The sequence below is a fragment of the Adiantum capillus-veneris genome, chromosome 1 (genome assembly GCF_014529385.1).
Source record: "Adiantum capillus-veneris isolate H3 chromosome 1, ASM1452938v2, whole genome shotgun sequence".
In the NCBI taxonomy this organism is placed as follows: Eukaryota; Viridiplantae; Streptophyta; class Polypodiopsida; order Polypodiales; family Pteridaceae; genus Adiantum; species Adiantum capillus-veneris.
The window spans coordinates 162,736,805-162,797,752 of NC_140931.1; the positions used below are offsets into that span (position 1 = coordinate 162,736,805).

The 60,948-nt window shown below is 44.4% G+C and overlaps 1 protein-coding gene across 5 annotated transcripts; it reads left to right on the forward strand.

The window, feature by feature from the left end:
* Positions 1-21,531: 21,531 nt before the first annotated feature.
* LOC147465920 (uncharacterized) lies at positions 21,532-60,399 on the forward strand. Of its 5 annotated transcripts, none has more exons than XM_086512895.1 (6): positions 21,548-21,688; positions 21,794-21,885; positions 22,044-22,162; positions 59,473-59,554; positions 59,657-59,763; positions 59,849-59,986. In XM_086512895.1, exons 1-5 carry the CDS (start codon positions 21,595-21,597, stop codon positions 59,756-59,758), a joined length of 489 nt encoding a protein of 162 aa, XP_086369021.1. In that variant the 5' UTR covers positions 21,548-21,594; the 3' UTR covers positions 59,759-59,763; positions 59,849-59,986. The 5 variants fall into 5 exon arrangements, with proteins under 5 accessions (XP_086368996.1, XP_086369021.1, XP_086368988.1 ...); XM_086512862.1 differs by having other exon boundaries at positions 21,565-21,688; positions 59,657-59,754; positions 59,849-60,399; XM_086512887.1 differs by having other exon boundaries at positions 21,650-21,688; positions 21,999-22,162; positions 59,657-59,754; positions 59,849-60,399.
* The last annotated feature ends 549 nt before the right edge of the window (positions 60,400-60,948 follow it).

A 60,948-nucleotide genomic window follows, 5' to 3' on the forward strand; every position in this document is an offset into this window, starting at 1 on the left:
TGTACCCAATCGACATTGTTTGACTTAGCCATTCCGGGTAGGATATCCATATAAGGAGAGTTCTCCCCAATATCCATGTCTTCGTTACACGTGTAACAATACTGTAATGGAGCTGAGTGAATTGTTGTGTCTGATCGATTATCAATGATGAATTTATTTCCTAGAGGATGCGTTCGACCACTTAAAAGATCAACTCGAATGACAGAGTCTTGGAACTGTAAGTAGACGTGGTTTTTGGACCAGTCATGCACCATTTTTGCTTCCCTCATGAATGGACGCCCTAAGATCATCTCAAATGACATAGGATGCTTGGAAAAATCCATAACAATGAAAGTCTGCCTTACCTTGTGTCCCAAGACCTTGATCCTGAGATCCTTAAGCATTCCAATAGGCGTAACAATAGATCCATTAGCCATTTTTACCACTACACTTGTGGCTTCAAGGTGAGGTCGCCCTATAGACTCCCAACAACTCTTTGTCACCATACTGACTCCCGCACCACCATCAAGGACTCCCTTTACAGTTAATCCTTTAGTAGTGATTGGCAGAGTAGCATTAGATTCATCTCCTTCAAAGTATTGCCCCAACTTGTTAACGGGTACTTCAATTACAGATTCATGTCCCGCTAGGTCAGATGGTGGTGCTAAATGTTCCTCATCATTCATTACCGAGTCAGGTTTGTTCATATGTGCAAACTGTGGTAATCCGGCCTGTAATTCTCCATTGAGGAAGGCTCGAAGAGATGAGACTAGCTCGGGGTCTTTATATAGTTTGGACATGATGGTGGTTCTAACTTCTGAAGACATGAAATCCATCAATTTGGCAACATTTAATGGCATCTTATGGGACGTAGGACCCTGACAAGAGAATGGTGAAGATGGAATCTCCACTTCCTCAAGGGGGTTGGGCATTCCCTCACCAAACATTCTCTCTAGTAGGAAAGGTGTGTGTCCACTTTCAGATGTCCTACCCTCACTCTCTTCCCGAATGATACTGGGTATAGCTAACGGCCTATAGTTCTTGTGAGGTTGAACTTGTGTGGGAAACACTGTGTCCGACATCTGGATATGTTTGGGTTCAGGTTCTAATGTTCGTTGAGTTTCTTCCACCAAACCCCTCAGTTGTTGGACTCGTTCAATTTCCACTGTTGGGTTTGGATAGGTTCCAATCTTTCTCTTGCAATCCTCATTTTTTGTCTCTCGTGGCTTATCTTGGGGGTTCGCAACTGGGTGGTTTAACCTTGAATACTCTTTTGGTGTTCTTCGTAATTCCCTCTCGTGATCCTCCTCACTGGCTTTTTCCTTTGTAGTAACAGTTTTGGTCTCCGTGGTCTCTATCGAATCTGAGTCATCCTCAGGGTCATTCATATACACGGGATCCTCTCCTATCCCTATGTTAGTCTTTGAACTAGGTTTTGAGCTAGAAGCATTAAGGGATTTCTTTCTTCGTGTTTTCTTCTTTCTCGCTCGGCCAATGGATGCAACATCTCTCTCTTCGAGGATGTAATTTTGCTTTTGGAGCATCAACCGTGTGAGTGTATTCACTGGTGCTATGTTTATAGTTGGTGGTGTCCCATCAACAATCTCTATTATGTTCAATGGTGTGATTTTCGATGCGTTTGGATTGTTAGGACACTGTGCGATCAAATGATCTATGCCACAATGATTACAAGTGAGTATTGGCATTGCCAATGCACTCCCTTGACTTGTTTGCATTAGTGCGGCATTCTTTTGCATTCTAATGGGGCACTCAGCTACTCGATGTGGTCCACCACATTCGTAGCACTGAAGAGGTGGTCTCTTGGTAAAACTATTAATGTTTTGGCCTCTTGCTGCTAGCGCAGTAGCTTGATATACCGGTTTGATTTGTCCCCAATGGTCTTCCATATAGTACATGGGACACTCCTCAAGCATGTCGACTCCATAGGTGATACTAGAGTCTATGTCCTCTTCGCAATCTACATAAGTACTAGATGACTCGCAACCTATTTGGTTCATAGGTGTAACTCTTGGATGAGGGGGTTGCGGTCCTAGCATTGGAGGTGGCAACGGTGTGGTTTGGACCACATTTTGGGTTCTAGGGACCATGTGTTGTAATGGCAACTACTGCTCCATGGGTGGGGTAGGCATCAATGCAGGAACTCGAGGTGAGTCTGCCCAAGCTATAGGCGGTCTATTTTCCATGATGCGTTTAAGCATTAGGCAATCCTTCGCTTGATGGCCATACCTACCACACGCGTTACAAGTCCCGTTAAACTTTACTCTGGAAGTAGGGCATTCACTCGTAGTATGTGGACCCAAGCAAATTGAGCACCATTGTTGCTCTTGGATACATATGAGTGTTTTGTGGAGCACGATTACCCCTAAGGCTTTCTTGGATGGCCTTGGTGAGATCTGCCAAAGTCATCTCAGATATCATTTGCTCTTTCACGATTGGCTTTATCTTCATTGGCTCATGCCCTGATGCTTGCGAGCTACTTGACTTCGGCTCGCTCGGCAGACACTCTTTCTCCTGCAATCATTAAATTATCCTCCAATTGGATTGCATTCATGGTGACTGCTTCCCAAGTAGTGATACCTCTAATGACTAGGCCATTATAGATACTTTCATGTCGTAGTCCCCTAATGAATCTATCGAGCAATTGGTTGTTGTTGAATAGCTCGTTTGGATTGCATCGAGAATTCAAATTTTTTAGGCGACTAATGAAGTCTCTCACGGATTCACCTTCTTCTCGTTGGGCTTTCTGGAGCTGAGAGGCTACACCCCAAAGTACTCCCTCTCGTATGTATTCTTTTAAGAACAGTCTCCTAAGAGTAGAGTAGATCGTTTTCTCTTCTACTCTTAAGGTTCTATACCAATCTCCAGCCTTTCCGCTTAGGGTCAAACTCAAAGCCTTACACTTATGTAGCTCATTGTGCTCTTCCAAGGAATCTCACACATGTTCAAAGACTTCCATATGCTTTCTAGCATCTCCGTCTCCACTGAATTTCTGTGTGAGCTTAGCTACTTGAACTGCCTTGCTCCTAGGCTCTCTATCAGGTGCACTACGCATGTTTTCCGCAATAGAGCGATCGATAGTTTGAGCAAATGCTGCCAAATCTCCTATTTGAGCAGGTATAATGGGTGTATGTGCTCCTGGAACCACATGTGAGATGGGAGTTGGCCTTGGCCTTGGCATACGCGCGGCTCTTGGGTCCCAAATTTCGTATGGTGGTGTACCAGACGGTGGTCCAAAGTTTACAGGCGTGGCCCTAGGCATAGGGGGTGCCTGATATGGCATGTTATTATTAAATGGCATGGCTCCACTTGTATAAGAGCTTGGATAATTCCATTGTGGATTGTAAGCTCTTGGAATAATCGGAGGTGTAGGAGCTACATGAGGCTGAGGTACGACAGGTGCACATGATTGATACATACATGTAGGTATAGTTGGGGGCACTGTGCTACTAGGCATCGGCGCAGTGTTAACAAATGAACTCCATGGTGTACTTCTTGTCATGCTCACCATTGGGATATGCATGGTAGCCGTAGTGTCATTAAGAGAAAGATGAGCTAGATCTGGGAAGGTAAAGCTGCCACTTGTGGGCTCAGATTGTATTAAGGCTCCTGGCGAAACAACATATGGAGGATCAATGGGGCTCACTGAGGGAGTCTCCATTTGTGACAGGGTTGGTTGGTTGGCCTTTCCCGTATCCAAGAATCTCATTAGGCCTGTTGAAGGCATGTTGATCCCTGTGTTCTGTCTTTCTAACTCGACAATCCTATGGAGGACATCACAGACTTTCTGTTGTTGCTCATCTATGCTAGTAGCACCCGATGTGGATTGTAGAACATCTAACCAACCCACATGATAGGTGTGTCCTGTGTACCGATCAGTTAAAGCTTCTGCTTGTAGGTCATACTCCCAATTTTCGTTTAGGAATATCCCATCTAGGCCTGGCGTGCTGGAGGTTTCCCTTGAAGTGGAAGCATTATTGCTCCCCATAGCTTGCCCCTCCGTGACTGCTACCTTGGGAGCACTCGGTTGCTCGGTTGGCATGATTTTTGTCATAGGAGCCTTTGCTTTCAGGGCTCGACTTTGTTCTAGCTTTCGTAGGTTCTCAATTTCCCTCTCCCTTGTTGCTTGCATATAGCGTTCGATCTCTTGCACTTCGGCAAGACTCCTACCATCGGGTAGTAAAACCTCAGAGGGAGATAGTCCTAAAGGATCAGGAGGTGCAGTGGATGGAAAATTCACATGCACACTCTCAAGAAGCATAGGGTCCATTTTAGGCATGAATGACGAATTTACTTCCCCACTCCCTTCATTTATTTCATTAACCGCATGTTCGGAGCGAGTAGCTCTACTAAGGGTCTCTTTTAAGCGACTAAACACGCTGGACCCGGGCCATGGGTCCATGGCATGCATGTCTTGACTTGAACTATCAGGGTTTGGTGTGGGATACCCCTCCATGACTTCGTAGTCAGAGGAAGAATCACTAGACGCGATATGAGGATCTTGGGTCGCGCTACCTTGAGTCCCGGCCGAAGGTCCAGAACCTAGGGTGGAGGAATAATGGGTGCCCGCGTAAATGGAGGCACTACCAATATGCTCGTGCTCTAACACTCGTCCAGAGCGTAGGTTCATATGACTTGGATCCCCTAGAAGTGTCAGTGAGGGCCCGTGAAGGCTGCTCACCTAGTAATTTTGGGTGTTTTGCAACCCAAGTCTTTTCTTTTCTTTTTTTTTTTGATTTTTTGGTCCTTTTTTTCTGACCCAGCTATAGAATAGAACGTATGATAGCTCAAAACGAGCGTCTCGGTCAGAGGGACATGCCATGCTTTACAGCCCTCGATTTGGTCACTTTATGCCCTCGGAATCCCTAAAACCGTCAATTTCTAGTAGGGAACTAGGCCCAAATTAGAAAGTCTAAGGGTGCAAGTGGGAAGAGAAGGGAGGAGAGTGGAGGACTTGCCCCACATGCTCTCATTCCCTCTTGAGGGGGTAGGGTATATATATAAGAGTGAGTCTAATATATGTCATAAGACTGAGGATTGAGGCCTGGGCTTGGGCTTGTGATCCCGATCCCGATCAAAATTTTAGTGTAGCCCCCCAGTCACTCATGCTTAAATATTTTCGGTTTTTTTATTTTTTTTATTTTTTATTTTTTTGCGATGACCACTGACTAATCTGTTAACTGCTTGCTGACAGTGAGCTAACTGTCCACCTACTTCCTCTCTCACTACCTTACTGCAAAGACTGTGTGCAGCCAAACCTTGACAGAAAACTGTGTACAGACTGTGTGCAAACAGAAATTGCTAACTGCCTTCCTACTTATTCATTCACTGCAAACAAGCTAACGACTACTAATTGTGCAAAGACAGTGTGCAAACAGAAAACACAACATTATGCAAAAATCACAGAACTTGCAGACAACACAGAAATTAACAGCTTACAGAAAAACAACTCATTCCTCTTCTTTCCTACTACAAACAACTCATAGGAGAAGCACAAAGTGCCTCTTGGGCTTAGTGCAGGGAGATTCCCCGGCAGCGGCGCCAAAAATGTGCGCTCCTTGCCGCACTGTTGAAGCAAGGGACTTGCTGATACACCGTGTGTGAGCCACAAATGGCTCCAAGCACACAACAAGACTAATCTAGCAAGCTCAAGAGAGCAAAGGGTGTGTCACTCACCGCTCTGCACTCGCCTTCGTGGTGGATTCCTCGCCGCGATGAAGAAGAAGCTGTAGTCGTGCCGCGCTCAACCGCTTCGCCGCCGTCGTGCCTTTGTAATGCTCGATCGCACACACACTCTCCCTCTCTCTCTCTCTCTCTCACATACACACACACACACACAAGGAGGTGAAGAAGAAGAAGATGGAGATGGAGATGGAGCAAGAGCACTCTTCTATTGCACAAATGAGAGAATGCCTGAATTTTAGGTTTAGTTGGCTTTTATATGAGCTCACCCCATTCACACTTGGGCGCCCATGCTTAGCCAACTAATCCCTTGAATGTCCCAGTTAGAGTGCGCCTCTCATCGGCGATCACTCTTACCCTTTTCCTATTGGTCCGACAAGCCCCGTACCTGACTCTACCAAATACATAATACACGTCCGTCGTAGGTGATGGGGTGTCCGTGAGCCGTGAGGGTTAACACAAGAGCCTCGACAGGTAGATCTGTTGTGAAGACCAATACATCAGAGGTAAGTGGCATAACAACCACTGGAAGAGTCTCTACAATAGGAGCATTTGAGGACTCTAGCACATTGATCTCCTCTAACTTTGCTTTGCCCTTGTTTGAATCATCAGACTTAGAAGTTTCATCGGATTGTTTATCCTTCTTGCTTTGCTGCCATTTCTTGCAATCCTTCTTCACATGCCCTTTTTTATGGTAGTGATAGCACTCGGCATTACGCATAGAACCCTGAGACTTACTGCGTGAGCCCCCACGTTCCTTGCTTTTAGCACGACTTTGACTGCGACCCCGTTGTCTATCACTAGCAACATACGCATCACCATCCTTCTTTCCTTTGAGAGATTTCTTGCGAATCTCCTCGGTAAACAGACTTCCAAGGACGTCATTGTATACTAGACCAGTACCAGATACTGAGCTGCTAATCGCAGTACATAACGTATCCCAAGACGAGGGTAAACTGCATAGCAAGAATATACATTTGATTTCCTCATCGAAGATCAAACCCTGAGTGGTCAACTGAGTGAAAATGATATTGAACTCATTAATGTGAGTAGAAATAGTGCCCTCTTCCTTCATATGAAGGTCAAACAGCTTCTTCATCAAGAAAACCTTATTAGTGGCACTTTTGTTCTCATAACTGAAACACAACTTATCCCATACATCTCTAGCAGTTCTTTCTCCAACTATAGTAAAGTACACAGATTCGACCAAATGCAAACGGAGGGTAGATTTGGCTTTAGCATCAAGTTTCTCCCACTCAACATCTGTGTACTCGACCTCTAGGCGCTCCATGATACGATCCAGCTGGCCTTTTTGTATGAGAACATCTTGAATCCACTCTTTCCAAATAGCAAAATTCGTCCCATCAAATTTACGAATATTGTAAATATCCTTTTCACCGCTAGATGACATGGCTGCAAGCTAAAGATAATATGGCGATAAACACTAGTAATTCTGGGAAAAATTTGGCTGAGTTTCCCCAAAAAAACTGACAGAATCTCAATCCAAAACTGTCACAAGAGATCAGTAACGCATCAAAAGTAATGCTCTCAGAGTATAAGACAGGTGCATCAACCACTAACTGTGCATAAAAAGTCAAAAGCTGACCCAAGACTGCCAACACGGCGTCAAATGCACCTAGCCCTCTCTATAAATGTCCTATGGCGAGGCCACAAAAAAGGGGTACTCCAGCAACATGTATCACCGAAAGGATCTCAACATTCGAGAATCTCCCAGCTCAAGAAAACCTCACGCTATCGACCCTCACAAAAGGTTATGCAGACGAAACCAGCCCAATCTCAGAAAGGGCCTCTGAACCGAGTCTCAGAAACGGTCGAGACTGCCAGAAACAAGCCAAATTGGCTCCACAAAAGGTACATATGGCAGTTTCCGCAACTCAACGTACATCCACTGTCAACAATATTGCAAGGTGCAGTATACGCGCTTAAACAGGCGCCAAACAAAATGTGCAAGCAGTAAACAAATCCCTTCGGGGAGTAAAACCGCTCTCAAAAGATCTCAAGCACTATCAAAAGTGCCAAAACAATGCATATGTGCATCAAATACTCCCACTGAAATCTGTGTTGATGCTAAACACTGCAACCTGTAAGAAACCTGGATCTCCTGTATGTATGCAAGAACCTGTGAGGAGATGAATGCTTGAAAAATCCGAGACAATGTTGATGCCAAAAAGTGCTTCTAATCAGCCCATAAACACTATCTCAATAGCACATAATAGCCATAAAGCGGCTATATACCATCCCAAAATAGTCTCTGAACAACCTGTGTTCTGTACCTGTAGCTGTAGCTGTAGCAAAAGTGGAGTTGAAAAATACAACTCCTAAAGCGCAGCTCGGATGAAGCTTTCGACTGCATGAACAGCTTCGAAAGGGGGGTAAAACTCCAGAACACCTAGTGGAAACACTCTCGGAACATTGAATTTGCCGATGCCGAAATCTGAAATCTGTTTGTACTTTTGAAAGTGCGCGCGTGCGCGGACGCGAAAAATGGCAAGCACAAACCCTACTCTGATACCAATTGAAGGTGCCAAGGGAAGCGTGTGCGAGTGCAAGTGCGAGAGCAGAGAGAGAGAGAGACCTGCTTTGGGTGGAGCGCACAGCAACATTATCCTGTTACAGCTCCTTATTCTGTTGTATTAAAGAATAAGTGTATACATAGTTAAGTTAGTAGATGGGTTAGTAGTAAGTGGGATGTCCGGCCAGTTGTCCTGAATCCCAACAGAGATCTCCAAGGACTCTAGAGGTGGGAAAATGGGTCTATCTGAGGATACCCAAGGATTCCAAGACTATGCGAACATGAAAGCATTATAGGCTTTCAACTAGATATTGTGGTTCATTCTTGATCACAAAAATATTTGGCCAGGTTTCCTACAAACTGGCTCTTCCTTTGAATGTTAGTGTACATCCAGTGTTTCATGTCAATAGCCTTAAAGAAAAATTAGGCAAAGCCGACATTGTTGTGCCTATCGAGGAAAATATATGGCAAGATATGCAAGCTGAGTATATTCCTTGAGTACCAAAGGTTGTTCTAGATTCATCATACCCATCATTCGTGCCAAAAATGTTATGATGAGTAGTTAATTAAATGGCAGGGTCAATCTGAAAGGTTCGCTACTTGGGAATCGGTTAGAGCTTTGAAAGCTCAATATCCCCACTTCATTGATGAGAGGAATCAATGGTTCTTAAGGGGGGAAGTATGTTATGTCCCGCTTATAGGAGAGGGGATCCAACCTAGATGACGTCCACATGGGTGTCTAGTTGTCCGAGCGGACATAGTTTGAACCCGGCCTGTGTGGCCGACCATTATTATAAGAGGGATACCAAGGCCTCATTTGTAGTAATCGTGGCAGGGTGCTAGTTGTTAGCTCATGAGGCTAGGAGTGTGAGAGGTCACCTCGAGGAGGTGAGGCCAGGTGGTGTTGGGTTAAACCTCCTCATGGGAATCATGTCTTTTCTATGACACACATCCATGATCCATGAAGACCCCATTAAAAGAAGTCTACAAAGACTGCATTTAAGAAGTTCCATGATCTCCATCCTTCAGCAACCTAACTTTTATCTATAAAAGCTTGATGTACATTAGAAATGAATCTAATGCATTTTCATTTTACTCGAGCATCCATATTGAGTCCACCTTTTAATGAATCTTGCGATTAATAACATTGTGTTAATCATCTATGAATGCTACTAACACACATCCACCCTAACTTAATCCCTACAACTGGTATCAGAGCCTCATGAAAGCTAGCATCTTTGAGCCTAAACTTTTGATCCTAGGCGTCATCTTCAATTACATAAGATTTTTTTTAAACCTATATAATTAATTGCATATTTTCCCCTAGCTCCAAAGACATAAGCTCTTTTTCTTTTTTAATGGTTCAAAGCCGCCGTTAGTGATGCATTGAAGTCAACTTGCTAATGTCTGCCTGCATGGCAAGTTGAGGCCCCATCAAAGGGAAAGTAGCTAGGCAAGTTGAGGTCCATCGAAGGGAAAGGAGCATTGTTGCACAATCAAAGGTGGAGTGCCAAGCCCTTTTCTTCAAGCATCTCTCTCTAGGCTTTAGGCATCACATTAGCTCTCGCTACCATACATGAGCCCTTGCAAGCTCGTCATTTTCTCAACCGTTTTCCTTGCAATCCCATTCCTGGCGTGCTCATTGTATCCATTCCCACTCTTCCATGCCCCGGTCTATGTTGTGCTTAAACGAGCCATTTATGTTGTGTAACCTCTCTTCCCAAGACAGCTACAACATCTCTGTCTGGCTTTGATTGTCTCAAGCTACCTTGCAAGCTTATCCTCTTGGTTTGACCTCAACCCGTACATGTACATGCCACTACCAACCTCTGTTATATACCTCATACATGCCCTCAGCTACTCTCAGCCTTGCCGTATCCAACTACAAATTGTTGTCCTTTTTTTTTCACCGGCTTCATCCTCTTCGCTTCACCAAGGCACACCATATTCTCCACCTTCCTTGGTTGTATCGTCTCATACCACCACCTGTTGCACCATATTCTTGCAAGCACACCCATATCAAATCCACCAATTCAGTCAGTAGCTTCATATTGATGACCCCGGACACTTTGCCAATTGCTTGTTGCTCTCCTACAAGCATTGCTACCGTTTTAAGGACCTTCTTTGCATGCGTTCAAGCCACAATAGGCCTTGCTACATTCTTCGCTGCTACTTGCCCAAGGTTCAGCTTCATTGCACCTTTACCACCCGAGGCTGCGTAATCAGGGAGAAGGGATTGGCATAGCACAAGCTATTGATCTTTTATAGATAAAAGCTAGGCTACTAAAGGATAGAGACCATGGACCCTCTTAAATGCAGTCTTTGTAAACTTCATTTAATGGGGTCTTCATCGGTCATGGATGCACATATGTCTCATACATTATGTTTCATAGAAAAGAGATTATTCCCATGAGGAGGTTTACCCTAACAAGATAAAAGCTTGACGTACATTATTCATTTGGAATGAATCTAATGCATTGTCATTTTCCTTGAGCATCCATATTGAGTCCACCTTTTAATTAATCTTGTGATTAATAACATTGTGTTAATCATTTATGAATGCTACTAACACACATCCACCCTAACCTAATCCCTACAGCAGGTGGTACGGGATGTTCGGTCTTACAGGTGCATGCCTACATCCTCGGACACTGGCCCCAGCATGAGGGTGCTACCGCATGGTGTCTATGGTCGGGTGGTTCGTTTGACGCATGTCTGTAGGCCGTCTGTGTAGCCAAGAGATCCTCTCTGTGTGCTCATTTCATATACCCATTGCTTGATACCTTGTGGATAGACTGTGGGGTGGATCTGGCTTATGATATGCTTATTGGAGTTGATAATTATATTGTCTTGTGGGTGATTACCTTGTACTTTTTACATCAGGTTGAAGGGGACTTTTGATGCTATGATCATTTTAGGACATGTGGTTTCTTTGATTTTAAAGCATTTGAATTATTGACCTCTTAATCGGGTTACCGACCATGCACGTGTGCACACACACGCACATGCACACGCACACGCACACACACTTGGGTCACTTTACTTAGCTTTGATTGCTACATCCGCTACAATATGCTAAGTTTCCTTAGCCCATTATTGCATTTGTATTAAGAAGCTGCTTTTGCCTGCTATTGTGCAGCTATTGTAGTTGACTTTTAATATGCTTGATAGAGCTAATGGTTATATTGTCTTGTGGGTAATTACCATGAGTATTTACCTTGCTATTGACTCAATGGGATAATCTATCTCTATCATGCATGATGGAGCTGATGGGTATTCTATTTTGTGTGTGATTACATAACCATATGGTGGTTTGCCCTATATTTTCTACTACCTTGCTTATGCTATACTTATTGGAGCTAATGGTTATATTTTGTCGTGGATGATTACCATAAGTATTTACCTCCATGGATGAAGTAGGGTGTTGATGGTCATATTGTCTTTCTTGGTGGGATACTCCCCTTAAGGTTTTTATGGTTGGTGGAATGTTAAATGATGTGGAGTTATTTGCTTGACTTTTTCTTGCTCTCTTCCCTTGTTACTTCTTCCCCTCCTACACAGATCCAACATGCAACTCTGAATACTTTGCCATGCATTGCAAATACTAAGAAAGTTTGATACTACTGCGAACATCAACTTTACTCTTCCCGTCAAGCTTGCCAAAGAGCTCCTCCTTTCAATGTAAGTGCCGACGTTTTTGTCTCACTCTGATGTCCCATATTGATGCTTCCAAAGATCATGCATAAGTGTGCTATGTTGTCACCTTGAGAGGGCCTCCCCACATACTTGAAGCTGTGAAAGATGTTGAGCATACTGCGGATCTAGATGCCAGTGTTATCTGATTCCTAGCACTCGCTGGTCACGTCTATATAAATGGTGAGGAACTTTTTTTCCCTCACTTAGCCTTGAAATACTGATTTTGAAAAAGGGTCGTTGTGCTTACTGTGGTGCAATTCTGTCGACTTAGCTTTGCAATACATGTTTGAGTGTGAGGAATGTTGTGCTTCTTTTGCTATGGCATAACATTGTTAGCTTTAACTTGGAGCTGGTTGAAAACACTACATCATCACATGCTATATATTTTTTTCTCACCCAATCTATTCTGGTTCAGTCATTTGCTGGCCTCTTTTGTTTTTAACTGATAGTAACCACTATCGTTAATGTTGGGATGTCGTTATTGATTGTATAATAATTTTTTTCTTCTTTATTGCTTATGAGGCTTTCAACTTGCGATAATTATACTGGTTATATGGACTGTTGACCTTACTGTATTGATAAGTCCTTGCAATTTTTCTTGATAAACCTACTAACAATCTGTTCTGCCAAGACTTTGTAAATAATTTTTCCTCTTTGATTGACACTAAGCTTGACCTTACTACTCTGAATCCTTCAAATAGAGTTTTCTCTCCTTTTTGTTCCTTCATCTGATGTTTTTGAAAAATATGTGATTCGGATCTTTGATGATATTGGTAGGCACCACTTTGTGGTTCATCACTAACATTGGCAACATCCAATGGTATGCCATACTTGGGGTTACTCTTCCATGTTTTAACTGGAAAAAAAAAATTATTATCTGTTCATTTTGTTGTATTTATTAAAAAAAGGTTACTTTACCATTTTTCCTTAATACACAAGTTTTCCTCATTAATGCTTCTAGGTTATGACATGGTTGTTTTATTGATCATACATAAAGAATGGAAATTGTTTGATGTACTGGTGTAATGGGTATTCTACTCCTAGATAAAGTTATGTTCTCCCTACACCTTGGCCTCGGATGATTAGGAAGGAAATTAAAATTATATACTGTTGTTATTATTGCTTGACTATGGGTTCTAGAGACTTTTAGGCATGGACTCTTCTATTTTTCTACTCGGGCATCGATGGAGTATTGGATCTAAAAATTTCTACATATTATAATGCTTTTCTGGGATGATTTAGATGTGATTTAACTTAGGATGATGGTAGCTTAGTCGTTTGGGTTCATAATAAATATAACATTAAACTTGAAACCACCCATGGGTGGAGAGGTATAAAGAGGCCCTTGGTATCTATGATCTCTCGGTTGATTAGAGCCAAGGTCTCCGTGCCACACAAGATCATTCGAGCAAAGTTAGCATTCCACCTATGGAGATAGAGATGCTTATTAGAGCGGTCTCCGATATGCATAGCTTATGGGATACCACCAGAGACAGATATGCCAGATTGGCCCTCGATTCCTCCAAGTATTTAGCTTTACAGGGGGACACATCATGCTGGTATGTACATATATCATCATGGCTCTAGATACATGGCTTCAAAATGGACAACTTGCCTCTCTTTCACTACTCCCTTGATGCACCATCGGTGTCTCTTACACATGTGGAGATTACTAGAATCATTTTTTGGGACCTAACCTAGTTGGACACTAGGAGGACATGGATAGAGCCGACACAAGAGTTGGGCACGAAGATAGCTTTCTATAAAGAGGATTGTCTCCAACTCATAGGGGATGGGTTTGTGATTTACCCAGCTATATGGATACACATCTATCTCATGGGTTACGGTGTGTCGTTGGTTAGATACGAACATCTTCACACCAGCTTGAGATTGAGACTGGTAGATTTAGAGGGATACGAGTAGCTAGGAGGAGATACCGCCTATGTCATATAGAGCTAGAGATAGAGATACATTATATATGAAACTTAACTTTGTATTACAAGATACGGGGTCGCTTCCACTGTCTATTCAAAGAGGGATTTGGACCCTTCTTTAGAGTCAAGAGCTATTAGGATCAAATCCAACTTGGACTGTATCTACTTGACTTACACAAACCCAAAGATAGTTTACTCAAGATATCTGGAGAGAGACAATTCTAGAGATAGATTACAGACTTCTTCACACCAGACACTAGACAGATAGAGGAGCAGCCACCATTGCAAAGCTTAGATAATATTCATTGAACAAGCATTGGATCTAGGGAAATTACGACGCCCACAATTGAGGAGAGGAGCTTCACATCATCGGATGAGACTATAGCAGAGGATTCAAGCCATACTATCTTGAGATCTAGAGTATGAGGATGGATTCATCACCCAACTTTAGCAACATCAACCACTTCTAGTCCTTGCCTTCAAGTGAAAAACTCATTTCAAGAGAGCTAAAGACTTATAGAATTTCTTATAGCTGATGGAAGTTGGTCCATTTGTGCTAAAAGTGTTTACCTCATATGTGTTTCACTCTTTGTCTTCACCTCTACATAGTGGAAAATTTAGATCCTTCATCCAAGAAGAGGTCTCCTACTTTCTTGCCTTGTTGAAAGAGAATCTAATGGTGGTGGTCCGCCATCAGCCCCCTGGTTAGCCACAACATAATTTTGTGACTAATCCTTGACCATCTATATCATAAAATTATTCACTAGCTCTGTGAGCATAGTTAAATTGGTGTTGATGGCCACCTAATTTCTTTTTGTATAATCTATGTGATAGAGGAGAGTGTTAAATTTGTGCATATCAATGAACCCATGTTCGTCATGCAATGCATTATAGTCCTTAGCTTGCACATCTTCCATGGAACCCTCCACACCCGCAAGTGGAGCGTGAATTGATGATTCATCAAAAACCCTTGATCGGATGATATTGCTTCAAAATTTGTTGTAGAATTTTAGTTTAAAAAGATTAAAACTGCAAAATGAAATCCATTTACCGATTTTTGCCTTTGCTTCAAGCATGTGGCATACTACTCTTTTGCAAATTTCCCAACCTCTGATGAGTTTTTGAGCAAAAGTGATTTATTGTTTCATGGGAAGCCCTCTCTGTGGAGAGAATACCCAAACTAACTGGCCAAAAATAAACCCCTAATGGGATACCCAAGGTGTGAAGGCTTCTCAAGGAGAAATTATGGTGTGAAAGTTCAACGCAGGCAACAAGGGATAGAGAAGATCCACTTGTGCTAGAAATTGTGGTGGTCCAGTGTCCCCAGCCAAGAAGGAGAATATCCTCAAAGCAGCCTTGTACTACAAGTAGCCCCGTGTACAATCATGATGCCCCCCTCCCCCCCCCCCCCCCCCCCTTGCCCCTTCCCTTCTTGTGTGCCAGGTAGCTTCTAGAGTTTCAGAGATTTGAGCTGCTTCAAATATATTGGGTGCCTTAACATTGCCACTCTTTTTTGCATTATCGTCCATCCCCACCCCCTTCTCTCTTTGTGTATATATATGTATATCTCTATCTCTCTTGACAATTCCCTTCAAAGATAAGGAGAACTGCTAGGATTATAGTGTATCTTTATGTGTTTTTAGATTAGTTTCATTAATAATTGAAGTTTCATAACAAATGATGTCAAGACCGTGAATGTTGCCCCTCGGGCATGCAAGTCGTATTAGACAACTTGATCAGTCTCAAAGAGCTAGGCATGAAATAACAAGAAATAGAGCTAGGACTCTTTGTGCAACAAGGCATTGAGGGTCTTAGGGTTACCTCCATAGATTTTCTTATGAAAGGGAGTGTTATGAGAGATCGGAACACTTATCGTTGGCCAAGGTCCAGATCATGAGTGCATGGATATTCATGTTGAAGACCATCAGAGTAATTTAGAGCAAGTGTGCATAGAGCCCCAGGTTGTGTTGAAGAGAGAGATTATATGAAGGTGGCAAGACATTGTTTGTCGATTTGCTCTCACTATGCATCTACTCCAATATTGAAAAATCCTTCCATGGCACCAATTCTATTTGGAAAGATACACAACTTAGGTTACTTAGACTTTGAATGCTCCATTTGTGGAGCTGCAACATGGAAGGTTGAAGAAAGAAGTATTCGTAATTTTGTTGGATAGAATTGTTGTTTGAATGGCAAGATCTGTTTGCTACCTTTGAATGAACCACCCCTAGAACTGAAAGATTTGATGCAATCCTCTATACAAAGAGGCAAGAACTTCTTAAAGAATATTTGTGGATACAATAATGCACTTACATTTTCCTCTTTAAGCGCTCACATTGATGAAAACATGTCCCGGAGAAGAGGATTTTACATGTTGAAGGCACATGGTTGTATATATCACAACATTGGTCCTTTAATGCCAATTGAAGGACGTAATGAAGTTCCTTGATTTTCATAGTTGTATTTTCTTTTACATGGAGCATGAGCTACAAAATAGACCGCTTCATGTTCCACACCTGGACGTTGAAGTAGTACAAACCTTATAAGATCATTATGCTCATGCACTTTGCAATGTGCGTGTTATAGTTAATGGATCAGTGGTTTCAAAAATCAAGATGGTGATAACTGAAGCTCAATTTAATGGGTGGCAATATCTTGCTCCGTATGGTGCTAAAATTGCTTCTATATTGCCTAGGCAAGGAGATGAGATAACTATAGGGCATCATGACATAGTGTTAAATCTTTGAGAAGGGGGCTTAAAAATGATTTCTAATCTGCATCGATCATGCATGCTCTTATGTATGTTCTTTTATTTCCAATGGGAGATAAAACAATACTATAGTTTTTGAATACCAATAAAAAATGACACCACTGAGTATCTCTTGTGGGGTGGTAGATTGCTCCAACAATACATTGTGGATGCAAATAGTTCCATGGAAGACTCACGTTTGTTGTGGGTAAGAAATAATCAGAGGACACTTCATGCTGAGGTCTATCAGGGTTTGGGTGATATGGTTGAAGCTAGGGATGGTATCGATTCTATTTTGGGATAAACTACTGGGCGTAGAATTATCTTGCCCTCTTCTTTTACTGGAGGGCCAAGATACATGTGCCAATTGTACCAAGATGCCATAGAAATTGTTCATAAGATGGGACAGTTTGATCTCTTTATAGCCTTTACATGTAATCCATGATGGAGAGAAATAGAAGAAGCATTGCTAACAGGCCAAAGTGCTTCAGATCATATCTAACTGCACGTGTATTCTATCAAAAGTTCAAAGATGATAAGTTGGTGTGCACTGAGCTCCCAGAAAAAGAGCTATATCCAAGGTTGCATGGTGTCATTAGTCATTGCAATATCCACAAGCCATGTGGTCCCTTGAATTCAAATGCTCTATGTATGGTTGATAGTGTAGGTTTAAATATCCATGCAAATTTAGCCTATCTACAAATGTGGATGAAAATATATATCCTATGTGTATGAGATGAGATAATGAAAAAAAAATCAATTAAAAAATTGCAAGTTGGACAACAAATGGGTTGTATACAACCCATTTTTATCATTGAGATATGAAGCACACATCAATGTTGAGATTTTCTCAACCATTTTTGTTGTAAATTATTTGTACAAGTATGTCTAAGGGCCATGATCAAGCTACTGTGGTGCTTCGTGATCATGAAGGTGTTTTTGATGAAATTAAGAGCTATCTTGATGCACGATATGTTTCTGCATCAGAAGCTATTTGGAGAATTTATGGTTTTGACATGCATTAAGAGAAGCCTTGGGCCTAATATCCAAAGACTGCAAGCTCATATTCCCAATCAAAATACTGTGAATTTTTTAGATTCAGATTATTTGGCAGAGTTCGTAAATAGCAATGAAGTTAAGAAGACAACACTCGTTGAGTAGTTTTTCATAAACCAAAATCGTCCTGAGGCCCATATACTACTTACATATGATGACTTTCCTACCATGTGGGTCTGGAACAAAACTCAAAACCAATGGACACATAGATAGTTGGGAGATACCATTGGAAGAATGTACAACATTTTCCCCACTACCGGAGATGTTTACTATTTACAAATTTTGCGAGCCATATGTAAGGGATACAAGTGTTATGATGACTTGCAAACATATGAAGGACATGTTTGTGCTATGTTCAAAAATGCTAGAGGGTTATTGCAAAGTGATGAGGAGTGGATCACATGCTTGGAAGAATCCTCTTCTTTTCAAACTGGTTTGCAATTGCACCAATTTTTTGCTATTATATTGGTATATTGTGAGCCATTATGTCCAAAGACATTGTGGGATAGGTTTTGTTTTTTTATCTTTCTGAAGACTATGTGTGTGATTTTAATCATGCATGTACTTGATGCAAGAGTTTAACAAGAAGTTGCTAAAAGTCAGGCACTTTGTAATTTGCATTCTTTGCTGACTATCCCGACATGCCTCCAATTGATCCAAGTTTTATGTCTTCAAGTAGTAGTTGTGTGTTAGCAGAAGAGACCGTATGATACTTCCGAACAATGTAGTATGGTCTTTAAACAATGGCCAATGTGATGCTTACAATTGTGTGCTACAAGCAATTGAGCAAAATGGAGGGGGTATCTTCTTTCCAGATGGTCCAGGAGGGTCTGGAAAAACCTATCTTTATAATGTGTTGCTTGCATGACTGCAAGGTGAATGTAAGGTAGAATGGGCATGTGCATCATATGATATTGCAGCTTTGTTGCTTAACAATGGAAGACCTGCACATTCAAGGTTTAAAATTCCTCTAGAATTGAATTCTAAGTCAACATGCAATATAAAAGTGAATTGCCAGCTTGCAGAATTGCTGAGAGGAGCAGTTTTGATTAAATGGGATGAAGCACCCATGACTCATCGCCATGCTTTTGAGGCAGTAGATAGGAAACTTAGAGATGTTTTACAAACAAGTAGCCTATTTGGTGGAAAGGTAGTTTCTCTTGGAGGCGACTTTAGGCAAATTCTACCAATTGTACGAAAGGTAATCGATCAGATATTGTGAATGCGACATTGTGTCATTCATACATTTGGAGACACACAAGAATATTAAGGCTCACTCAGAATATGCGTATGCAAAATTGTTTGACAGGTGCAACTGAGAAACAATTCCATGGTTGCATGTGATGTATTAATCAATTGTTTAATGGGATTTACCCTGAGCTATATTTGTTCTCAAATAGATAACAACTACTTTTCTTTGCATTTGACTTCAACACTGTGGTTTGTGGACCACCATCCATCAAAGACAAGGTAATTGTATATAGGCAGGGTGACATGACTCTCTCTCTCTCTCTTACTTTTTTTATGAAAAAAATCTTTTTTATTAAATGAGATTCATTTTGGAAAATAAGTGTGGCCCTATCCCTTTTAACTCTCTATTTTACTTTTGAAATATTCATGAGTTACTTGCACATCAAATGAAACAATGCAAATTTGAAAGGGTTGTGGTTTATCAAGAAGTTTATGGTAAGTTTAGTGGTGGCTAATCGCATCACTTCATCATTTTTTGAAGAATATGAGTTTGTTTTTAAGAGAGTGTGAGTATCTTATTTTATTTGTCTTTGTTTGGTTCCTCAAATGAAAACCTTTTGAACTACAAAGTTGTTCATCTTGTCGTTTTCAATAATCCTAGGGGGCTCTCTTATAGAAACGCTTTTTTTTCTGAGTTATTCCAAAAATACTCACCTTACATTGTGAAAAAACAGTTTTCTATTTTTAGAGCTACTCCTTTCACCTTCTCTTTTGTAGGGGAGGCTTGTGAACCACATCCCTTACCTCCACATAGCTTTAGGTTGGCAAGCATATGGCTCCCATTCCCACCTTTTGATTATCCGTCTCACTTTTGGAGGCTATCTGTTTTGGACTCTTTTGGACTCGTTAATATTCCGTCTTTGCCCCATAAGATCCCAATTGAATCCTTGTTGAATTCCGTTGGCACTTGTGAAGAATGCATTCAAATTTTGGATCTCTCTGATTCACAAACACGTTCCTCTGTCCATTGTACATAATTGACCCTTCTTCTATTTTTATTTTATGTCACTAGAATGGCCAAAGAAAATTGATTTAAGTAGACCAAAAATGAAATTTGGTGACATTACCCCACATTTGAAATCATAGCCATCCTTGACTATGCTTCTATTCAAGAGAGATATCTTTGCTCCATTGGGATTTTCCTCAGGATCCACTTTTAGCACATTCGACATTGTTCCAAAGTAGATGACCGATCTACTTGGTTCTTGGGAGAAAATCTGACGCAAGTATGTCTACCCTATTAGCACTAGCACCTTCCCGTAGAAGATTGCAAGTCTACTCGATACTTGGGAGAAACTCTGCCATGAGTGTGCAACATTTGGTATGCATACACATTACATATAAACATTAATGAAGAACTTGAGAAAACAGAGTTCAATAGTGACAATCATGTTTTTCTTCATTGCATTTTCATTGAATACACCGATGTAAAAACATTTAGGCTTTGCATGCAATTCATTGTAGGTAGCTACAAGTGACATACTATCCTTAAATTGTGGCTCTTGCATCCATTTAGCATCTTCAAAAGGGTAGTTTTAAAATTTAATGAGATACTTACGTAGTACCTTACCATTGTGTAACACTTGCAAATGATATGCTCATGTTGCAATATCTTTGCAACCCCTTCAAATTCTGGAGGATCTTCTGCTACCGACTCTTCTGATGGATCACCCTTATAGCCCTTTAGTAGATTTACATGGAATGCATTATGGATTGGCCAATGAGAGGGTAGCTTAAGTTGATAAGCCGTTTCATTGATTGGCCGTAGAATTGGAATGGTCCATAATACCTGCGTGCTAATTTTGCATTGTACTTTTGATGACTTGTGAGTTCTCCATGCCAACTTTGCCCGTAGTGTGCTTTACGTGAGCTTTGGAAAACTTTAAGAGAACCCAATCATTCTCTTTGAATAGAAACTCTTTTGGAGGATTTCAAGATCCGTTTTGGACTCTTTTGGACTTGTGAGTATCCCGTCTTTGCCCCTTAAGATCCCAATTGAATCCTTATTGAATTCATTGGCACTTGTGAAGAATGCATTCAAATTTTGGAACTCTCCAGCTCACAAACATATTCCTCTGTCTATTGTACATAATTTTTGCGAGTGTATCTTGGTATACTCTTGATTTACCATGTACATGTTAAAGAGAGAGAGCGAGGGGTTGTGGGGTGGCTCAAATGTAACTCTCCCTCATACACACCACCAATATAAACGATAGCAAAGAGATTTCATTACTTTAATCTTCTATAGTCTGTGTGTGTGTGTGTGTGTGTGTGAGAGAGAGAGAGAGAGAGAGGGAGGGAGGGAGGGAGGTGCGGTGGTGAGGGATGCCAACAAGGGAGAGATAGAGAGAATGCAATGTGATGTGTGTCGGGGAGAGATGTATAAAGATAGACACACATACATATATTTATATCACACTTAGGTATGTACGTGAGCTTGAGAAACTGTATAAGATTGAGCCATGGTAAAAGCGTGCGAGATCTGCCAGATACCCAGACACACATTTAAGTACGTACATACATACTCGAATGAGTGAGCTTGAAAAACTGTATAACATTGACCCGTTGATAAGAGCGAGTGCGACCCGCAGGTCTCGTGAGCTCATATCATATATAGAGCCTGGACTGAAATTTTAGTATATCTTTATGTAGCTTGTAGAGGTCGGAATGACGAAGATGCTTTCCCCTTATGTAACATGAACTTTGGAACTTTCTATGTGATATGTGAGGCTACCGTGCCAATCAGTCATGGCGAAACGCGAGTACTCGAATGGCTTGCAGCACCTGAAGGTAACTGTGCAATTTCTTCGACCCCCACTTCAAGACAGTTTGTGCGTATTTAAAACCGTGGATTCTGTATGCGCCAATTACTGGTGGTAGAGCCAAATTTTGCAGTATGTGGCAGAGCGGGTAAAGAGGCAGGGGGATGTAGAATTTTTAGGATGGGGTGCTTCTGCAACCTCTTGTTCACATTAAACGCGACATTGGTAGGCCCTGCTCTCGGACTTCATTTCTGTGAGCCATCTGCTCCTTCTGGGTAAAGGGAGAGCTACAATATTTGATTCTAACAACAGTTTTTTGCAAATATCAAAGCGATCAGATTGAGGAGCAGTTGTGGTTTGAACCTAATTGGCTTCTTTGACAGTTTATGCAAAGAGCAAAGCAAAGGGAAGAAGTTGCAAAAAAAGCAGAAGAAGACGCAACCGTTGCTGATGAAGGTCACTGGGTTGTGCCTGCCATTGCCCGGGCCGCTGGAAAAAGATGGTATATCTCTTTAATTTTACGTCTATAAAATTTGCTCGAATGGTCAAATATTTGCAAAACCTACTCCTTGTCGATTTTCCATCTCCACAATTGAATAGACTGTACAAAATGCAATGCCAAAATGTTTATGTGCCTCCCTCTTTGACACATGATGTTACATTGGCTTTGTTTGTCATGCTGAATTTTGTGCTCCATAACATTTGGAATCTGATTTGGCAATCACGTCTTTTGATGGGATCCTATTGGAGCATTGTGGATGTGAGAGGGGTTGGCTGGTGAGATGTAACAGATTTGGAGAAATTTTGTGCATTTTTCATGGTGCTCATATTTGAGGAGTTTTGTTTGTAGGACCCAATGACTCGGACTCGCACGACTCTAGATGCATTTGCCCATAGATGTTCACGGTCTTCAGGCTTGGCACTTTCTCGTACTCTTTAGCAATCAACAATTTCAAACACCTTTGTTATGGTTTGGTAGTGACAAACCTCCTTGGCATCAACTTCTTATTTTTGATCCAACTTTATTATATGACCCTTGTTTACTTCTTTTATTATTTCTATGTCAGTTTGAAAATATTCAAAATACTTCTGTAAAAGTTGCATGAATAAAGCTATTATTGTAGACCATAGATGCACACTCGATACGACATTATGGTCTTGCAACTTTGCCCTTTTGCCTTCGATCTGTATTTACAAGATATGACTGGTTTTAAAGTTTATGATCTATTGATTGCTTACCTGGTCATACACTTCAAAACTTAAGTAACTTGTCCTTCATTATAAAATAGAATTAAATTGGTACTTCAGCGTATATAACTGTATTGTACCAATTGTGGTTCATGATGTCAAGGCTGATCTGGATATTTTCGACTTCGAATTTTTCTTTTGTATGGTGATGATGTAAATCTCGTGATTGGGAGCATTTTTTTTAATGGTTGATAGAGGGAAGCTAACTAATTTGGACTAAGATGAGCCGAATTTCACTCTAGGCCTTCAATTCACTAAACCCCCAAATTCTTAATTTCTTACAAATGCCTTTTCTCAGTCTTTGACCATCTCTCACCTTTGTACCCTCCCCTTCCTGGGCCCGTACCTTTGTCCTCCTTTGACCTTGTCTTTATTTGTCTCCTCCTGCTAAATTTATTTTGTTGCAATCACAACAAGAATGAATAAATTTTCTCTTTTTCTTATTCTCGTGCCTTTGTTTGAGTTTGAAGTCCTCTGTACCTTCTTGTCTTTGATGTTAATCACTTTTAAAGTTGAGTTCCAGAATGACACTCACACATACCCTCACACACACTCATTCTTCCGAGGACTATGACTTCTGCTATTCACATATTCATGAGCGACCTCTGCGTGCGGCCTTGGCAGGACAAGCAGACTTTGAGTGGTGGGGCATTGTCTTGCAGGTCACGAAGCCCCCCCTCCCCCCCCCCCCCCCCCCCCCCCCCCCCCCCCCCCCCCCCCCCCCCTCCCTCCAAATCCCCATGCGCCTGTGGGTTGCTCGGTATCAGTTTTAGCCACTAGTGTTCATTTCACAGGGAAAGAATGAACAGAGCATGGAGTGCCCGCTGTTTTTTTTTCTGAGAAAAAGATCCTTCTATTAGTTAATAAAACTGCCCATAGGGCTACAACCACCTCTACTAGAGAGGGCTACAACAACCATAAGGGGAGACTTTCCCAATGAAAAAACAGCATATGTACAATGAGGGCTAAATCAGGAGATGGGAGGAAGGAAAAGCCACACAGGTGGACGGTAGTGCCATCTGAGCTCACCCTGGACCATGGTGAAGAAAGGCCCCGAGCGCCAGAGTCGAAGGAAGCCCCTCTGTGCTCCCGCATGCAGTCGGAGCTGCCCTGAAGTCTCTCAAACTGTCCCCTGAAAGGATGGATCAACTCCAGGCAAAAATCTCGAATAGTCTCCGCTGGTGGCACAAGGTGAGCCTCGAAGATGCGGAAGCAGCGGGCCTGCCTGATGAGCTTGAGTGTGAGGCCACATACGAGCTCTCAACGCACACCTCTCACTGCACCACTCCTATGGAGTAAGCTCTGTAGCCGGCTGGAGTGTAGGTCGCCCCCCCTATATCACTATCATCCTGCTAGTGGAGGATAGCTCAAACTGTAGTGCAGGGCCCGTAAGAGTGGACCAAGCAGCTGCCCCCCAAGTGTACTGTCGTGCTGTGGAAAGTGCTGGCATCAGCCGAAGGACCCGAAGCCGAACCTGTTGTGCCATAGGGTAGTCCCACAGATAGTGACACTGACTCTCCAGAGGATGGTCACAAGCTGTGCATGCTGTCGAAACTTGAAAGGCCACTATGTACTAGCAAGCTCCCCATTGCTGTAGCTCTATGTGCAACTAGCCACTGGAACAAAGTGACTCGCCGCGGCTGTTTGGCGTCCCGCAACCTCGCCCAGAAAGCTAACAAGAACTCTGTCGTGAGACCCTCCTCCTACCAATGAGGTGTTGTAGCAGGATGAGCCTCTCTCCGTGCTGCCAGTAACAGTGTACTGAAAAAAAGGGACCTTGGATGGTCGGCTGAAGAGCAAGGGTCCCTCCAAAACCACTCTCGAGGATCCCACTGCACTTGTGCCAGTGGACTGCTCTCCCAAGCCCAAAGCCTCCAATGGCCCGACTTAAGAGCTGCTGGGTCAGGATATATGAAACAAGTCCTCCCGTAGCTGCCCACTACGTGGATCCTCTGAAAACAACACTCTGCAACCTGTGGAGCCTCCATTGAGACTTTGTGTAATCGACCCTTTGTCACTAGCGTGTGACTACTATCTATCCTTTTTGTTGATTTCTTTCTTATTATCTATTTACTTTCACTTTTTGGAAACACCCCTCGGGAAATCTAACTGCCCTGCATTGCATAGCTAGTGTGGAACTGTCCAGAGGGAGTCCTGGCCTGAGGGCAAGAGAGCACTAAGGTTGGACAAGGACTATGGTTAGCCAAGTGGGGTCATTGACTAGCCAAAGTGGAATCCTTTGCTACAGAGGCTACATTTCAGTTCTGGATGTGGCCGCAGTGTACAAAGAGGGTCGGATGACCTAGAAAGATACAATGGCAGCATCTCCTAAAATTTAGGGAACTGCTATTTTGGGACCTAAAAATGTCTTCGCGTCATTACGTGCAGTTTGACATGGGGATCATTTTGTTACTCTGTGGCCAAGTCAACAGAGGCTGCAGGTGAGATATTTTTAGACCCGAGGGTCTAAAGCGGGAAAATGCACAAATGAGTGACACTTGGCACTCTGAGGCGAGTTTACTACTTATAGAGAAGGCAAAAACGTGATTTATAGCTGGGAGGCTCATTTTGCAAGTCTCTGTCACAGGTTAAGAGCTATGGAGTGCTTGCTTTCCCTCTTATGCACAGTGCGGTGCCAGGAGTGATGCCCTGCACGCTACGCACTGCCCTCTCTCTCCCCTTTGGCAGTATGTTATGCCCCTCTAGTGGGCTCTTCATTTGACCAATGTACAGGTGTGTGGGTTCATGCGCGATTGCCGAGGCAAGAGCCTCTTGCACAGGTACTGGATTAGCTAGCGGCTAATCCCCCGCAGGTATAGGTGAATTCGGAGAGGTTTCACGCCAGAAATCTCGTCCGATTCAAAGGGCAAGTAGCCTTACAGGTGCAGGAGCTCGAGGACTTGCTACGGATGCGACCGGCACGCGAAACGGAGCCCGAAACAGTAAATTACAGCCTGCTGTGTATTTTTGCAGGTTTAGGGTTTTGGCCCTAAACGGACCCTAATACCCCCAGGAGGTTCGGAGACGCAAGGGGACCGCTGTACAGGTGATCTGGCGCATTTTCAGGGCTGAAAACAGAGAATTCAGCGTGCTGCAGATTCTCGCCAGGTTTTGCAAAGTGCCCGTATGCGTCGGGAAAGTCAGTCAATGCGTGGGAATACTGACTGTGAAGGGTCCTAGTACAGTTATGCTACCGAAATCAGGCCGGAACAGTTGAAATTCAGCCAAATTTGTGCGGGGCAGCTTGTAGGGATCCACAGCATTTATTCCCTCTTTTAAAGAATGAAGAAATACCGAAAGGGGCGCTTAAGTTAGGGGCCAATCAGGTGTCGGTCTTCTCATACAGGTGCATTCTAGCATCTGTATCCCATTCCCCTCTCTTGTGTCACTATAGCACAGGTAAAATAGACGACTAATAATGGGTGAAAGCTAAATCAAGGTTTGAAGTAAAGTCTACCGCCCTTTTTGGATTGAACAGGCCGGTTTCATGGTTCCATCGACGGGACTAAATCACTTTTTCCCATAGAAGTGAGCCTTGGTCAGTTTTGGGCTTGAAGACACAGGGGATCATAGACAAGACACAGGGAATTGCAATTATGGCTGACAGACCAGATGATGTGACTGAAGAGGTTTCCTCTTCACAGGGTCAATTGACACATGAAGTGGGTGAGTCCTCAAGACCACCACAGACAGATGACGATATATTCAGGACCCAGTTGGCTACTGCTGTGGCTATGTTCACACAAGTAATGCAGAACCCGAGGTTTTTAGCCTTTCTGCAACCTCTTGTTCCGTCTCAGCAAGTTGGGTCACTGGATCATATTCAAAAGCCTGTTAAGGCTCGAGCACAGGTGATTCATACCGCACAGTCAATGGAAACACCTGTACACTTGACGGAGAACATGCAGTCTCCACAACCTATGCCTAAGGTGCAAGAACAGGTGGCTGAGATGCCAGTCTTTCAAGCTGTACCAGTTCAGCCCACCACCTTTCAGTAGCCTATAGTTGGTTCTAATGGGCAGGGAAGCAACCTACAGGCTATGCAACAGGTCTTCCCACCACCTTCAGTACACCCTGGCTATTTTGGAGGTGGATCCGTATTCCAGAGCATGGCTGGTCATGCACCTGGAAATCAGTTTTATACGCCAGGAACAGTGTTTGGGGGTGCTCAAACGATGATGCCTAATCCCATGTACAGTGTCATGGGTATGCAACCAGGGTTTCAGAGCACTCAGGGCCAATTTGGGATGCCACAGGCAAATTTTGGTATGGCTGGAATTACAAATCAGCAGCCAAATATGGCATTTCCAGGTCAAGTTAATAGCGGCCAAGGAACACAGATGAACCCTAATAGTGTTCCCATGTTTCAGTCACTTCCATATGACAATTTAACGCCGCTGGAGAGGCCAACTCCGTACAAAGAAGGTGGCAAAGGTGTGTCATTCACGACCTTTACAGGGTTTGATGACAGGAAGAAGGCTCTCTCATTCCTCCAACAGTTTGACAAGGCCTATGCAGGGGGAAACTTTACAGAGGCTTCAAAGGTCCGCAAGGCAGCCACTTTCTTGACAGGGAATGCGGGACAATGGTGGACAACTTTATTGCTTCAAGGGCAAGCTTCGTCCACATGGATTTACTTCAAGCAGATTTTTGCAGCAGCATGGTTATCTGATGACTTTGAAGCAGATGTCACGACAGAATGGCACCAGCTTAATGCTGCCACTTGCAGAAATCTGGATGATTACAATCGGAAGTTTTGGAAAGCTCTACTTCTAGTAACTTCCTATAGGTTTGTGCCATTGACAGAACAAATTGAAAAATATTGTTGTGGCCTACCCAAAGGATTGAGAAAATATTGCACGAAGACAAAAGTCACTACTTTGACGCAGCTTATCGAGGTAGCAAACACTGGGAATGGTTTGCTCAAGGGAGAAGATTGTGAATTTAACACTGGCGTCAAGACAGGATCAGGCAAGAAAAATTCAGCCAAGAAGCACGTTCCCAATGAGGCTCCTAAAGGGACTCAGGAGTCGGCCAACGCAGGGAAAGATAAAGCTACGGCTGAATCAGAAAAAGGACTTGCAAAGAAATGGAAAAGACGTTTTCCTCGCAAGTCAGAAGAGCAAAAGAAGGTCCTGAGGACAGAGAACAAATGCTTTATATGTGAGCAGCCTGGCCACATTGCTTACAATTGTCCTACAAAGAAAAGGCCAGCTGATTCTGATGACCAGGAAGACAAGAAAAGAAAGAAGCCCATGGCTGGTCTAGTGCCAGATATGGTGGGTGACAAGCCAAATTCAGATGCAAGTGAGCTTTGCAGAGCATGGGGAAAGGTCAAGGATCAAACAGTGCTTATCTTCTTTGATCCAGGTGCCAAAGCCAACTTTATTTCCCCAGAATTGGCTTCAAAGTTGGGAATCAGACCTGAAGAGTTGGGGTATACAACAGAGGCAAGTTTGGCATGTCCTGGCCATACAGAGGCTGTGACACCCATCATTGGAAAGTTGCGTCTACATATCCAGTCCTATGTAGATGCTGAAGAATTTTACATCATGCCACTGGACGGATGTGATGTGTTGTTAGGTATTCCTTGGTTGTTTCGTGTACAGGGAATCATGGATGCCTACAACAAAAAGATCACTGTACAGAGCAGGGGAAAGACTCACATTCTGGATTGAAAGCTTAAAGGGGAGTCTATTCCTACTATATCAGCTTCTGCTATTACTTCTGTAATGAAAAAGCATCTTTCTACGTACTTGGTTTTTGCACGTGAAGTGTCAGATTGTGATGAATCAAATTTATCTGTGCTAGATAAAGAAAGGTCAATGTTTTTACAACAGTATAGTGACTGTTTTTCCGATTCATTACCGTCTCAATTACCGCCAGAGAGACGCGAGGACCATGCGATAGATTTGGTGCCAGGCAGTAGCCCACCAAATAAGCCTCCGTACAGGGTTAGTGCGGCTCAACAGAAAGAGATAATGGGCCAAGTACAGGAGTTGTTAGAAAAGGGGCTGATTCAGCCCAGTTCATCTCCATTCTGTTCTCCAGTGTTGTTGGTGCAGAAAAAGGATGGCTCATGGCGTATGTGCATCGACTACCGTGCACTGAACAAGAATACCATCAAGAATAGGTTCCCTATACCTAGAATTGATGATGTTATGGACAAATTAGAAGGAGCAGCTATGTTTAGCAGGATAGATCTAAAGAGTGGGTACCATCAGATCCGCATTAGATAAGAGGATGTGCACAAGACTGCTTTTAGAACAACGTTTGGCCTTTACGAATTTTTAGTGATGCCCTTTGGTCTCACAAATGCTCCTGCTACGTTCAATAGGATGATGGACAGAATTTTCCGTCCACACCAGCAGTTTGTTGGTACATTCTTTGATGACATGATAGTCTACTCAAAGAATGAAGAGGAGCATAGGCACCACTTGGCCATTGTGTTCAAAGAGCTACGCAGTCATAGGTTGCTCATCAATGCAAAGAAAAGTGAGTTTTTTCTGGAAGAGATTGACTTTCTGGGACACATTGTCTCAAAGGATGGTGTCAGAATGGATCCTGCAAAAGTTGAAGCGATCAAGTCATGGCCAAATTTGAAGACGGTGCATGATGTCCGAAGCTTTTTGGGACTATGCTCCTATTACAGATGGTTTATCCGAAATTTCGCTAAGATTGCTTCACCTTTACATGCTCTTCAAAAGAAGGCAGTCACCTTTAGATGGACACAGAAAGAGATTTTAGCTTTTAATCTCTTAAAGGAAAAGATGACTTCAGATCCAGTCATTGTGTTGCCAGATCTTAGGATGTCATTTGTTGTCCAGTGTGACGCTTGTGGTAGTAGCATTGGTGCAGTGCTAATGCAAGATGGTAGGGTAGTAGCCTATGAGAGCAGAATTTTGCAAGGACCAGAGATGACCATGCAGGTCTATGAGAAAGAGTTACTGGCTGTGATTCATGCGCTCTTAAGTTGGAAACACTACCTGCTAGGTGCAGATTTCGTTGTCCAAACGGATCATCAGACCTTGCGATACTTCTTGACACAAACAAAGTTATCTGAGAAGCATATGCGATGGGCAAATATCTTGTCCATGTTCCATTTTCAGATTGTGCATGTGGAAGGCAAGAAGAATGTTGTGGCTGATGCCTTGTCAAGGAAGCCACAAATTTCAGCTGTGTCGATTCCTTATCATCATGAACTTGATGATATGAGAGAACAGTATGCAAATGATGAAGATTTTGCAAGGGTCTTCGAGCAACTAATGGATGGACAACGTCATGAACACTATCTTCTTAAAGACGGGTTCATGATGATGCATGGCAGATTGTGTGTCACAAAGCCATTGCGACGCAAAGTTATGGAAGAGAGTCATGTCCCACCGTATGCAGGGCATCGTGGTATCGATGCTACAATTAAAGCGGTTGAGACATTCTTCTACTGGCCTACATTGAGAAGAGATGTGGATGCCTTTGTGCGAGAATGCCTAATATGCCAAAAGGTCAAGTTTGACAGGCAAAAGGCACCACGGTTATTGCAACCACTACCTATTCCAGATAAACCATGGGAAAGTATTGCTATGGATTTTATCTTTGATCTTCCGAGACCGCAGACAGGAAACGATGGTATTTGGACCATTATTTGCAGATTCAGCAAACAGGCTCATTTTATTCCTGTCAGGAAGAAGATAAAGCCAGATCAGATGGCACGCTTGTTTATGAGCAATATTTTCAAGTATCATGGCATGCCACAGTCGATTGTTAGCGACTGTGATCCACGCATGACAAGTTTGTTCTGGAGAGGCTTGTTTGAGAATATGGGCACCACGCTCAAATTCTCTTCGTCATTTCATCCTCAAACAGATGGGCAGTCAGAAGAGGCAAATTCTACTGTCCTAGATCTGTTGAAGTGCTATGTGTCAGAGCATAAAGGAAAATGGGAGCAATATTTGCCATTGGTGGAGTATGCATACAATAATACAGTGCATTCATCAACTGGCCAGGCACCCTTTGAGATAGTTGAAGGTGGCAAGAAAGTTCCTCCCATACTGCATACAAAGGACAAGATATTTGAAGCAGATAAGTATGTTCAGGACATGGATGAAATGTACAAGAAGGTGAAAGTGGCCTTAGAAAGGACTCAGGCAAAGCAAAAGAAAGCAGCTGATCGTCACCGTCGTGAAGTGGTATATTCACTTGGTGATTGGGTGCTTTTACGCTTTGAAAAGGCAAGGTTAAAGAAGATGAAGGGTAAGGAAAGACTGTTTCCAAAGCTCAGCATGCGTTACTATGGGCCTTTTCAAGTGTGCGACATAATCAGTGATGTTGCATATAGGCTGAAATTGCCTGACAGTTGGAAGATTCACAATGCGTTTCATGTGAGTCTTCTCAGACCCTATGTGGGTGATGTGCCAGAAGATATGCCAGCTGAAGATCAGCCGGAAGTCGAGGAACTTGACGAGACCTTGGTCCCTGAACAGATTTTGGCACACAAAGAAAGGAAAGTGAAAGGCAAGGTTGCTAGGCGTTACTTGGTAAAGTTCAGAAACTATCCACCAATGGATGCTAAGTGGATGGAAGAAGGTGAACTTGCAGAGTCACCAACTGTGTTATCACTTTACCTGGAAGCCTTCGATTTGCAACCTACCTTGACCCCTTGAGTTTCAAAGCTACATGGATTGTCAGTGTGACAATGGCTTGTGAAACAAATGATGTACATGGTATTTAAAGTGAGCTCAAATGAAGTACCTGTTACATGAATGTTAGAGCTATACAGATTGTTAGTTTGGCAATTGCTGTTATGGAATGTCCAAAAGTTTGGTTAGTGCTATAGAAGTGAGTATTTCTTGTCAGTTTGTCAAGGATACAGTGATTGCTTCTATTGAAGAGTACATGTGTAACTGCATTCTTAAACTATCGGTTTGGGTATGCTCGAAAGTGTTACGGGATCCAACGTGTACTATAAGACAGTGGCAAAATGTGCAGCTACCATTTTGTCATTGGAAAGTTAGTGACTCAAAGCAATGGCAGAGTGCGAAGCTACCACTATGTCATTGGGACAGGGTTCACACGCAAGCAATACATGAGTCGACGAGGTGTTGAATACACCAGGGTTGACAATGAGCATATATGTGTCGTACATGTGTCAACAGGTGTTGAATACATCAGTGTTGACTAGGAGCATGAACGACATAGATGCAAACGAGGACGTTTGAGATTTCAAGAGGGGGGTATGTCACCAGCGTGTGACTACTATCTATCCTTTTTGTTGATTTCTTTCTTATTATCTATTTACTTTCACTTTTTGGAAACACCCCTCGGGAAATCTAACTGCCCTGCATTGCATAGCTAGTGTGGAACTGTCCAGAGGGAGTCCTGGCCTGAGGGCAAGAGAGCACTAAGGTTGGACAAGGACTATGGTTAGCCAAGTGGGGTCATTGACTAGCCAAAGTGGAATCCTTTGCTACAGAGGCTACATTTCAGTTCTGGATGTGGCCGCAGTGTACAAAGAGGGTCGGATGACCTAGAAAGATACAATGGCAGCATCTCCTAAAATTTAGGGAACTGCTATTTTGGGACCTAAAAATGTCTTCGCGTCATTACGTGCAGTTTGACATGGGGATCATTTTGTTACTCTGTGGCCAAGTCAACAGAGGCTGCAGGTGAGATATTTTTAGACCCGAGGGTCTAAAGCGGGAAAATGCACAAATGAGTGACACTTGGCACTCTGAGGCGAGTTTACTACTTATAGAGAAGGCAAAAACGTGATTTATAGCTGGGAGGCTCATTTTGCAAGTCTCTGTCACAGGTTAAGAGCTATGGAGTGCTTGCTTTCCCTCTTATGCACAGTGCGGTGCCAGGAGTGATGCCCTGCACGCTACGCACTGCCCTCTCTCTCCCCTTTGGCAGTATGTTATGCCCCTCTAGTGGGCTCTTCATTTGACCAATGTACAGTTGTGTGGGTTCATGCGCGATTGCCGAGGCAAGAGCCTCTTGCACAGGTACTGGATTAGCTAGCGGCTAATCCCTCGCAAGTATAGGTGAATTCGGAGAGGTTTCACGCCAGAAATCTCGTCCGATTCAAAGGGCAAGTAGCCCTACAGGTGCGGGAGCTCGAGGACTTGCTACGGATGCGACCGGCACGCGAAACGGAGCCCGAAACAGTAAATTACAGCCTGCTGTGTATTTTTGCAGGTTTAGGGTTTTGGCCCTAAACGGACCCTAATACCCCCAGGAGGTTCGGGGACGCAAGGGGACCGCTGTACAGGTGATCTGGCGCATTTCCAGGGCTGAAAACAGAGAATTCAGCGTGCTGCAGATTCTCGCCAGGTTTTGCAAAGTGCCCGTATGCGTCGGGAAAGTCAATCAATGCGTGGGAATATTGACTGTGAAGGGTCCTAGTACAGTTATGCTTCCGAAATCAGGCCGGAACAGTTGAAATTCAGCCAAATTTGTGCGGGGCAGCTTGTAGGGATCCACAGCATTTATTCCCTCTTTTAAAGAATAAAGAAATACCGAAAGGGGCGCCTAAGTTAGGGGCCAATCAGGTGTCGGTCTTCTCATACAGGTGCATTCTAGCATCTGTATCCCATTCCCCTCTCTTGTGTCACTATAGCACAGGTAAAATAGACGACTAATAATGGGTGAAAGCTAAATCAAGGTTTGAAGTAAAGTCTACCGCCCTTTTTGGATTGAACAGGCCGGTTTCACCCTTGCCCTGGATCTCGAAGAACATGGAGGGTACAATCTCTGAGCAAGCTTGAATTGTGATGAGGACCTCCAGTCGCTCGAAGGCCCTCTCCATCTTGGAGTTGCTGTCTCTAGAGGTGTGAGCCACTGTAACAAACTGTTGACGTGTCAAAGCCCTAAAGAAGGGAGCCAACTTGCAGACGTCGGCTGAGGCGCCTAAACCCTAAGAAGAACAAGTAACGGAAGAAGAAGTCCTACCAACTTATGGGGACCCCGTTCGATGGGGCCCCAAGTGACATACAGGATTAAAATAAAGCAGGACCCGCACAGACACACACAAACTTATGACGTGGCAAATTTCGAAAAATTGCGCTGGCATGATGACGTGGCAAGTTGTACGGATTTTCGCGTTTTGCACTAGCTGATGATGTGGCAGGCTGTACGGATTTCCGTGATTTACACTGGCAGCTTTTTTGCTTTGCTTTTGGACCAGATGCTTTTCAGTTTGAAGGCTTTTTACTGTAAACTGCTTTTGGGGCCTAGGGCCTTTAAATATGAGGTTAGCTCTGGCATGCTTCCTGGCGAAGGTGCAGAGTTTCCAGTACTGGCTTGTACTGTGTTGATGCAATATAAAGAAATACCAAAAGGGGCGCCAAGGTTAGGGGCCAATACTCTCTGGGGTGGAGTTGCGCCACTCCATGTCGCGTGTTGTCTCTCTCTCTCTCTCTCTCTCTCTCTCTCTCTCTCTCTCAGTTCAGTTGTTAATGAAGTGCTAAAAGTCAGTTCAATCTGTTCTTTTCTATTGGCACGTGGTGCCCGTCTTGTGACAGTGGTATCAGAGCATCAATCGTGGGCTTTTCTGAAAGCATACCGGTCCTACAAAAGAGCAGACAGAGCTATTGGAATTTGATTCGAGGTAGCTTCGTCGACCAACCCGGACTTACTAGTCACTCCCACTCTTACTTCATCGCACATCGGGCGCACTCCCCTCTTCACCGCTCATGTCTTACAAGGCATAAGCCATTAAGATCACTTACAAGAGAACGATCCTAATTTGTTTCGAGTCACTATTTTTCTCCGAAGCAGTGCCATGTAGATGTTGATGTCTATAGCTACCAAGCCGCACACTTCCAAGGACTTGGCAAGCTTTCAAGAAAATTTTTGTCCGAAGTTGTATGGTTTCTAACATCTTCCTTCGGAGTGCAACTTCTGGCAGAGTGGGGTATCCTGAAATGCTTGCCATGGAAACCCTAGCAGATTATAACTTGAAATTTCTCGACATCTCCCAGTAGATGCCTCTTCACGAGCAGATGACCTTGGAGGTCCAATGTGATTGCTATCTTGGGACTACCATCGCCCCCAAAGAAACACTGTTTGTCCAAGAGCTGATGGACCATGCTGTGCTCGGCTATGACCCTATGGGATAAACCCTAACCCTAATTTCTGGTGCACGTTCCAGGATGGAAAGCCAGTCGACTTTTCGAGCTCGATTGATGCCGAGATTGCTTTTTAAGTTTGAAATCTGTTTTGGTGATCCTGTTTGAAATTTGTTTGAAATGGATGGTATCTATTTTGAACCTGTTTTGGTGCCGATTTGAATTGTTTGACTCTGGTTTGATACTGGTTTCAATGATTGGTGATTTTACTCCTGGGTGGAGAAGTGAGAAATACTGTTTTGGTATTGTTTGAACCTCGGAACGACGTAGGCCGATGCATGGGGAGCGTTTCATTGTATGTCTGAAAACCTCCGAACGACGCAGGTCGACGCCTGGGGAGCGTTTGGTTGTATGCTTGTAAAATAATTGTTGTTGTGACTCCCGGCTCGGACCTGGATGGTTATGCGGGAGGAGTATTAAGAAGTCTGAGCAGTGGTTACTCTTAGCACCTCCAAACGACGCAAGCTACGGTCTGGGGGGCGTTTGGTTGTAAAAGGCCTCTATATATCTCTCGGCCCGGACCTTTTTAGGTTATGCGGGAGGAGTGATGAGGGAGTCGTTGAATATCTCCCGGCCCGGACCTTGTTAAGTTATGCGGGAGGAGTGTTCATCGGCGGCTTTATGTTTCTATGTCTTGTAACATGCATATGTGAGCATTTGTGTTGCATTGTGATGTGCCAACTATTGAATATTCCTAATTGGATGAGATTGCCTGGGTATGTAATTTTAGTGCATCAAGACACCCGTGGAAGATCAGTACGGTCTGGGCGTGATGGCTAATTTTACTATGCCGTAATATCAAGAGTTCCGATCTAGACGAAAGGAGAAGCTAACGCCTTGATCAAAACAGCCGAAAGGAGAAGCTAACTCCTTGATCAAAAGAGCCGAAAGGAGAGGCTAACTCCTTAACAAAAAAAAAAGAGCAAACCGATTGTCCCTCGGAATGTCACTCGGAAATCTTTGAGCTAACCTGAGTTGTTTTGCAGATATGCTGTAATCGCGGACGATTACTCTCTCTCAAGAGGGGGAGATGTAACAAACTGCTGACGTGTCAAAGCCTTGAAGAAGGGGGCCAACTTGCTGATGTCGGCCGAGGGGTTTAAACCCTAAGAAGACAAGTAACAGAAGAAGAAGTCCTACCAACTTATGGGGATCCCGTTCGATGGGGCTCCAAGTGACATAAAGGATTAAAATAAAGCAGGACCCGCACACACACACACACACAAACTGATGACGTGGCAAATTATCGAAAATTGCTCTTGCATGATGACGTGGAAGGCTTTACAGATTTCCGTGATTTACGTTGGTAGCTTTTTGGCTTTGCTTTTGGACCAAATGCTTTTGAGTTTGAAGGCTTTTCACTGTAAACTGCTTTTGGGGCCTAGGGTCTTTAAATATGAGGTTAGGGCTCATTCTCTGGCATGCTTCCTGGCGAAGGTGCAGAGTCTCGAGTATCGGCTTGTATTGTGTTGATGTAATATAAAGAAATACCGAAAGGGGCGCCAAGGTATGGGGCCCATACTCTCTGGGGTAGAATTCCACCACTCCGTGTCGCGTGTTCTCTCTCTTTCTCAGTTCAGTTGTTAATAAGTGCTAAAAGTTTGTTCAATCTGTTCTTTTCTATTGGCACGTAGTGCCCGTCTTGTGGCAGTGATATCAGAGCATCAGGCATGTGCTTTTCTGAAAGCATACCAGTCCTACAAAAGAGCAGACAGAGCTATTGGAATTTGATTTGAGGTAGCTTCGCCGACCAACCCGGACTTACTAGTCACTTCCACCCTTACTTCATCGCGCATCGGGCGCGCTCCCCTCTTCACCGCTCATGTCTTACAGGGCATAAGCCATTAAGATCACTTACAAGAGAAGGATCCATATTTGTTTCGAGTCATTGTTTTTCTCAGAAGCAGTGCGATGTAGATGTTGATGTCTATAGCTACCAAGCCGCACACTTCCAAGGACTTGGCAAGCTTTCAAGAAAATTTTTGCCTGAAGTTATATAGTTTCTGACATCTTCCTTCGAAGTGCAACTTCTGGCAGAGTGGGGTATCCTGAAATGCTTGCCATGGAAACCCTAGCAGATTATAACTTGAAATTTCTCGACATCTTTCAGTAGATGCCTCTTCACAAGCAGGTGACCTTGGAGGTTCAGTGTGATTGCTATCTTGGGACTACCATCGCCACCAAAGAAACACTGTTTGTCCAAGAGCTGATGGACCATGCTGTGCTCAGCTACGACCCTATTGGATAAACCTAACCCTAATCTTTGGTGCAGGTTCCAGGATGGAACGTCAGTCGAATTTTCGAGCTCGACTGATGTCGAGATTGCTTTTTAAGTTTGAAATCTGTTTTGGTGATCCTGTTTGAAATTTGTTTGAAATGGATGGTATCTATTTTGAACCTGTTTTGGTGCCGATTTGAATTGTTTGACTCTGGTTTGATACTGGTTTCAATGATTTGGTGATTTTACTCCCGGGTGGAGAAGTGAGAAATATTGTTTTGGTATTGTTTGAATCTCAGAACGACGCAGACTGACGCCTAGGGAGCATTCGTTGTATGTTTGAAAACCTCCGAATGACGCAGGCTGACGCCTGGGGAGCGTTTGGTTGTATGCTTGTAAAATAATTGTTGTTGTGACTCCCGGCCCGGACCTGGATGGTTATGCGGGAGGAGTATTAAGAAGTCTGAGCAGTGGTTACTCTCAGCACCTCCAAACGACGCAGGCTGCGGTCTGGGGGGCGTTTGGTTGTAAAAGGCCTCTATATATCTCCCGGCCCGGACCTTTTTAGGTTATGCGGGAGGAGTGATGAGGGAGTCGTTGAATATTTCCCGGCCCGGACCTTGTTAGGTTATGCGGGAGGAGTGTTCATCGGCGGTTTTACGTTTCTATGTCTTGTAACATGCATATGTGAGCATTTGTGTTGCATTGTGATGTGCCAACTATTGAATATTCCTAATTGGATGAGATTGCCTGGGAATGTAATTTTAGTGCATCAAGACACCCGTGGAAGATCAGTACGGTCTGGGCGTGATGGTTAATTTTACTACGCGGGAATATCAAGAGTTCCGATCTGGACGAAAGGAGAAGCTAATGCCTTGATCAAAAGAGCCGAAAGGAGAAGCTAACTCCTTAACAAAAAAAAAGAGCAAACTGATTGAGTTGTTTTGGAGATATGCTGTAATTGCGGACGATTACTCTCTTTAAAGAAGGAGAGATGTAACAAACTGCTGATGTGTCAAAGCCGTGAAGAAGGGGGCCAACTTACAGATGTCGGCTGAGCGCCTAAACCCTAAGAAGAACAAGTAACAGAAGAAGAAGTCCTACCAACTTATGGGGACCCCGTTCGATGGGGCCCCAAGTGACATAAAGAATTAAAATAAAGCAGGACTCACACACACACACACACACACAAATTGATGACGTGGCAAATTTCCAAAAATTATGCTGGCATGATGACGTGGCTGGCTGAACGGATTTCCGCGTTTTGCGTTGGTTGATGACGTGGCAGGCTGTACGGATTTCCGTGATTTATGCTGGCAGCTTTTTGGCTTTGCTTTTGGACCAAATGCTTTTGAGTTTGAAGGCTTTTTACTGTAAACTGCTTTTGGGACCTAGGGCCTTTAAATATGAGGTTAGGGCTCATTCTCTGGCATGCTTCCTGGCGAAGGTGCAGAGTCTCGAGTACCGGCTTGTCCTGTGTTGACGCAATATAAAGAAAGGAAAATTTACCAAAATACCCCTCTAATTTGAGGAAATTCGCAAAATACCCCAATACCCCCTATATTTTGTCATAAATTTCCAAAATGCCCTTCAAATTTTCCAAAATTCCCAAAATACCCTTGGTTGTGAGATTAAATTTCTCCAAAAATAATTTTTTTTTGTAGGTCTTCACAAGAAGAGTGACTGTCTATCATACAAGATGCTAAAACTACAATTTGAGTTGGTTATGTAGGCTTTGGAGATGAATTGCTTCATTATTTTTAGACATAATTGCCTTTTTTGCAATAGTAATTGGTGACAAATTACATGCTGAGCACTCAAAAATGGATCTCAATTTTCAAAAACGAATGACGATTAGAAAATCTTTAACAATCAAACCAAAGTAGATACAAGGGTATTTTGGGAATTTTTGAAAATTAAGGGGTATTTTGGGAATTTCCTCAAATTAGAGGGGTATTTTGGTAATTTTTCCATAAAGAAATACCAAAAGGGGCAAAAGTTGTACTTGCAAGAAGAATTTGACGATGCTCTTGAGCATAGGTCAACAAATTGATGAAGGCTGACATGGCAGAACCGTACGGACAACTTCACAAATTGCGCTGACATGTTGACGTGGCAGTAGTACCGAATCCCACGAATTGCTCTGACAATGCTGACGTGGCAGCGTACGGATTTCTGCGTTTCACGCCTGCTGCTTTTGGGACCTCAAGCTTTTGAGTTGAAGCTTTTCATGTAATTGCTTTTTAGTTTGAAGCCCTTGGGGCCTATAAATATGAACCCAGAGCCACTTATTCTCTCAGTCTGCTGACGAGCAATTGAGTTGAGAGGACCCTCGGACTTTTTAGTTTGCTCAAGCATTAATCAATATAAAAATAAATACCGAAAGGGGCGTGAGATTTTGGGGCCAATATCTCTGGGCATGGAACTACGTCGGGCCGTGTCGACTCTATTTTTTTTAAGCGTGATGAAGTGGTGAAGTGTTAAAAGTGATTCTCTCGTGTGTCGTGCCATGTTTTCGACTTGGAGTGTCCAAAACAAGTCTGTAACATTGATTTGCTACTCATGATGGGAATCGCTGAGGCTGAGAAAACGTTGAACTGGTGCTACTATTGGCGTTGGGTACTGAGGGGTACTTTCTTGTTGAGAAGAAGTGACCTTCAGGGTCACTTATATAGGACTTTAATGCTAGAACTCCACCATTGCATAGCATTATCTTTGAGGAATTCCGTGGCTCATTCAGTGAAAATCCAGGATGTGGATAATAGTAGGGGAAACCATACGGGCTCGCCGCTCCATCCATTGTATCCAAGTGGTGGTGGGGAAGGTGGTGGCAAAGGCGGTTGCATTGGGTACAAATCAGATGGTTGAACCATGTTCCTGAAAACTCCTCTAATCGGAATCGACGACCGAGTAGGTTGTTGGTGACACCAGCGTGTGACTACTATCTATCCTTTTTGTTGATTTCTTTCTTATTATTTATTTACTTTCACTTTTTGGAAACACCCCTAGGGAAATATAACTGCCTTGCATTGCATAGCTAGTGTGGAACTGTTCAGAGGGAGTCCAGGCTTGAGGGCAAGAGAGCACTAAGGTTGGACAGGACTATGGTTAGCAAAATTGGGGTCATGACTAGCCAAAGTGGAATCCTTTGCTACAGAGGCTACATTTCAGTTCTTGGTGTGGCTGTAGTGTACAAAGAGGGTCGGATGACCTAGGAAGATACAATGGCAGCATCTCCTAAAACTTAGGGAATTGCTACCTGAAAATGTGTTCGCGTCATTACCTCCGGAATGACAAGGGGAACATTTTATTACTTTGCCGTGAAGTCATCTGGGCGGCAACCCCGAAACGGGAAATAGCCTGTAAATGTGCCAAGTGGCACATTTCTGTGCACTTTCCTCATGCAAGAGAAGGTAGCGCTGAATTTATAGCTGGGAGGCTCATTTTGGAGCTCCCTGTCACAGGTTAAGAGCTATGGAGTGCTTCCTTTCCCTCTTATGTACAGTGCGGTGCCAGGAGTGATGCCCTGCACGCTACGCACTGCTCTCTCTCTCCCCTATGGCAGTATGTTATGCCCCTCTAGTGGGCTTTTCAGTTGACCAATGTATAGTTGTGTGGGTTCATGCGCGATTGCCGAGGCGAGAGCCTCTTGCACAGGTACTGGATTAGCTAGCGGCTAATCCCCCGCAGGTACAGGTGATTCAAAGAGGTTTCACATGCGAAATCTCGTCCGATTCAAAGGGCAAGTAGCTCTATAGGTGCGGGAGCTCGAGGACTTGCTACGGATGCGACCGGCACGCAAAACGGAGCCCGAAACAATGAATCACAGCCTGCTGTGTATTTTTGCAGGTTTAGGGTTTTGGCCCTAAACGGACCCTAATACCCCTAGGAGGATCGGGGATGCAAGGGGACCGCTGTACAGGTAATCTAGCGCATTTTCGGGGCAGAAAACAGAGAATTTAGCGTGCTGCAGATTCTCGCCAGGTTTTGCAAAGTGTCCGTATGCGTCGGGAAAGTCATCCAATGCGTGGGAATACTGACTGTGAAGGGTCCTAGTACAGTTATGCTGCCGAAATCAAGCGAGAATAGTTGAAATTCAGCCAAAGTTGTGCGGGGCAGCTTGTAGGGAACCTCAGGTTTTATTCCCTCTGTTAAAGAATAAAGGAATACCGAAAGGGGCGCCTAATTTAGGGGCCAGTCTGGTGTCGGTCTTCTCATACACGTGCAATCTAGCAGCCTGTATCCCTTTCCCCTTTGTTGTGTCTTGAAAGTACAGGTAAAGTGGGCGACAAATTAAATGGGTGAAAGCAAATAAGGTTTAAGTCTAAGGTCTACTGCCCTTTTTGGATTTAACATGCCGGTTTCATGGTTCCATCGCCGGGATTAAATCACTTTTTTCCATAGAAGTGAGCCTTGGTCAGTTTGGGCTTGAAGACACAGGGGATCATAGACCAGACACAAGGAATTGCATTTATGGCTGACAGACCAGATGATGTGACTGAAGAGGTTTCCTCTTCACAGGGTCAACAGACACATGAAGTGGGTGAGTCTTCAAGACCACCACAAACGGATGATGATATATTCAGGACCCAGTTGGCTACTACTGTGGCTATGTTCACACAAGTAATGCAGAACCCGAGGTTTTTAGCCTTTTTGCAACCTCCTCTTCCGTTTTAGCAAGTTGGGTCACTGGATCATATTCAAAAGCTTGTTAAGGCTCAAGCACAGGTGATTCATATTGCAGAGTCAATGGAAACAGCTGTACACTTGACGGAGAACATGCAGTCTCCACAACCTGTGCCTAAGGTGCAAGAACAGGTGGCTGAAATGCCAGTCTTCCAAGTTGTACCAGTTCAGCCAGCCACCTTTCAGCAGCCTGTAGCTGGTTCTAATGGGCAGGGAAGCAACCTACAGGCTATGCAACAAGTCTTCCCACCACCTTCAGTACATCCTGGCTATTTTGGAGGTGGATCGGTATTCCAGAGCATGGCTAGTGATGCACCTGGAAATCAGTTTTACACGCCAGGAACAGTGTTTGGGGGTGCTCAAACAATGATGCCTAACCCCATGTATGGTGTCACGGGAATGCTACCAGGGTTTCAAAGCATTCAGGGCCAATTTGGAATGCCACAGACAAATTTTGGTATGGCTGGAATTACAAATCAACAGCCAAATATGGCATTTCCAAGTCAACTTAATAGTGGCCAAGGAACACAGATGAACCCTAACAGTGTTCCCATGTTTCAGTCACTTCCATATGACAACTTAACGCCGCTGGAGAGGCCAACTCCGTACAAAGAAGGTGGCAAAGGTGTGACATTCACGACCTTTACAGGGTTTGATGACCGGAAGAAGGCTGTCTCATTCCTCCAGCAATTTGACAAGGCCTATGCAGGGGGGGACTTTACAAAGGCTTCAAAGGTCCGCAAGGCAGCCACTTTCTTGATAGGGAATGCGGGACAATGGTGGACAACTTTATTGCTTCAAGGGCAAGCTCCGTCCACATGGATTTACTTCAAGCAGATTTTTGCAGCAGCATGGTTATCTGATGACTTTGAAGCAGATGTCATGACAGAACGGCACCAGCTTAATGCTGCCACTTGCAAGAATCTGGATGACTACAATCGGAAGTTTTGGAAAGCTCTACTTCTAGTAACTTCCTATAGGTTTGTGCCATTGACAGAACAAATTGAAAAATATTGTTGTGGCCTATCCAAAGGATTGAGAAAATATTGCACGAAGACAAAAGTCACTACTTGGACGCAGCTCATCGAGGTAGCAAACACTGGGAATGGTTTGCTCAAGGGAGAAGATTGTGAATTTAACACTGGCGTCAAGACAAGATCAGGCAAGAAAAATTCAGCCAAGAAGCACGTTCCCAATGAGGCTCCTAAAGGGACTCAGGAGTCGGCCAACGCAGGGAAAGATAAAGCTACGGCTGAATCAGAAAAGGGACCAACAAAGAAATGGAAAAGACGTTTTCCTCGCAAGTCGGAAGAGCAAAAGAAGGTCGTGAGGTCAGAGAACAAATGCTTTATCTGTGAGTAGCCTGGCACATTGCTTACAATTGTCCTCAAAAGAAAAGGCCAGCTGATTCTGAAGACAAGGAGGACAGGAAAGGAAAGAGGCCCATGGCTGGTCTAGTGCCAGATATGGTGGGCGACAAGCCAAATTCAAATGCAAGTGAGCTTTGCAGAGCATGGGGAAAGGTCAGGGATCAAACAATGCTTATCTTCTTTGATCCAAGTGCCAACTTCATTTCCCCAGAATTGGCTTCAAAGATGGGAATCAGACATGAAGAGATGGGGTATACAGCAGAGGCAAGTTTGGCATGTCCTGGCCATACAGAGGCTGTGACACCCATCATCGGAAAGTTGCGCCTACATATCCAGTCCTCTGTAGATGCTGAAGAATTTTACATCATGCCACTGGATGGATGTGATGTGTTGCTAGGCATTCCTTGGTTGTTTCGTGTACAGGGAATCATGGATGCTTACAACAAAAAGATCACTGTACAGAGCAGGGGAAAGACCCACATTCTGGATGTAAAGCTTAAAGGGGAGTCTATTCCCACTATATCAGCTTCTGCTATTACTTCTGTAATGAAAAAGCATCTTTCTGCGTACTTGGTTTTTGCACGTGAAGTGTCAGATTGTGATGAATCAAATTTATTTGTGTTAGATAAAAGAAAGGTCAATGTTTTTACAACAATATAGTGACTGTTTTTCCGATTCATTACCGTCTCAATTACCGCCAGAGAGACCCGAGGACCATGCGATAGATTTGGTGCCAGGCAGTAGCCCACCAAATAAGCCTCCGTACAGGGTTAGTGCGGCTCAACCGAAAGAGATAATGAGCCAAGTACAGGAGCTGTTAGAAAAGGGGCTGATTCAGCCCAGGTCATCTACATTCTGTTCTCCAGTGTTATTGGTGCAGAAAAAGGATGGCTCATGGCGTATGTGCATCGACTACCGTGCACTCAACAAGAATACCATCAAGAATAGGTTCCCTATACCTAGAATTGATGATATTCTGGACAAATTAGGAGCAGCAGCTATGTTTAGCAGGATAGATCTAAAGAGTGGGTACCATCAGATCCGCATTAGATAAGAGGATGTGCACAAGACTGCTTTTAGAACAACGTTTGGCCTTTACGAATTTTTAGTGATGCCCTTTGGTCTCACAAATGCTCCTGCTACGTTCAATAGGATGATGGATAGAATTTTCCGTCCACACCAGCAGTTTGTTGGTACATTCTTTGACGACATGATAGTCTACTCAAAGAATGAAGAGGAGCATAGGCATCACTTGGCCATTGTGTTCAAATAGCTACGCAGCCATAGGTTGCTCATCAATGCAAAGAAAAGTGAATTTTTTATGGAAGAGATTCATTTTCTTGGACACATTGTCTCAAAGAGGTGTCAGAATGGATCCTGCTAAAGTTGAAACGATCAAGTCATGGCCAAATTTGAAGACGGTGCACGATGTCCGAAGCTTTTTGGGACTATGCTCCTATTACAGAAGGTTTATCCGAAATTTCGCTAAGATTGCTTCACCTTTACATGCTCTTCAAAAGAAGGCAGTCACCTTTAGATGGACAACAGAAAGAGATTTTAGCTCTTAATCTCTTTAAAGGAAAAGATGACTTCAGATCCAGTCATTGTGTTGCCAGATCTTAGGAAGTCATTTGTGGTCCAGTGTGAAGCCTGTGGTAGTAGCATTGGTGCAGTGCTAATGCAAGATGGCAGGGTAGTAGCCTATGAGAGTAGAATCTTGCAAGGGCTAGAAAAGACTATGCAAGTCTATGAAAAAGAATTGCAGGCCGTCATTCATGCGCTCTTAAGTTGGAAACACTACCTGCTAGATGTAGATTTCGTTGTCCAAATGGATCATCAGACCTTGCGATACTTCTTGACACAGGCTAAATTATCTGAGAAGCATATGCGATGGGCAAATATCTTGTTCATGTTCCATTTTCAGATTGTGCATGTGGAAGGCAAGAAGAACGTTGTGGCTGATGCCTTGTCAAGGAAGCCACAAATTTCAGCTGTGTCAATTCCTTATCATCATGAACTTGATGATATGAGGGAACAATATGCAAATGATGTGTCACCAGCATGTGACTACTATCTATCCTTTTTGTTGATTTCTTTCTTATTATTTATTTACTTTCACTTTTTGGAAACACCCCTCGGGAAATCTAACTGCCCTGCATTGCATAGCTAGTGTGGAATTGTTCATAGGGAGTCCAGGGCTGAGGGCAAGAGAGCACTAAGGTTGGACAAGCACTATGGTTAGCCAAAGTGGGGTCATTGACTAGCCAAGTGGAATCCTTTGATACAGAGGCTACATTTCAGTTCTTGGTGTGGCTGTAGTGTACAAAGAGGGTCGGATGACCTAGGAAGATACAATGGCAGCATCTCCTAAAATTTAGGGAATTGCTATTTATGGACCTGAAAATGTGTTCACGTCATTACCTCCGGAATGACAAGGGGAACATTTTATTACTCTGCCGTGAAGTCAACTGGGCAACCGGTTGGGAGATTTTTAGGCGGCAACCCCGAAACGGGAAATAGCCTGTAAATGTGCCAAGTGGTACATTTCTGTGCACTTTCCTCATGCAAGAGAAGGTAGCGCTGAATTTATAGCTGGGAGGCTCTTTTTGGAGCTCCGTGTCACAGGTTAAGAGCTATGGAGTGCTTCCTTTCCCTCTTATGTACAGTGCGGTGCCAGGAGTGATGCCCTGTACGCTACGCACTGCTCTCTCTCTCCCCTATGGCAGTATGTTATGCCCCTCTAGTGGGCTTTTCAATTGACCAATGTATAGTTGTGTGGGTTCATGCGCGATTGGAGAGGCGAGAGCCTCTTGCACAGGTACTGGATCAGCTAGCGGCTAATCCCCCGCAGGTACAGGTGATTCAGAGAGGTTTCACATGCGAAATCTCGTCCGATTCAAAGGGCAAGTAGCTCTATAGGTGCGGGAGCTGCTACGGATGCGACCGGCACGCAAAACGGAGCCCGAAACAATGAATCACAGCCTGCTGTGTATTTTTGCAGGTTTAGGGTTTTGGCCCTAAACGGACCCTAATACCCCCAGGAGGTTCGGGGACGCAAGGGGACCGTTGTAAAGGTGATCTGGCGCATTTTCAGGGCAGAAAACAGAGAATTTAGCGTGCTGCAGATTCTCGCCAGGTTTTGCAAAGTGTCCGTATGCATCGGGAAAGTCATCCAATGCGTGGGAATACTGACTGTGAAGGGTCCTAGTACAGTTATGTTGTCGAAATCACGCTAGAACAGTTGAAATTCAGCCAAGGTTGTGCGGGGCAGCTTGTAGGGAACCTCAGGTTTTATTCCCTCTGTTAAAGAATAAAGAAATACCGAAAGGGGCGCCTAATTTAGGGGCCAGTCTGGTGTCGGTCTTGTCATACACGTGCAATCTAGCAGCCTGTATCCCTTTCCCCTTTGTTGTGTCTTGAAAGTACAGGTAAAGTGGGCGACAAATTAAATGGGTGAAAGCAAATAAGGTTTAAGTCTAGGTCTACCGCCCTTTTTGGATTTAACAGGCCGGTTTCAGTTGGGAAGAGGCTTTTGTGCTTTCTGGTGCGGGAGGAGGAGGAACTGCCTGAGGCAAGCGAAATGGCAACATGTAATTCAAGATCTGTTGAAAGCTCTACAGAAGCGAGAGATTTTGATGAGGATGCTCTAGAGTATGTCGCGCAGTTCATCGAGGAGGAACTGCAGGTACTTTGTGGAATCCAAAAGCACCATCTTGCTCTGTCTGTTCTTGGGTGGATTGTTATGCTTTCAGAAAAGCACACAACTAAAGCTTTGATACCACGTGCCAACTGAAAAGAAGAGACTGCAAGAGAAGCACTTCAAAACAATTGGAGAGAGAGAGAGAGAGAGAGAGAGAGAGAGAGAGAGAGAGAGAGAGAGAGAGAGAGAATCCATGCGTGAGACATGGAGTGACGGATTTCCACTCCCAGATGGCATTAGCCCCAAATCTTGGCGCCCCTTTCGGTATTTCTTTATATTACTCCAACTAGGTACAAGCTCTTGGCTGTTTTCTCTGCTTCTCCACACTGTAGAATACCAAAGGGAGAGCCCAGCACACTTATCTAAAGGCCGTACAAGCCGAAATACCGTACAAGCCGCCACATCATCAGTTGCTACGCAAATTGGTCAGATGGGTTATTTTGAAGGGTTTTAGGCCCCTTGCCAGAGCTGTAAGCTCTAAAAATCCTAACCCCTTTTGTCTTTTAGGCCACTTGTCCGACTTCAGTAAGTTGGTGGGAACTTACTGAAGCCACTGCGCCGGCTTCATTAAGTTGGTAGGAGCTTCTGCTATTGCTTCTTCAGTTAGGTCTTAGGCCCCTCGGTCGGGATCTGCAGGTTGGCTATGGTTAGGATCACGGAGTCCTAACCCCCTTCATCTTCAATGGTTGACACGTCAGCAGTTTGTGACATTTTCTTCTTCAGGCATCCTTCACAGAGCTACAAATCAAGAAGCGCTTGGTGTTACCCCTGAAATTTGAGGAAATTTCCAAAATACCCCTCAAATTTCATAATTCTCAAAATACCCTTGAATTTTTTCTGAAATTGCTAAAATACCCTTGCTATTCTCGCATAACGCTTCAGAGGAACAATGGTTTTCCCTCAATTGAAGATGATAGAACTAGGCTTTTGGATGGTATTGTGGGCTCTCAAGCTAATATATCTTTTTATTAGTCGACACAACGCCTCTATTTGTTAGCTGATTGGTGAAAATTTTCATATATATGAAACTTAAAGATAGATCTCTATTGTAAGAAAGACTAAACTTTGCAAAATTTGAGCAATCCATCTAAAATTGATACAAGGATATTTTGGGAATTTTTGAAATTTGAGGCCTTAAATTTCAGGGTTACTTCGATAAGTTTTCCTTGTTTTTATGTTTGTTTTTGTTTGCGTTCTGTTTAGGTGGGTGAGTGCATGTGTGTGGGTGTGGGGGTGTGTTTTTCAATATGTGGCTTGCTTTGTTTGGTTGTTTCTTTTTTGTTTTTTGAGTTCTTAGTTTTCTCGCTTGCAGGCTGGGTGGCTCATTTTGTCCGGGCCTTTAGTCTAATGTTTCTATTTAGTGGTTGCGGCTATTCATAATAACTTATTGAATCTATAGTTTGGGCTTATAACAAATGGTGTATTTGTTGGGTGTGTGCTTGTGTGCAAATGAGTGAGTTTGTGAGTTTTGTTTCTTGTTTTTTCTTTCTTGTGGGGGTGGCTGTAGCGGGTTCCTCAGTGTGGTGTTTGCCTCCCTATGATGGCGGTTTGTTAGGTGCAGCGGAATGATTGTTTGCGCTTTGCTCAAGATGAGTGCTCCGAACTGTGCTCAAGGTTCCTTTTAGTTCTTATGGAAGGGAGAGCCTTCCGTTCTTAATGGAAAGTGCTATGATCACAAACAAAGTGAATGGACACTGTGCGTGCAAGTGTATGAGACTGAGAGATAGAGAGAGAAGAGAGATATGAGTCACGACATCAGATACGTTGTAAAACCCTCCTCCGAAGGCCCCACTCTCGTCGGCGAGAGTGGTCTACTTATTGATTGCACAAAGTGAAACAATGACGATGCAATGGACTGATGCAATGTGGGACTATGCCGATGACGACGACGACTTTAGGGCTGAAATCTGTGGTCTTCTATTTGCTGAAAATCTGCTAATCTTTGGACTGTTTGGGTGGCTGAAAATCTCTGTTTTGGCTGCATTTTCTAGGGCTGAAAATGGGGGATATCTGCAACCAACTAGGGCTGAATCTGCTGCTGTCCAATAGGGCTGAAAACGCTGACCATCTAATGCATTCACGGCTGAAAACCAAAAACGTTGAACTGATTTGCTAATGCTAGGGAAAACGTGGGCCTTTCTGGGACTGCTGGCGACCAAGGGATGGCTGAAAACGCCAGGGAATTGTGGAGGTGCTGAAGGTATGCAAAAACGCAAGGGCCTTAGTGGGAATATAACCGGCCTGTACAACGTAGAGGGCGGTACTATTTCAATTACCTGTTAACTTTACACAGAGCATTGAGAAGGGAAGAGAACACAGTTGCGTCCAGCGACTAGAATGTCACTGCGCACACGAGACCGACACCCTGTAGGCCCCAAAGACTGGCGCCCCTTTCGGTATTTCTTTATTCAAATTGGACAAGTAGACGATCCGACCACTTCGCACAAGCTTTCACAAAGCTGTCCAAACCTGGCGAGGGCTGAAAACGCAGGTTTTCGACCTGATTTTGGTAGCATAACGGCGCAAAAACCCCTGTAGGTCAAAAGCACTTGTCTAGGACGGATTCCCTCGCTATCTGGAAGCTTTCTGGCGAGCTGTCACAGAATTTCAGCAGGCTGTAATTCCCTGTTTTTCACCGCCGGGTGCCCAAAAGCCTGTACACGCATCCCAAGGCTCTCACGAGACTTCCCCGGTTTTCCCTTGCAGTTTAGGTGCGAAACCCTAAACCTGCAGAAAAACACAGCAGGCTGTAATTCGCTGTTTCGGATCGTTTTTAGCGGAGCGAACACGCCTACGTGTGTCCCAAGGGCTCCCACACGCAATGGGACAGTTCCCCTGTGAATTGGACGAGTTTTCACGCGAGAAAACTCTCCGAACTCGCAATCTTTCGCGATGGAACTGTGCGTACCTGTGGGGGATTAGCAATTAGCTAATCCGGTTCCTGTTCAGAAGGCTCTTGCCTTGGCAAACGCGCATAAACCCCCAGAACTGTACATGTTCAACTGAGTAGCCCATCTAGTGGGGCATTACCATATGTGCCAAAGGGGAGAGAGAGATGCACGAGAGCAAATCATCGCGCTACATGAGACAGAGGAGAAGGCAAGCTTTCCATTAAAGCTGTAGACCTGCACCCACTACTCACACACACACTGTAGCTCACTTAGAGAAAAAATCAGCCTCCTCTTTTAAATTGGGCGCCCCCTCCAACTGAGGTGTCCTACAGGCAGCTCTCCTCCTGCCAAGTGTCCAGTTTGCCCCTTTGAGTTAATTCTCTAGTTCCCACTGACTTATAAAGTTATAAGTGACTTTTCGAGTGGCCCAGACTTCATTTGGCGCACACAGGCTTCCATACTCATCAGAATTCAGTGCTAACTGGCCCGACCAGTCCCAGACCGACCGACCTAGACTCCCGATGTGAGAAACCTATTCGGCCGCAACCGTTTCACACTGGCCATACAATGTCCACTTACACCTTTTCAAGGGTCCCGGGGAAAACAAGTAAAAATAAAAATAAATAAAAATATCTAGTACTTATTTACGGAAGGCAACATGAAAAATACACCTCCTGGTGACAGGGAAACCCAAAACGCTAAGGCTGACTGACTGTGGCGATCAAGCAAGGCTGAAATCTGGGACTATCGGCGGTGATCAAGGCTGAAAACGCCAATGCTAGGTGGGGATGCTGATGGAAACCAAAAACGCTGGGGTATCTGTGGCTAGGATGGAGACCAAAAACGCCAAGGGTGCCGATGGGGGTTCCTGCTGAGAAGGTGCCTGTTGAGCGGGAAGCTCCTGCTGCCTCTTCTGCCAGTTAGTGCTAACTTGGGTTTGCTTATATATTTCCTTAGCAAAATTGCCCTACCTACTTTTGTTGGAAAGTCACTTAAAAATAATAAGTGAAAATACCAAAAATAGGGAAAGTAGGCTAAATGCACTGGAAAATTTCCTTGACTGAATCTGATGGATTCTGAAGGGAATACTGATGATCATGCTGTGTGCAACCAGAGGATATGCATCTACACTCCGTGACTGGGCATGCATGGTCTACGAATAGACTCACAAAACTGCCAGATCACTGCTAATCTAGACTTGATTGGACTTAGTGAACCCTGATCATGCTGTAGCTTTGTCCATGGACACATAGGGTTGGATGTGTCACGTGACATCCCCTCCTTTTCAAAGTGAGGTATTGGTACCGAACTGTATGGCGCCGAGGGAGATCGCCAATAGCATCCGGAATCCTGGAAGGGACTCTTTGTCGGCCCACTCTGATGTGCGGGTCGTGCGGTACTTGAACTTCATAAAGGTCTGCAACGCTTGCTTCTTTGGGTCGCGCCGAAAGCGACACAAAGTCTTCTGTGGCTCCTTCCTTACTTCAACTTCGTCTAGAGACCTGCTTCAAGAATCTCCATGGCTGAAAGTTCCTGAAACCATCTCCAACACAAGAACATGAACATACCCATTCCATGTAAAGTGAAGGGAAAAAATCTTGTCTTCTCTAAAGACTGAGTATGCAATGTAGATGAACATAGAGACGGAGTGACAACCCGTTTATCAAACACATGCAAAGAATGAGATCGAATCTTTTCTGTTTGATCGAAATCAATTGACTGTGGCAAATCACAATGGAAATGCCCATGCTTGGTGCTCATACTTTCATGTGCTCGTTCGGACATTGTGTCATGCCAAGGAAGAGACATGGAATGTGACTTTCTGACATACATACTTTTTAGCTTTTCACGAAAAATCCACATACATTCGTGCTCATCCATGAGAGAAACGTGTTCAATATACAATATGTAATGCTTAGGAAAAGGGATCACATAACGATGCTGACTAAAATACAGGAAACGATCACGGATGAAACATTCGAACAATGCGTGCGTATCAATCATGCGAACACATAATACTTCCTGTGAAGGTTCTTTGGACCTAGGCTCGAGAGCCAAGATCGATTCTTCCTGAATGATCGAATCGTCCTGTGGGGGTTCTTTGGACCTCGACTCGAAAGCCAAGATCGGTTCTTCATGATTGATCGAATCTAAACGAGGTTAGCTTCGCTAGAAAAAGCATCCACTAACACATATCCTTGTGAACAATCACATCATCTTCATGCAACTCATCATGCTTGTGAGAAATCACATCTAGATCATGCAAATCATCATGCTCGTGAGAAATCACATCTTGATCATGCAAATCATCATGCTTGTCTTTGTCATCCAAATCATCATGCTGCTCATAATCATGCAAATCCTGTGGGTCATACTTTGGAGAAGAAGAGACTGAGAGAGTCTCCTTTCCCCAAATCTCTTGCATCTGTGCCTGAACTTGAGAATAGAGTCGCCAAAACTCGTTGCTGTGGTGGTCGCTCTTTTCTTTGAGGGCTTTGTTCTCGCGATCAAATTCTGCTTGTCTTGCTTTGTTTTCTCGATCAAATTCTGCTTTTCTTACTTTGGCTTCCAAGCGGGCTTGCTCGCTCGCACGGGCTATGGCTGCCATTGTTTCTTGGTACTTACGCTTGATGGCTGCGATTCTTTCTTCGCTTTCTAACTTCCTGTCCATCATCCTCTTATCGAAAGCCTCCATAGGAGTTAGTGCAATCCTTGTCGTAGATGGAAAAGGGGGAGGATCAGAAAAACCTCCTGGTGGGGAAAATTCTTCTTCGCCTCTCTCATGCTCATCACCTCCAAGCGAAGTATCCATTCCGCTTCGAGTGATGACCATTCTGAAGTCGTGGGTTCTTGTGGGTTCTTATGGGTTCTTAAGTCCACGAGGAACTTGGGTTCTTGGGGGTCTTGGGTTCTTAAGTTCACGAGGAGCTTGGGTTCTTGCGGGTCTTGAGTTCTTGAGGTGCTTGAGGTTCTTGAGGGTTTTCTTTCACTTGCAAATCGCGTTGGAGAAGGATCTTCTCTTCATCGAGTTCTACTCCTTTCTGCGGGCGCACCCCTTGGCGGCATTGCGCTCACACCAAGGTTGCTTTTTCCCACCTCACGTCGATTGGCCAGCCGCTAAGTGCGCGGTCCGCTCTTAATGAGTGAAAAGAGACACAAGGGGAGGCTGGACAAGCCCTTCTTTCTTGGGATTCCTGTCACTCTTCAACAAAACACGATTAGGAATCGACACACCCAAGCGAACTTGGGTTCGTGCGACCTCAACAAGCAAAAAAAAATTCTTGTGGCTCTTGTGGTTCTTTCCTTGAGTGATACAGAACACTGCCAAAGCTCTGATACCAATGGTAGGTGCAGCGGAATGATTGTTTGCGCTTTGCTCAAGATGAGTGCTTCGAACTGTGCTCAAGGTTCCTTTTAGTTCTTATGGAAGGGAGAGCCTTCCGTTCTTAATGGGAAGTGCTATGATCACAAACAAAGTGAATGGACACTGTGCGTGCAAATGTATGAGACTGAGAGATAGAGAGAGAAGAGAGATACGACACCAGAGACGACGTAAAACCCTCCTCCGAAGGCCCCACTCTCGTCGGCGAGAGTGGTCTACTTATTGATTGCACAAAGTGAAACAATGACGATGCAATGGACTGATGCAATCTGGGACTATGCCGATGATGACGACGGTGATGACGAAGACGACTTTAGGGCTGAAATCTGTGGTCTTCTATTTGCTGAAAATCTGCTAAGCTTTGGACTGTTTGGGTGGCTGAAAATCTCCGCTTGGCTGCGTTTTCTAGGGCTGAAAACGGGGGATATCTGCAACCAACTAGGGCTGAATCTGCTGCTGTCCATTAGGGATGAAAACGCTGACCATTTGATGCATTCACGGCTGAAAACCAAAAACGCTGAACTGATCTGCTAACACTAGGGAAAACGCTGGCCTTTCTGGGACTGCTGGCGATCAGGGGATGGCTGAAAACGCCAGGGAACTGTGGAGGTGCTGAAGGTATTCAAAAACGACAGGGCCTTAGTGGGAAACCCAAAACACTAGGGCTGACTGACTGTGGCGATCAAGCAATGCTGAAATCTTGGACTGTCGACGGTGATCAAGGCTGAAAACGCCAATGCTAGGTGGGGATGCTGATGGAAACCAAAAACGCTGGGGTATCTGTGGCGAGGATGGAGACCAAAAACGCAAGGGTGTTGATGGGGGTTCCTGCTGAGAAGGTGCCTGTTGAGCGGGAAGCTCCTGCTGCCTCTTCTGCCATTTAGTGCTAACTTGGGTTTGCTTATATATTTCCTTAGCAAAATTGCCCTACCTACTTTTGTTGGGAAGTCACTTAAAAATAATAAGTGAAAATACCAAAAATAGGGAAAGTAGGCTAAATGCACTGGAAAATTTCCTTGACTGAATCTGATGGATTCTGAAGGGAATACTGATGATCATGCTGTGTGCAACCAGAGGATATGCATCTACACTCAATGATTGGGCATGCACGGTCTACGAATAGACTCACAAAAGTGCCAGATCACTGCTTATCTAGTCTTGACTGGACTGACTGAACCCTGATCATGCTGTAGCTTGTCCACGGACACATAGGGTTGGATGTGTCATGTGACACGGTTTGATGGGTTTGGCTGGGATGTGAACCTCCACTGGTGCCTTTAAACCGTGTTCTTCCTCACATTGTGGCTGCTCTCCCTTTAGTCATGCTCGGCGCTGGTGGTTGCTCTGTTGGTCTTCGGCGCCAACCATGCTGTGCAGTGGTGCTTTTAAGCGGGTTGCTCCAGGTCTCCTCGATTTCCTTCCTGGTATTTCACTGGTGGCTTTGTTTTTTCCTCCTTACTTTGCTGGTGATTGCTCTGCTAGCTTTCGACCCTGACTTTATTGGCTCCCGCTTTCGGGGTGCTTTGAAGCGGCTACTTGGTGGTGGCTTTCTTCTTCTTTCTGGATGGGCATCTATTGTGGCCGCATTTTTTGGTCATCCTCTTTAGCTTCTTATCGCCCATCCTTCACCCTTCTATGTAGTGGTTGTCTCTCAACGCATCCTTTGATGCTGTGTTCGGGCTTTTCAGTGACGTCCCATACCTTCTTCCGGCTGTTTGGACGTGCCCATCTCTCAGAGGCTTTGGTGGATACCCTCTCTCTTCCTTCTCCTATAGTAGTTGCCAGGGCATTTTTACCCTCCCTAGGAGAGCTTTTTTCCCCTTGCATTTTTTCAGGTTTTATGTTGTCTGGCCATTGGCCTTCGTAATTGCCTACGGGCATCTTGTGTAACACTTTTTACTTCCCCTAGGGGTAGGCACCATTTTGGGCACTTCAAGGAGGGTGAAGTAATAGGTTGTTGGTGTGTGTGTGGAGAGAGAGAGAGAGAGAGAGAGAGAGAGAGAGAGAGAGAGAGAGATGATGAAATGAAATGAAATGACATGTTATATTAACGTCTTCAAAAGGCTCTGAGACCAGAAAGTTACAATGTGGTGGATCTGATACAAAATAACACAAAATGACAAAATAAAATACTATGGAATCCCAAACTGCTAGGTGTGAGCTAAGCAGCTATGTGGGATGGCTAAATCACAAAAGATCCAGCATCGGTCGCTAGCGGATCTCATCAATCTCCTCCATGGTCAATAGCCTGACCGAGCGTCGTGCATGTCAGGCCAAAGTGATCCGAATCCTCTGATGCAGCCTTCGTCGATGCTGTGTAGTCCTCCGCAGTCGTGGGCGTCTGGATCTCCCTAGCTCGGTCGCTCGGTCGATCAGTGTGCCTCTGGTGTGAGGCGACGAGCTCTCCTGTGGTAGTAGCTCCTCCGGGTGCCCAGTGTCTGCTCTAAAGAAGTCTGTGATCCTTCTCTGAGATTGGATAGCCTCTCCCCTCATCAAGCTCTCTTTGTGTCTGCGCAGCTCGAGAAAAAACAGACCCAAGCATCCTTGATCCTGGTACCGCATGACTCTGGAGAGTGGCCCGAAGCCCTCTCTGAACAAGCAGTGGAAGTGGCCACGTATCTCGTAGTAGACGGGGCAATGGCATGTGTAGTGCAACTCTGTCTCAGGTTCCATGTCACACAGGAGGCATGTCCTGGCCTCTGCCGGTACTCCACTGTATCTCCCAGTCTCGATCCGCAGCTGGTGTGAAGATGCGCATATCTGGCCAATAGCACATCGTATTCCATGAGACAAGTGAGTGTCCATGTATCTGAGCCTCGTCACAAAACCGTCCTTTCCAAGCTAGAGAAGATGCTCTCTGTAGAAAGCCATCTTCATGCCCAACTCCTGTGCTGGCTGTATCCATGTCCTCCTGGTGTCTAGCTGAGTCAGGTCCTGGTGGATGAGCCTGGTGATCTCGGACTGTGTAAGAGTCAGAGAGGGTGCATCCAGTGAGTACTGGAAGGGGGGCAATCTGTCTATGTTGAATCCATGCGCCTGGAACCATGACAACATCTCCCCATACCAGCATGCTGTATCTCCCTGCATGGCTAACTGTCGAGAGGACTCAAGTGCAAGGCGGGCATATCTGTCTCTGGGAAGTTCCCACATGCGGTGTATGAAGGAGACGGATCTTGTGAACGCCTCCACCACTAGTGGGGGGGCAGCTAGCTTTGCCCGGATAATGGCACGTGGCACCGAAGCCTTGGCTCTAATGAGCCGCGAGATCATAGAGACTAGTGGCTTCTCCATGTCCCCCCATCCATCAGTGCGACTTGTCCTCTCGTGATGGTCCAATGAAGGTCCCCAAATCTCAGCTCCATAAAGTAATGTAGAAGCCATCAAAGTGTCAAAGAGCCAAAGCTTCGTCCGAGGCTCCTGAACTGAACATGTGAACACATCCTCTCCAATCTACCCAATGCTGCATGGGCTGTAGTCAGTCTAATCTTTGCTGCTCTTCTCAATGAAAATGCTGGTCCACTGAAAACCACTCCAAGGTAAGTGTAAGCATCTGTATACTCCATCTCTTGGCCGTATGTGAATGTGGGCGCTGACCTCCTGATCCATCGTGGGGTGGTACTAAATACCATGACCTTGGTTTTCCCAAGGTTGACAGACAAACCACGTTCATGGGCGAACCTATGCAAAGCATCCAAGTGACGTTGCTTTCCCTCCGGAGAGTCGGAGATCAACACAATATCATCAGCATATAACAATAGTGGAATCCATGTCCCTGCAGCTGTGCGCCTCTCTCACCATCTCTCTCAATGTAGTCAGAAACCTCATCCACATACATACCAAATAGAGTAGGAGAGAGCGGGCAGCCCTGCTTCACCCCAATAGTGGAGTGAACGGCTGTAGATAGGCCCTCTGAGGTGCGTACAGGCCCCACTACTGACCTGTATAATACCATGACTCCCCAAATGAGCTCTGTGGGTACTCCCATCTCCTCTAATCTGCGCATCAATCTAGCTCTGGGTACTGTGTCAAATGCTTTGCAGAAGTCCACAAAGCTACAATAGATCGGTCTCTGATGTGATCTGCCCTCCTCAATGATGGCTCTGAGTGTCAAGATATGGTCAAGAGTAGACCAACCTCTCCTGAACCCTGCTTGCCCGGCTGCGCGTATCCTCTCTCTCTCTCTCTCTCTCTCTCTCTCTCTGCTCAGCTGCTGCTCAAGAATGGATGCGTACAACCGTGCTAATGTGTGTCCGATCATAATAGTGCGATAATTCCTAGGCTCCAATAGGGTCTCCTGACTTGAAGATAGGTATAATAGTAGATAGGCTCCAAGTATCAGGCAAGCCCTCACACATGGCATGGTTAAACATAACTGCTAGAAGCTCTGCTAGTAGATCGCTGGCATGCATGAAGTGCTCAGCCACTAAGCCATCATGATCATATGCTCTCCTAGTCCTCATCCTGTCAATGGCCTTCCTCACCATCTCAGCGGTGAAAAAAACACATGTGTGGGGACATGGATCGGGGGGGTCGGGAAGGGGCGGCTGTCCAGGAACTGTGTATAGAGGTGACCCGTACTGGCCCCAGGCCTCTGTAGAGGTAATGGTAGGGGAAGGGGAGTGCTCATGAAAGAGCCGCCATGCCTCCCGTGAGTCCTGACTCAAGAATAGTTGGTATAGGTCCTGCTCTAGGCGAGCCAGAAATGCCCTCTTCTTCTGTGACTGTTTGTGAGTGATGTCCCCAAAAAGCACCTCCCTCTGAATCTAGCTCTAGTCTCGCGGCATTCCTCATCATACCAGCTGTTCTGGGGCATGCTCCCAGAACGGTGTCTCTGCTCAGGCTGGGTGTGTGGGTATGCCTTTGCTGCTGCATCATGTAATGTCTGTGTCAATATAGTAGTCAGCTCCTCCAGAGGTCGCCCTGGCTCTTCTATACACAGGCGTCTGTAGATCCCATCTATGTATACACAGTCTGTCTCCCGCGTAAAAGTGTAGCGAGTAGGGGCTGCTGCCTGTGGCCTGTGTGCTACACTGAACTGGAAAGAGATGGTTAACGACACAAGAGCATGATCCACTGCCACACCAACAGGTTTGGGTCCAACCATGAGATCCGGAATACTAGAGATGAGACTCGGCTGTGCCATGACATAATCCATAGTGCTGGCTCCATGTCTGTGTGGAAAGCATGTAAAACCCCCCGCATCAGGAAATCTCTGTAGGCCATTCAAGATGACCAATCCATGTGCAGTCCCCATGTCTATCAAGTGTCGTCCATACTCAGTATGTTTCCCATCCCGTGATAGTCTGGATAGGCCCGTCTCTGCAACATCCAGCTCTCTCAGCATCTTGTGTGAAGTATCATAAAATACTGTCTGATGATGGGCAGTCCTAGCATTGAAGTCCCCTAAAATGATGATGTCACCATCTCTAGAGAACTCCCAGATGTCATCATCCAAAATAGAATAGGGGGACTGTCCTTTGGGTGGTGCATACACTAACGTACTTGGGGGAAAGTAGCAAATAGCAATGTAAAGATATCTGTCTGTCTTTGCTCTCAGTCTCACCCACATGTACCTAGCTTGCTCATCCCTGCGAGCTATATGTATCAATGGTTGCAACTTCTCCCTGAATAACACTACCACTCCTCTTGAGCCCCGCCCTCTGTGCTCTGATCGTGTCTCCTATCTACAGGCGGTCTCCCATCTATATCCACTAATGTGAGGCATAGTCTGCCCAGGGGCCTGAGATGTGTCTCAGAGTAGAAGATGATGTCTCTCCCGTTAAAACTATCCTCAAAAGCACCCACATCAAGGCGCATAGATCCATTACAATTCCAGGCGGCAACTTTTAGTGTGGTCCCATGGGTCTCGCACCATCATGTGGCGCGTGGCTCCAGTATTACCACTCTTCCATCTCGGTAGAAGGCAATCTTTCCTTTTTCTCTTCCCTCTCTAATCTCCGGCATTACGTCATCTCCGGCATTACGTCCTGCATATGAGCGATCTGCGAGAGGCTAAGATCATCCCCGAGAAAGATGCATAGATCCATTACAATTCCAAGTATATAGATAGATAGAGAGAGAGAGAGAGAGAGAGAGAGAGAGAGAGAGAGAGAGAGAGAGAGAGAGAGAGAGAGAGAGAGAGAGAGAGAGAGAGAGAGAGAGAGAGAGAGAGATTGATTGGGTTTGTGACAGTACTGTTATTCTGGAAGGAGATCCAAAACCAGGGGCGTTACTGGGAAGAATGTCCTTCCAGAATTGCAACACATCTATTGATGTATGACAGCAGCCTTATATACTTTAAATACAGTTTTTCTTAGATGATCTTCATGTCAGCTAGTTTTTGGAGTTCATGTGGACTGAATGTTTTGGCTTATAGAAACTACTAGAAGAAGCAGAGGCAGTACACAAGAGGAGGTTCTCAGCTGCCAAAGAGAAGGCGGAAGCTGCGCACTCTGCTTCCATCGATTCCTCGAGGTAAGCGAGGTAAATTATTATTATGTCTTGGTTAACCTTCCCTTAGAAAAATTGGCATATTTTGAGCTTGCTTTGGTGCATGGCTTCAAATTAGGAGTGAGTCAGTGAAAGGAGAAGATGGGAGTGCTATTGCAGCGGAGGAGGAGACCACTGTTCAGTTCAAAAAGCCAAAGGTAGGGGCCATCAATAATTTGTCTGCAGGTGGTGGTGCTAGAGGGTGGCAAAATCAGAATAGAAGTGATAACAAGGCATGGCAAGGTTGGAGGAGTCAAGGAGACTACAGGATGTTGAGGCCACCTCCCAAAGGATGATATATTCTGTTTCAACATGTAATACTGGTTTAAATCACAGAGGTGGAATGAAGCTGCCCAGTCTGTCTGTAGAAAATCATTGATAGTTGTGTTAAGGAGCTCCAAGCTGACAAGCAAATGTTGTTTCATCATTTGTAGTCAATGGCCTTCAAGATGGTCATTCCATCTTTATCCTGAAGAAAATTTGACAGATTCCATGCTGCCTTACCTTAACACGACGATGATGAATGCTCGAAGTTGCAAGGAGCAATATTCAGCTTGCTTTGTCTTTCTTGAACCCTACAATTGTATACAAGACTTTCCACTCAATCAAGATAGACCTATCTAGCACAAATACAGTGTTTGCTACCTGGAGCTTTTTCCGTATCAATCGCTAGGGATGGGACCTTCTACTTGATTTTTATGCAATTTCTTTAGGTCTGTCTCAGCAAGGTTACTTCATATGGTGATACATGTCCAGGCTTTGTGGGACCATTAATGGGCTCTTGGTGGTTTTGCAAAATGCCAAGATCAGGCTTTTATGGATATTCTGCATGTTTTGTTTCAAGTATGGGTGGTGACACAAAATCACAAGACACCTACAGCTACTACTACTGTCTAGAATGAGGTGGTGCGGGCTGTTTTAACTTTATTAAATAGTTATGGACTCCAAACATCTCTGTAGGGGTAGCTTTGCTTGCTATGTTTTGTCACTAGAAGTGTTCTGCCAGTGAATAAACATGAGATCCTAACTGACATGGGTTAACTTTTGCTAGTATCAAATACATCTTCCACATAAACATGAGATCCTATCAAGAAAACCTAAATGCGTTCTGAAGCTTGGTTTCCTTCGAGTGCAAAGAACACCAGTTCAATTCACTCAAAGTCAATTATGTACATGGAA

What these genes read in the sequence shown, in the direction of transcription:
- LOC147465920 (XM_086512862.1), top strand. Translation starts at nt 21,595, where the DNA reads ATGAACTTTGGAACTTTCTATGTGATATGTGAGGCTACCGTGCCAATC. An exon ending in CGGGCCGCTGGAAAAAGATG is followed by an intron (nt 22,163 to 59,472) that starts GTATATCTCTTT and finishes GGTTTGTGACAG; the next exon opens with TACTGTTATTCTGGAAGGAG. An exon ending in GCTTCCATCGATTCCTCGAG is followed by an intron (nt 59,755 to 59,848) that starts GTAAGCGAGGTA and finishes GCTTCAAATTAG; the next exon opens with GAGTGAGTCAGTGAAAGGAG.